General features: G+C 33.6%; 2 protein-coding genes across 4 annotated transcripts; both read left to right on the top strand.

The window, feature by feature from the left end:
* The first annotated feature begins 5,394 nt into the window (after positions 1 to 5,394).
* On the top strand, positions 5,395 to 41,422 carry LOC134282487 (fibrinogen-like protein A). Of its 2 annotated transcripts, none has more exons than XM_062764895.1 (5): positions 5,395 to 5,830; positions 18,702 to 18,838; positions 19,026 to 19,122; positions 22,082 to 22,246; positions 30,213 to 31,279. In XM_062764895.1, exons 1-5 carry the CDS (start codon positions 5,410 to 5,412, stop codon positions 30,461 to 30,463), a joined length of 1,071 nt encoding a protein of 356 aa, XP_062620879.1. In that variant the 5' UTR covers positions 5,395 to 5,409; the 3' UTR covers positions 30,464 to 31,279. The 2 variants fall into 2 exon arrangements, with proteins under 2 accessions (XP_062620879.1, XP_062620880.1); XM_062764896.1 differs by lacking the exons at positions 5,395 to 5,830; positions 22,082 to 22,246; positions 30,213 to 31,279 and adding exons at positions 17,829 to 18,402; positions 38,111 to 38,275; positions 41,110 to 41,422.
* Positions 41,423 to 55,624: 14,202 nt separating this feature from the next.
* Positions 55,625 to 62,174, top strand: LOC134282486 (ryncolin-1-like). 2 transcript variants are annotated; one of them, XM_062764893.1, is made up of 5 exons: positions 55,631 to 56,208; positions 57,188 to 57,324; positions 58,080 to 58,176; positions 59,972 to 60,136; positions 61,519 to 62,152. In XM_062764893.1, the coding sequence occupies exons 1-5, from the start codon at positions 55,656 to 55,658 to the stop codon at positions 61,761 to 61,763; spliced, it is 1,197 nt and encodes a 398-aa protein (XP_062620877.1). In that variant the 5' UTR covers positions 55,631 to 55,655; the 3' UTR covers positions 61,764 to 62,152. The 2 variants fall into 2 exon arrangements, with proteins under 2 accessions (XP_062620878.1, XP_062620877.1); XM_062764894.1 differs by lacking the exon at positions 59,972 to 60,136 and having other exon boundaries at positions 55,625 to 56,208; positions 61,519 to 62,174.
* The last annotated feature ends 3,607 nt before the right edge of the window (positions 62,175 to 65,781 follow it).

The following is a 65,781-nucleotide window of genomic DNA, read 5'->3' as shown; positions in this document are numbered from 1 at the left end:
CTGATGATTCAAGTGCAGCTTCGCTACCATTCCATTGTCCCTGTTGCAAGAGTCTGAGTTCTAAGAGCGACGTGGGTGTACAAACTGATGGAGTCAGTCACAAGAAAACAGTAAGGGTCATCAGAAGATACCAGAAAGACGGAGAAAACATTGAGAAGTTCGAGGAAGAAGTATGGAACGCATGCGAACATGAGAAAAATGAAAACTGTGTTTGAAACAGTTTTGTGTACATATTCCTGAATAAGATACAAGAAGTATTTTTAATTTAATTTAAGGAAAGATATTCCCCCTTGTTAAAACACTGTATCCATGTATATATGTAACTTTGTATGTTTGTCTACTAATAAGAAAAGTTAAAACAAGCTAATTCAGAGAATTCGTGTCCCCCGCTTAGGGAAAAAGTCGGCTCCCCTGACTGAATTTGTAGAATTATTAAATGTATACATGTATACTGAAGCAAATAAAATACATGTATGTCAATATGCATATAAAGATTTGATTGCTTATTCTTCATTATAAGGAATTTTTATCACTCTAATGATGATTTTATAACCTCATAAATTTTTCATTTCACATGCTGAATACTATCATTTAGTAAAAAGAAAAAAAAAAGTATTTAAAAAAAAAAAGATTCGACCGAGATTCGATCCCGGGACCTCTCACATTTGAAGCGAGAGACGTAACCACTAGACCACGGAATTGCTTTACATAATGTGAAGTATATGCAGAAGTGAAGTCACATACATGTATATATTCATGTTTTCATGTCCGGTATTCTCAAAATTTTACACAATCCATGGTGTTTGATTTATTTAGCCTTTATTAAACAGTTCTAATAGATGTAATAAGCACATAAAGTCCGCCAAGAACCTGTTTTATACGCAATAACTCTCCTCATGCCCCTGCGCTAAAAATAGCGACATGTAATACTATAAATACTAATAAAACAAACGGGGCGGGGCACTTTGAGAGGGGCGAGAGACGTCCTAGGGAGTTTTGATATAAAATTACATTGCATAAGCTCAAAATCTTCTTGAAATATCGCCCGGAAATAATAGTATTACACACAGACAAAATGTATAAATTTACGACCTTGAACTTTGACCTTTTGACCTCAAAATCAATAGGGGTCTTCATTAGGCCACAGGGAGTTGTTATATAAAATTTCATTGCTATAGCTCAAATGGTTCTAGAGATATCGTGTGGAAACGAAAGTGTTTTAACAGACAGAATTTGCTTATTTATGACCTTGACCTTTGACCTTTTGACCTCAAAATCAATAGGGGTCTTCTTTAGTTCATAGGAAGTTGCTATGCTAAATCTCATTGCAAAAGCTCAAAGGGTTCTCGAGATATCGTGTGGAAACGAAAGCGTTACAGACAGACAGAAAGACGGACGGACGGACGGACGGACAGACGGACGGACGGACGGACGGACGGACAAACCCAAATTAATATCCCCCATTTTTCAAGCGGGGGACAAAAAAAAAGTCTAAGTTTGTTGATCATTTGCCATGCGAGACGCATGTTCATGGAGGCGTGGGTAGTGCAATGGGTAGCGTATGTGGCCATGCCTACTATAGTCGAATCAGAGGGGATATTGGAAAGTGGACTCTTCCAATAGGCTGATCACCCCTCTGAGTAAATAGAATGGTCCGTAGGTATATAAAGGAGACGCTGGCAGCTGCCAGGCGTTATTCTGACGGAATCAGACTCAATCACTTGTCCACATAAGAAGAAGAAGATAGAAGAAGAAAACGTTAGGTAATTAAAGTCATTACTTGAAATAAAGAGATAAAGCAAAGGTTTGAAGCGCATTAGTGGAAAGAGAACAGTCTAGGGGAATTGTGGTGAGGTACCAGGGCGAAGTAATTCTGCATAAGAGTGAAAGAACCTGGTACTTCACTTAACAATAGGAACTCTGGCTGTTCCAGGAACACAGTGCAGGTTACCTTGTTTATGAACCACGGCCTACCATTTCAATTAATTGTACATAGTTCCAATCAATGATAACTCAGATAGAGTAAGAGGAAATATATATATATTAATAAAGAACCCTTGTCCCTTGTAGAACCCAGTAGGTTTACACGTTACAGTATAAAGGTAGAACGGTATGTAAAAAAAATGTATTCAAATTGGGAATGTCATCTTTTTAGCTCACCTGAGCCGAAGGCTCAAGTGAGCTTTTCTGATCAAAATTTGTCCGTTGTCTGTCGTCGTTGTCGTTGTCGTTGCTGTTATTGTCGTTGTCGTTGTCGTCGTAAACTTTTCACATTTTCATCTTCTTCTCAAGAACCACTGGGTCAATTTCAACCAAACTTGGTACAAAGTATCCTTGGGTAAAGGGGAATCAAGTTTGTTCAAATGAAGGGCCACGCCCACTTCCAAGGGGATATAATTATGAATTTGTGAAAAATTAATGGCATTTTTAAAAAATCTTCTTCTCCAGAACCGCTGGGCCAGGAAAGATGAAACTCATGTGGAAGCATCTTCAGGTAGTGTAGATTCAAGTTTATTCAAATCATGACCCCCGGGGCAAGGGTGGGGCCAAAATGGCCGACCCAAGTTTTACATAGGAATATATAGGAAAAATCTTTAAAAATCTTCTTCTCCAGTACCACTGGGCCAGGAAAGATGAAACTCGTGTGGAATCATCCTCAGGTAGTGTGGATTCAAGTTTGTTCAAATCATGACCCCTGGGGCAGGGATGGGGCCAAAATGGCTGACCCAAGTTTTACATAGGAATATATAGGAAAAATCTTTAAAAATCTTTTTCTCTAGAACCACTGGGCCAGGAAAGAGGAAACTCATGTGGAATCATCCTCAGGTAGTGTAGATTCAAGTTTGTTCAAATCATGACCCCTCGGGGCTAGGGTGTGGCCAAAATGGCCGACCCAAGTTTTACATAGGAATATATAGGAAAAATCTTTAAAAATCTTCTTCTCCAGAACCACTGGACCAGGAAAGATGAAACTCATGTGGAATCATTCTCAGGTAGTGTAGATTCAAGTTTGTTCAAATCATGACCCCCGGGGCAAGGGTGGGGCCAAAATGGCTGACCCAAGTTTTACATAGGAATATATAGGAAAAATCTTTAAAAATCTTCTTCTCCAGAACCAATAGGCCAGGGAAGATGAAACTCATGTGGAATCATCCTCAGGTAGTGTAGATTCAAGTTTGTTCAAATCATGACCCCCGGGGCAAGGGTGGGGCCAAAATGGCCGACCCTTGTTTTACATAGGAATATATAGGAAAAATCTTTAAAAATCTTCTTCTCGAGAACCACCGGGCCAGGAAAGATGAAACTCATGTGGAATCATCCTCAGGAAGTGCAGATTCAAGTTTGTTCAAATCATGACCCCCGGGGCTAGGGTGGGGCCAAATTGGCCGACCCAAGTTTTACATAGGAATATATAGGAAAAATCTTTAAAAATCTTCTTCTCCAGAACCAATAGGCCAGGGAAGATGAAACTCATGTGAAATCATCCTCCGGTAGTGTAGATTCAAGTTTGTTCAAATCATGACCCCTGGGGCAAGGGTGGGGCCAAAATGGCCGACCCTTGTTTTACATAGGAATATATAGGAAAAATCTTTAAAAATCTTCTTCTCGAGAACCACTGGGCCAGGAAAGATGAAACTCATGTGGAATCATCCTCAGGTAGTGTAGATTCAAGTTTGTTCAAATCATGACCCCCGGGGCAAGGGTGGGGCCAAAATGGCCGACCCTTGTTTTACATAGGAATATATAGGAAAAATCTTGAAAAATCTTCTTCTCGAGAACCACTGGGCCAGGAAAGATGAAACTCATGTGGAATCATCCTCAGGTAGTGTAGATTCAAGTTTGTTCAAATCATGACCCCCGGGGCTAGGGTGGGGCCAAAATGGCCGACCCAAGTTTTACATAGGGATATATAGGGAAACCTTTTAAAATCTTCTTTTCAAGTTCTTCAAAGCTATGATTAGTGATACATGTTTTTATATGGAATCATCCTCAGGTAGTGTAGATTCTAATTTGTTCAAATGATGAACGCCTGGAGGGGGGATAAATTCAAGCCCGATGTGCTCATGCAGATGAGCGCTGTGGCCCCTGGGCCTCTTGTTTTATAATACTGATGAGCAATACTTGATTGTGAACCTTTATTTTTCATTACATGTATAAGCTTATTGATTATCAGGTACAAGTATTATAATTATTTAATATCTGTATCGAGATCTATTATATAAGGAGAGGGTGTACACAGGCATCGCTTATTGCCAACGCTTTATTGCATTATTCAATGAAATATGTTTATATTAAAACGTAAAATGATTTTTTTTCTAGTGTTAGATATCTAGTATCGTATCTTCCTTTTAGCGATAAGCACTCATTTTATCTATTACTCATCAAGCAAGACAATTTTGATTATTAAGGGTACTTACCACAAACAAAAAATGGATGCACGGCTTGATATATAATTTTTGACTGATTTCGATTTAAAATGACATAAATAATTTATCCCTGAATTAAAAAGAAATCGTAGGTTTTCCTTGATGCTTAGATATGAGATTTTGTTTTGCCTTCTATACAATTCCATACAAAATTTTGCACAATTTTTTAACCTTATGACATAATCTTATATAATTCTCCCAATCTCCTTGACAAACATTATTCAGGTTACCAATTTAAATGTAAATCTATGAGAAATAATGCTGATTTCTGAAAAAAGTTTGTTTGTGTTATTTATCCTTAAAACCCGGTTTATATTTTAATTTTGGACGGAACGATAACATTGTTTTCTGAGAGCGCGTCAAGAATCAAATAAATTCTTAAACAATAAAAAACACTTATTATATCTTTTGCTCATTAAGTACGTCATTTTATGAAATTAAATTCCGGATAAAAGTTTTCACTCTGGACAAAAAGATAACATTGGTTTTTTAAAAGCTTGTCAAGTATCTCTTTAGATTTCAATGTAGATCACTGCATTTTTTTAAAGCTGTTTGAGTTGATAAGATTTAAAAAAAAAACCTTTGTTACACATCATATAAAGGGCTCGCTTAAACATCAGAAATCACTGTAAAGATGGCCGTTCTACGAGTGCAATGTTTACTTCTCTTTATGTTCATGTATGGAACATTTGGTGATTTATCTTTAATTGAAAACGAAGTTTCTGATAAAAATGGTTTGCTCCCTAGTACCATATCCGGTAAGGCTTCCAATGTCCTACGTGACATTCTTAATCAGGAAAGTCTGGTCCGTTTCTCTATGGTACAAAAAATACAAAGTTTAGTTATGGATGCTACGAACAGCAAAAGCGATATACAAGTTATTAAGGCGAAACTTGGTGAAATGGCAAAGGACTTATGGAACTTGAAAACGAAAAACCAAATATTGGAGGAAGAAAATATTGAACTTAAAGAGAAATTCAAGATGGTGAATGGACCGGTGAATGTAAATACAAACTTTACAAAGCAAGAAATGCAATATATTGACCAGGTGGTTGAAAGTAAAACTTTAACTCTTCAGGAACAGTTTGATTTGTCAAAAAAGACATTGGAAAGAGACTTGAAAAAGGTCATACAAACATTGAAGATGACGGAACAGAATACAAAAGAGAAAATAAAGGCTTTAAATGAATCGCAAATGGTTTCCGCTAAAAGCCCGCAAATCGAAATGTTCCAATATCAAATGAATGCAATGAATGTAACATTACAGAAATGCAGCGTAAGCAGTTTTTTTGAACGTGTGAAAAAGACAGAGTACGCTTTAGAAAACTTCTCCGTCTCTGTTAATGAAACTCTACATACTGTTTGTGGGGATCTGAATGAATCCAGCTGGATCTTGTCTAAAGGTAAAATATTACATTGTATTTCAGTTAAGACTACTAAACTGAATTCTAAAGAGAATGATTGAAACAAACCTTGAAGAAAGGAACTGTACATTAGAATAATCGTGCAAACTTTCTTTAATAAATATAGATATGATTTTTCTTCGAAATCGTTCATGAGATATATTTTAGGCGTTTGTACACCATATAATGTGTATCATCTTCCACATAAACCACAATAATGTTCGAATCTTTATTTGATCAATCTGTTAGTGAAGATGTTGTTTTTTCAAAATATATCTTCTCTTTCAAAATGATACAGAGGAATTAATTCATCGCACTTTTTATTTTCATTTTTAGCATACATTTATAATTTCTAATCACAAGTTCGTTTTTTTTTAAATACCCATATTAATTCATCAAAACAAATAAAATTACATATACAAAAAGGAATAACATTAATAAATACTATTGTTGTTCCTAGAAATAGACAATAGAAACTTTGTAAAGTTTTTTTCAAAGAAAGAAAAGATGGGAAGAAAGTTAAATGAAATCATTTCGAAAACTGATTTATTCAAGAGCGGATGTAATGCTGTTATGTAAGATTGCTGACGTCTTTAAATGTCTGTAAGTGAAATTTTCATTTGCCCATAGAATTAAATACTAGTATACGAATATGTATGTTATTGAACCTGAATATACACTGGGAAAAACATTTAAAAATGTAATTAAGTTAATAGAATTAAAGGTATATCCAGAAATTTGTTCAGGGGATTGGGGTTGAGAGGATACATGCCAGCTTATAGAGAAAAGAAACCAACTCCAAAGTGGCAAGATATACAATATATAAGCCATTAAAGGTACTTCTACTATAATAATGCCAAAGCAAAACAAAAAGATTTTTTTTAAATGGTGGGCAATACATATAAGGCATTTGACTTTTCACTTTTCGAAATTAATTTGCATTCAGTCGTAATTATCGGAAAAAAAGAGTTGAAAATGTATATTCTTCTTGTTCAGTCATATTCAAATGCTTACTGTGGGTCTTTTGGCAGAGGTGGATACAAGGTGTATTTGGTTTACACAATATTTATTTCGGAAAAAGGGGATAATTGCAGACAAAAATTCCTAATCAGGTTTCACCACACAATTTCAGTCAGTCCACAATTACTTGAGTATTTTCTGTTGAACATTGAAGTTTACAAGTGTCCTAAACATTTATTTGTGGCAATTTTATAATCTTTTGCATAGTGCTTCTGAAGGATTGCGGGGAGATTTTAAAGAGACGTTCCCGAGTTTAAAGGGCCGAGATGGTTTATACAGAATATCCGTAGGCTCTGGAATCAAGTCTGTTTACTGTGACATGAGTACTGATGGCGGGGGTTGGACGGTGAGTACAACTCATAATAATAAAGAAGAAAAAATAATTTACTTGTTATAAAATAAAAATATTAAGTATTTTTATTTAGTAAAAATCATCTACTCCGTTTGTTCACAAAAAAACCCCAGATTTTTAAAGAATTACATATATACATGATGTAGAATCCGTGTGTATTTGTCAAGATTTCATAAATGATTAAGTAAACAAGTTTTAAATTACTCAAGTTTGCTGAGTGTAAAACGAATTACAAATCAATTAATGTGTTTCAGGCTATTCAATGGAGACAGGACGGTTCTACAGATTTTTACAGGACGTGGACAGAATATAAACAAGGATTTGGTGATCCCTCTACAAACTACTGGATTGGTAAGATTGACTTTTTGCTTTAGCAAAAAAAACTTATCTCTAATTATAACTATATGTTATTGATTACATTATTTACTTTAGCATCATTTTCTTTGCATCTGGAAGCTTTTCTATGTATATTCAAATGTTTGTTGTAGAAAGCAAACACAAACGATACCCAATTTGCACCAGTTGTTATTTCCTGTTACTGTTTATAAATCCTGATGATTAAGTAGGCCTTTTAACTAATTTTTCAAGTTGCACAAACATTGCATAGATAGGTTTATAGGTACATGAAAATATTTAAAAAAAAAAGATAATAACTTATGCATACTTTTAATTACGTCATTAAAAAAATTAATATTTTATAATTGACTTTTACGATGTTGTGTTTTAAGGACAGGTAACTCAGGTGTGAAAAATGACCAATTAAGTGCCGAATTATGAGTTGTCGTTTATAGGAATGACATATAGGCTGTTTCGGCATTGGTATTGTTATGCACACAAAAGGGTTCCTTACATTGTTTTGTACACAAAAGTGTTGACCAAAAGAAGTAGAATGCCTTCACTCTACCTGAAATAACAGGGTCGAATTGTTTTGAATTGAACAGATTATTCAGTATCTTTAACTCTCTTTGACGACTGTTGTGAAGTAGAAAATATAACTAAATGTTTTTTGTGTTCGCTCTTTTTCGCTTCCTATATGAAAAAACATATTTTTACAAGTAAATGCATCAATTGATTATCTTATTTGTGTTACTAAGCACGAAGGGGAACGACCGAGTATAAAAATCTAAATAGGTTAGAACTAAGAAGGAGGGTAGATTTCACTTTTTATTTTAATTAAAAATTTTAAATATATATTATTAAACGGTGTCCGCAAATACACAGTAAAGAAGTTTAACATTGGAGCTAAATTTTAAAATTACTGGATCTCTACTGACAGCAAAGAAACACTTCTCGAAATACTAAAAACTGATTGCATGTAAACAGTTTATATATCGGGCCTGCTTCAAACAAGTTTCAGCAGCGAGTTATCGTTCATGAAAGCGAACCCTAGCGGCACTTGAAAGGCCTAAATTAAGCCATTTTACATTTATAAACACAAATAAAAACTATTGGAAAGAAACAGAAATTAGTTCTGCTTCTACATACATAAAAGATGCAGAAATCCTCAACTTTACAAAAATTTGCTTCCCAACATACCTGTACTCATGCAGTGTGCACGAGATTCAAGATCAATAATTTCGAAGATCTTATTTTTGCCTAATTCGGCCGAGGGCTCGTTTACAACTTTTATTTTTGCTATACAATACTGTATTAAAAAGAATAAACAGATATCACTATTAGCAACAGATTTTAAAAAGAAATGAAGATATGCAGGACTTAGAAATAATTATAGAGCCAAGAATTCTTTGTAATTTTCTTTTGCAAATTTAATGAATGACATTTAATTACATAATTTGTTCCATTGATTTTTCTATCAACCTTAACAATACAAAAATCATCAAAATGTTTATCAAGAAAAAATAGGAGAATGAATCATATAATTTTATAAACCAAGAACCTAATTAAAAATAATTTCAAATCTAAGAAAAAAATCCTTTTGACGTGTAAGATGAATATTAAAGCAATAAACCATGTTACACAAAACATTTTACATGGTGAGGGTAGAGATTTACCATAGGTTCACAGCATTTACACAGATACAGTTTTTAGATATCTTTCAAAATACCCCAAATACCCAATTAATTATTTTTCAAAGATATTGCCCAATAAAAATAAACATTATAAATAAATATAGGTCAAAGAAACTTGATATAAAGATTTGATAATGCAGAACGTATAAACAGGGGAAGGGGCTTTATGCGCTACTTTAATATAGTTGAGCTTATCTGTTGTAAACCAGATCTGCACTTTCTCCTAAATACACTTCCAAAATGATCATCTTGTCACAATAGGCCAATGGAGAAAAGACTTTTCTTTTCCCCCAGAACAACTTTTTAGTACAATTTAAATTGCATAAAATTAAAGGACTTACTATCAAATGAAAGGTCTTGTCACAAGGATTGAATATGTAAAGTATGAAGGTTTGCTTTTTAAAAGTAGGTCAAACTCCAAAGTCAAAGGGACAAAGGACTTGCTATCAAATGGAAGGTCTTGTCACAAGGATTGAATATGTAAAGTATGATGGTTTCTCTTTCTAAAAGTCTCTCTCTCTCTCTCTCTCTCTCTCTCTCTCTCTCTCTCTATCCAATAAAGGGTCTTTTCACAAAAATTACACATGTGAAGTATTAAAGCCCTTTCCCTTAAAGTTCAAAAGTTATGGCCAAAGTTAAAGTTTTTTATATGTACAGAAATCTCCAAGGTCAAGGACAAAAGGTTAAAGTTGTTGGTATCCAAAGATAATTCCTTCCACAAAGCATACGTATGTGAAGTATAAATGTCCTTGTGTCTACTGTTCAAAAAATCTGGCAAAGAAAAAGTTTGGAACTTTTGAGCAAAAGTAGGTCAAACTCCAAGGTTAAGTTCAAATAGTCAAATTTGGTGGTACCTTAAGAAAGGCCTTGTCATGAGATCTGTCACGGCATCACAAGAAATACACATGTGAAATATAAAAGTCATAGTTCCACTAAATTAAAAGTTATAGGCAAGGTTTAAGTTTTTAAAGGAAAACAGACATACAGAGAGACAGACACATAGACACACAGACAGATGGACACAACAAAAACTATACAGTACAGCCCTGAAACTTTACGTTTACGGGAGCAGAAAAAACAAAAAAGGAAAATAACAGTCGTAATATTGTAGATAATTATGAAAAACAACCATACAGTGTCCCTTACTGCTTTTTGAACAACGTCTCACAAGATTGTCTAGCTATACAATATTTATTTACATGAAAATATGAACAAAGTGCATTATTATACTCCTGTTAATATGTTTCCTATATAAAGTTCAGAGGGTAAAATAACTATCCTTTATAGTTTACGCATAGCAAAACTATTTTTGGGGTATAGTTTTTGCTATCCACCCTCGGAAAATTTTCATGCAATTGTTGCTGCCAATTTTGATTTCCTGCGATAAATCTTTAAATTGATGATGTCATAATGAATTCAGTAGCATTGTGACATCATCAGGATTTCAGATTATTCTTGCAGAATTATCTTACTCCAAAGAAATTCAAACCTCAGAAATAAAATTATACATCAGTATAATAAAACGCTTATCCACTGGTTGCGAGTGGGATAGCTCTTTTATCAAACCCTTGACAGGAACTATTCCCCTAATAGAACTTTCTTTAATGAATGTGGGTTTTTAAAAGAACTATCCCACTCTCTCTCTCTCTCTCTCTGTATATTATGCATTACATTGATAAAATAAGTATTCCAAAGATTGTTTACAATAAAGTAATATTTGTTTTACCATTTTCTAAAGGAAATGACGCAATCTATGTATATTGACGAAGAACAAGGACCAGGAACTCCGGGTTGAGCTACAAAGATTTAATGGTGACGAAGCCTACGCTTTACTCCACATTTTATGTCGGAGATAAATATGTAAATACGTACTCATGTATATATATATATATTCATAACCGCAGGTAGAATATATATATACACTGAACTATAATCTCAATCATCATATGAGATAGGAAAATCAATCAGAAATTTAATTCTGCTTATAACACATAGTTGGCTGAATTACAAAAAATTAATTTATATTGTAAATTTAAAGTGCATTGCTAAAAAAAACTTGATAAATCAAGAGAGTTTGCTTGATGTCACATGTTTATCTTGCATATTATCAAAGACATTTTAACTGGATATTATCTTAATATTAACTTGTTACGATGTTATTATTATTTTATCATTGAATTATAGATTATAACATTATCAATACTCTGTTCAAGGTGACAGTTTGAATTATCACAATGGAATGAAATTCACCACTAAGGATCAGGATAACGACAGAGGTGGAGGTAACTGTGCTGTATCAAATCACGGAGCCTGGTGGTACAACGACTGTCGCTACTCAAACCTGAACGGGCTGTATGGACAGTCTGGTGTGTCTGGTAAATACACGACATGGTATGACTGGAAACGTAAATATGAAGCATTAAAACAGACTCAGATGATGATCAGACACAAAAACTAGACAACGCTTATAATCAGATCTGACACATCATTACAAATCTGATATTTTATTTTTGTCAAACAATCAGAAACTTTTTCTACCACTGAATTAAATTTTCAACAATCATGCTTTCTTCCTAGAAACGCATTAATGTTGTTTATTATAAAGGTGGCAGTTATATGCAATAAAGAAACCTCAAAGCAGACAATGTGTGAAAGTTATTTTTACACTTCATATTTGCATAGAAAAATGTCTTTAAGCGTAATATTCATGGTGGATAAATATATCATAAAATTACAGTGGATGAAAAATTAAATGAACAACATAATATATAAGAAGTACTATAGTAAATAGGCTTACAATTTCGATGTTAATTTTCTTTTTTATAAATGTTATATAAATAAGTGATAATTATAAGTCTGAGTTGTGCTTCAAAGAACTGTCGTAGGGTCTGTCCTGAGATATTGAGATAAAACATTAATGAAAGTCATGAGATCTGTCACGGCATTCACGGAACTATCTCTGTATAATGAACCTTCAGAGAAGTCATGCAATAATTTTATAGACAATTTTGAACACAAGGAAATTATGGTTTATCTTGTTTCTATAGGACTTTTATTAAGCTTTGACATGAAATCTGAACGCACCACTTACAGTGTATCATGTCAGATTTAGGGGAGGGGGCTTGTGATCATGAATCCTAAATTAATGTCTAAATAAATTTAATTGAAGAAACTTAAGATAATAATAAATTAGGGAATAAAAAAAATAAATGCTTTTATTAAGAAAATAAAAATGAATTTTCTAAAAAAAAAAACATTCATAGATCTAAAGCAATGCAAGTATTACTTTGTATTTGATGAACGGCGTGCATGGTATTTGAGTTTACTAGTACAAAAATATAAAACAAATGTTATTTATATGAATTCAGTTGACCACATTCAAAATTTAAATGTTGTATAAAGGCCTAACTAACAAGAAGAAAAGCGAAAAAAATGTCATAATTTCGCAATTTCTATTGTTAAGATAAGGAAGCAAGTGGCATCAAAAGTTACTATGATTACATCAGACGGGGTGGAGGGGGTGCTAAGGAGAAAGTCTACACACCTGAGCAGCTTGACCATGGAAAGCATTTTAAATAATATTAAGTAGCAGAAGAAAACAGAAAAGGATACTTATCACTAGGTGTCGTCGTATCATTAGGTATATTATGTTTAATGCACTTAGACATGCGCGGATCCGGGACTTTTTTCGAGATGGGGTGGAACATACCAACATTAATTTGTAAATTGAACTTTAAAATACGTGTTTATTTTTATCATTTATTTGTTTAGAATGGAGTACTGTACACACTTTATTTACGTATGAGAGATTTCTCTTCATTAAACCCCTATACTCTCCTCCTAAAAGCTGTAGTACTCCTGTAAGTCGTTTAGTCCATCTGCCAGTTTACAGAGTTCATCTTCCAGTTTACAGCGTTCATCCGCCAGTTTACAGCGTTCATCTTCCAGTTTACACCGTTCATATACCAGTTTACACCCTTTATCTGCCAGTTAACAGCGCTCATCTACCAGTTCAAAGCGTTCATCTGATTTACAGCCTTTATCTGCCAGTTTACAACCTACATTTCTAGTCTACAGCATTAATCTACCAGTTTACACCATTCATCTACCAGTTCACATCGTTCATCGACCAGTTTACAACCTTCATCTACCAGTTTACACCGTTCATCACCGTATCTTCCAGTTTACAGCGTTCATCTTCCAGTTTACACCGTTCATCTTCCAGTATACAGCGTTTACCTTTCAGTTTACACCGTTCATCTTCCAGTTTACACCGTTCATTTTCCAGTAAACAGCGTTCATCTTCCAGTTTACACCATTCATTTTTTGGTATACAGCGTTCATCTTCCAGTTTACAGCCTTCATCTGCCAGTTTGCGGCGTTCTTCTTATGAATATTTAAACAATAAAATGCGGTCGCAGCTATTGCAGAAAAAATTTACATAACCCGCCTATGCGGGTTATGTATTTTTTCTGCAACAGCTGCTTCCGTTAATTCCAGTAATAATAAACAAAGAAAGACATTTTCTTGTTTATATTTATATCTCTTTAAATAATCATTTAAAGTAGGATTAAAAAGATTAATTATTGTATTAATGATGCGAACGTCTTTATACGTTTCATTGATGGAACAGCCACTGATCAAGAAATCTGTACAGGCGACATGCCTACTGTAGTTCATGCAGTGATTAACGCAATGGGTTTTTTTAAGAAATAAAGGAGAAAATATTCAGTTGATGTAAATATCTATTGCACAATGCAGAAAATAAACTACATTCTAAAATTAATTCGGTAAGGGATGTTAAAGATGAGTTATTTAGAATGGGACTTGGAAATTTTTGGTTTAATCAAGATCTTATTAATGCAACAAAGTTTATATCTTGAATACGGAAAGATTGTTGAATATCTACCTTCAAGATTGTAATGCTTTTTTTTTTTGAAAATTCAACAAAGTGTTTTTTTGTACAAGTACATTGTGTGTGACAATTTTTCCAAAATCCATGCAAATTTGACAAAACCTATTTATTCTAAGTTAAAGAAAAATATTACAAGAATAAGACTTTCTTCCTATAACTTAAGTATAAAAACAGGAAGAAATAGAAAATTGAAAGAAGCAATAGAATATGTCAATTTTGTAGTGATCACTGTATAGAAGATGAATATCATTTTTTGCTTGAATGTCCTGTTTGAAAAAAATATATCAAACCATAGTATTTCAGATCTCCAAATGTGTACAAGCTTACTTAGTTACTCAGCTCTCATGATATTAGGGTTTTAATTGGTTTAGGAAAATTTATTCTCCATGCAAAGGAATTAAGAAATAATGAAGAATTTAATTTATATATGTGTATTATATACTATAGTTATTTTTCATGTAATAATGGATAATTTGAAATAATTATAGTGTGTATTTGTTGTTTTGTTTTTTTTTTTTTGGAAGTCAAGCAGATGGACACTAGGGGTTCCACTCTCGCAGACTCTCGCAACTCGTTTTTTATATCTGTTTTTGTTTATATGCTAATGAGCCGTATGACTTCAAGTTATTCAATAAAGAATTATATAATTTGTGTTCAGGTATCCATAGTACAAGCTTCATCATTTTTCATTAAATGACTTGGTAAGGACATGCATATTAATAATTACATGAAGAATCGTGATAATTGTCACTGGACCAAGTTTACGTTTCTTTAATGAAAGCAAGTAAATGTCTCTCCTTTTCAATTAACTTAATAGCCAGCTATTACATCATCAAGAAAGTCCTTAACGTGTCCCAAATAATAATAATATTACTCTTCAGTCTCTTTATAATAATATACTCATTGGTAGGCACATATCCTTAAAGTAGAAAAAACGAAGATTTCTTCTTTTATCTTTTTAAGTGGACACATTTTCATAAATGTTACCAAAGAATATTGCTTAAACTGCCTAGGTCCTGTAATGCGCAGTATAAGCAATTCTCTTCTCAGTTAGATGGAAAACAAGACACTTTAAATGGGAGCTCTGCAAATATCATACATTATCGTCTCTATTTACAAGGAACACTTATCTTTGCATAAAACTTCCTTTTTATTTGGATTTTACAGACCTTGAGTTTCTTAGCATGACTCAGAGGAACTGTTTATGATGTTGTTTTTTTTTTCAGTTTTTAAAATTACTGTAGCTTTTTGTAGCAAAGACCTTAAAAATGTTGTAAAATTGGAAGATCCCCTATACTTTTCAATATCCATAAAATTGAAACAAAAACACATTTCTTTCTCAAACAAACCTTATCAATATGTTACAAGCAAAACAAAGAAAACAGGACCATTCTACATATTTTACCGGATTGCCATTATAAACAAGAACAAGGTGATTTCTCTATGAGCCACTGGATTTGTAAAGCTGACTTCGATAGGTTAAGTGCATTTTTGAACTCGGCATCGGTATTAGTTTATATCAATAATATTTAGTCTAATCAATTATCTTTAAAAAGTTAAAGATACAGGGAGTCCCGATCTTTCCTTTGGAATTCAATTTCTATGATGAAATCTCTCGAAGATTATGCCAGACAGTCTTAATTAGGACAAAGAAGATCTGAATACTTTGTTAGAGTGGAATAAGTTTTTAGAAATCTATAGTATTTTATTTAAAAGAAGGATATGGAGATAACGAACAAGATTTTCAAAGTCCATAAAAGGAGCAGACGGACCCCCGAAACATGAGGTGGGATCAGGTGCCATGGAGGAGTGAGCATCCCCTGATGACCGGTCACACCCACCATGTGCTCCTTGTCATGAACGGGATAAAACGGAAAAAAATCCGTCTTCAATTCAGTGTATAAATAATGAACTAACAATTAGAATGAAAACGTCAGTCAGCATTTGAAGCAATGATAAATTGTCTTTGCTGACAAGGAATCGATGCAGTCGAAATCTCATGACCTTTAAATGTCAAACAGAGAATCACCTAGAAATGCATTACCAAGTATATGAACAACATCTAAGCAAAGGTAGACTTTTTGATCTTCCAAAGCTTTCATTCTTCTAGAAACAGTTCAGTTTAATAAATTATACAGTTTTTTTTTTTATAATTCTTAATTTGTTTGCGAGAAGTGGAGGGATTTCCCTGTATACACAATTAGCAAAAAATATATATTTATTGACTGGGTTCGAGGACAACATGCCTAACGGCCTCAGGCAGACAGTTTGTTTCGAAGGTCCGACAAAACGCATTTTGCCAGAAAACTCAGTCAATATATGTTTTGTAATACATTTCGTTTTATTTACTTTTTTGATACAGTGATACATGTATTTTGTACTGTCTCCCGTTATCTTACATCAGGTCCATCACTGTTGAACACCAAAGAATGAAAATGAGATGAAGCTCCTCCCATTCTGTGAAGGATGAGATAACGAACAGTATTCAGTCTCAAAGTCCATAAAAGAATACAAAATCAGAGCAGAGCAAACACGGACGCCCAAAACATCAGATGTGGGATCAGGTGCCATGGAGGAGTGAGCATCCCCTGCCGACCGGTCACACCCGCCGTCTGCTCCTTGTCATGATCACGAAATAATGGAAAAAATCCGTCGTCAATTCAATGTATAAATAATGGAATAACAATTGGTATGAAAAACGTCAGTCAGCATTTGACTCAATGATAAATTGTATTTGCTGACAAGGTCATTGTATCGACCATAGAACTTACGAAATAATGACTTTAAACGAGACTTCTGATATTCTTGTTTCATCAACTTGCTTGTCAATAATTTAGCTCGTTTTAGAAAGTGTTCATACGTAGAGCATGCTCTTGCGTATCGAATCAACTGAGATATATATATAAACCGTATACAGGTGATGAAGGTATATTGCTGCATAAATAAGGGGAGATGACGATAGAAAAGTTAAAGTTATCACGTTTATCATATAGCTTGGTTGTTAGATTACCATTAGTGTCTTTTTCAAGTAAGATATCCAAGTATGAAACAGAAATGTCAGACTCTGTGGTATCTTTTATCTCAAGCTCATCAGGATATATCGTATCGACGTAGGCGGTCAGGACGTAAGCGGTCCAAAATCTTTCCGACCGGTTCAACATCTCACTCAGCGGTCAAACATTTTTTTATGCCCACTCAGCAAAACATTTGAAATGTTAAACTTTTTTATATAGATTTGTATAGGATCAATTTTAAAATGATAGAACATTGATGTTTTCAAATATTCATATATTTTTGTTAATTTTGTTAAAAAGTGTATTCAGCACAAAGCTTGCATAGAGTGAAGGTTGGGGATAATGAACAATGATCAATCTTACAGGGAAGATATATGCCTAGAAGTAGGCATTATGCCGGTCATATCCGTCACTAGTTCTATGCATTGATCAAAGTTAATTTGAAAACATATTCTGAATCAAGGAATTTTTATAAGATGTCTAACGGTCATTTTTGTATGTAAAATAATCAAATATCAAAGATGAATGACAATTAGAAGCTTTAGAAGTATTATAGAATTATTATGTTCTTTTCAGCAAAAAAACAATTACTATTTCAATGCTTCATGACATGATTACATTGCTAACGCCCATTGTTGCACAACATATAAAGAGCCTCCTCACACATAAGAAGTTACTTTTCTGCAAAGATGGGTGTACTACATGTACTATGTTTTATTCTCTCTATGTTTGTGTATGGAACATTTGGTGATTCATCTTTACTTGAAAACGAAGCTTCTGATAAAAATGGTTTGCTCCCTAGTGCCGTATCCGGTAAAGCTTCCAAGGTCCTACGTGACATTCTGAATCAGGAAAGTCTGGTCCATTCTCTATGGTACAAAAAATACAAAATTTAGTGATGGATGCTACGGACAGCAAAAACGATATACAAGTTATAAAGGCGAAACTTAGTGAAATGGCAAAGGACTTACGGAACTTGGAGACGAAAAACCAAATATTGGAGAACACAATGAAGGAAATGAAGGTTCTAAATGAATCTCAATCAGTGTCTGCCAAAATCCCCCAAATAGAGGAACTCAAAAACCAAATGAATGAAATAAATGTAACATTACAGAAGTGCAGTGTGAACAGTCTTTTGGAACATTATAAATATACAGAGGACGCTTTAGGAAGATCTGTGAATGAAACTCTGCAAGCTGTTTGTAGAGATCTGAATGAATCAAACTGGATCTTGTCAAAAGGTATATTATAACATTCTGTTTATGTTTAGACTATTAAACCGGATTTGAAAGAGAACAGTTGGAACAAGCGTTCATAATGGAGCTTTCTACATAAAACTTATAAATTAATCATTCTTTTCGAAGACCGAATCAATCAAGATTGATTTTTAATCACGTATATATTTATTTTTTATTTTGATGTTTTGGGGCTGCCTTTTGCTCTTTATAAACCTAAATTTTGAAAGAACACTATAACGTATATAGTCTGATTTACAATATAGAGTATGTATGTGGGTAACATTTAATATTCTTTTACACAGTGCTCCCAAAGGATTGTTCGGACATTCTGAAGAAATACCCGAGTTTAGAAGGAAGGGACGGAGTATACAGAATATCCATGGCCTATGAAGTCAAGTCTGTTTACTGTGACATGAGAACTGATGGAGGAGGGTGGACAGTGAGTAAAACTTGTTATTAAATAAAGAGAATAATTTAGGAGTGTGTGTGAAAAATTCTCTTCTACAAAATATAGCATTTATAGCTATTTTCAAGATTTCTTATAAGTACATAAACACGTCTTAAACTTAAAATACTCACGTTTACCAAATTCTAAACGAACTTAGAATTCAATTAATGTGTTAAAGGTAATTCAAAGAAGACAAGACATTTCTACAGATTTTTACCGGACATGGTCAGAATATAAAGAAGGATTTGGGGAGCCCTCTACAAACTACTGGATCGGTAAGTTTAGTTATGTACCATTTATATATTGTAAGGTGTCTATCTAAATGTAGTGGCAGAATATGATAAACAAGGATTTGGAGATCCCTCTAAAAACTACTGGATCGGTATGTTTAATTTATGTAATATTTACATTATAAGGTACCTATCTATATGTAGTTTCAAAATAAAAACAAGGATTTAGAGATCCCTCCAACAATTACAGCATTGGTAAAATTTACTTCTCTGTTTTCTAACAAATAAACCTTATCATCTTCAATGAGAACTGCACGTAAATGAGTATATTATTTACTTGAATATAATTTTATTCATATTCAGAGTGAATTAAAATAGTGTCTTTAATAGAAAGCAAACACTGAAACAAACTAAATTCAATATGCAGCCATTTGTTATTCCTTGTTTATTCTTATAATAAACCCTAGAATAAAGCTATATTGCATGGATTTCAGATAAACTATCACTTTTCCTTGAAAACAGAGTACCACAGAAACCATTGTAAAGAAGCGTAAAAAAATATTTCTGCTTCTAAATAATTGGAAAGGTTGCATAAATTCTCAACTAATTTCGGATTCACTTGCAAACATTCGCTTCCTAAAATACCTGTAATCATGAAGTGTGGAGGAGATTCTAAATCAATCATTTCGAAGATCCTATTTTTGCATACCTCAACTGATGCTCATGGTACAACATTTTGTGATATCTAATCCCAACAGACATCATGAAATAAAGAAAAACATCGCACAGAAACAATTTAAAATAAAATACTTTATAACTCTTTTTCTATTTTTTTACTTGGCATTTATTTCAATATATTTTCTACCAAACTTGGCCAAAAAATCCAAAATATTTATCAAGAATAAATAGCAGATTATGTCAAAAAATTCTATAAACCATGACCAAATTGACAGAAAATTTAAAATCTAACAAAAGTCCATCCTTTCGAAAGCTTAGATGATTTCTCGAATAATAAATCATTCTACATAGAAAATTCTACTGAACAATAGCCTTTTCATGGGTCCATCAGATCTATTTTTTAAGATACAGAACAGTTAAAAATTTCAAAATGACATATCAACATACAATGCTATTAAGGTCAAGATCTAGTAAATGAAAGGTGCCTACAGATTTATCAAATTTGAGAAATAAATTCCTTTATTGATGCTTTACAACTTTAGCTTGGTCAAATAAGGTGTTTCGGGGCATAATTAGTAGGTAACAAGATGAAAAACTGTATTTTAAACTGTCAATTTCATTTAAATCATTTAAGAAAACCAGACAGGAATATGGGAGTTTTTTTTCATATTCGAAAAAGGAAATGTATCCAGATTGCCTACAGTTTCTCAGAAAATGGTAATTAGTATGTTCATTGCCTCTTCTTTTAATCAAGATCAAATTTAATATAGGCATCCGGTTTTCTTTTCATATGATTTCAAATTGAATGACATGAGAATACCATATTTCTACATAATTCTGCTTAAGCTGTAAAGTACGGGAAATAGAAAGTTGAAATTGATTCTGACGTCATAATGGATCTAGAACCAAAAAATAAGTCTCAAGTTATTTACTAGATCTTCTGTAATAAAACAGACACACTTAATAATCTAAGACTTATTAATTCAGTACAACAATCTGTTTTGTGCAGACCTGCGTTAACATGATTAACAAGTAACAACATAATGTTTTGGTTTGTTATGTTTGTATGCAATTGAATAAACATTGACTTTAATAGCATTGTATGTTGATATGTCATTTTGAAATGTTTGACCTGGTCAGTACAAATTGATTTTTTTAAGTAATAAGCTTTAACAGAAAATAGGTATTTTACGCCGTCTACAAAGTTTTACGTCAAAGGCAGCATTGCTGAAAGTTTATTACACTGTTATTTTTCCTCATTTTAACTATTGTTGTACTGTTTGGTGTTCAGCCAAAAACAAAAGTTTTATTAATAGAATTTTTGAATTACAGAAAAGGGCTGCAAGAATTATTATGAATGTGAAAGAAATTCAAACTCCTACTGTAGACATTTTTAGTGCTCTTAAATGGATGCCAATACATGACTATTTTATATATATAGAAAACTTGTCCTTGCTTTTAAAGTTTTGAAAAGTATGAAACCAGAATATTTGAATGCTTTTAGATATGTTAGCTAGGTTAGTTTTAGGGAAACAAAGGGTACTGTTAGTGACCTTTTATTCATTCCAGAAGCAAGAATAGAGTATTACAAACAATCTTTTAATGTCTCGACTGCAATTTTGTGGAACCAGTTGCCTGATTCTATTAGAAACTGTAATTGTTTAGCTTCTTTTAAATCAACCTTTTTGCGAAAATTTAATTAAAAGAGTTGAAAAAATGGTTTTAAATGAATTTTTATCTTATGGCACAATATTTAATACTAGCAGTTTATTTAATAGTATGTACAAATATGTCTTATATAATATGCTATGTATATATTGTTTGTTAATCTAGTTTCTACTATTTTTTTATCTGTCTGTAAATATGTTTTATACAGGACCACAATGTAAACTAGTCATATCTGTACTAATTGTGCTATTCTGTCTAAATAAAAGAATTTATTATTATCATTAAATTGAATCATCTGTCCTTAAACGTATCAATTGTAAAATAATACGTTTTTGTCACTTTAATGCTGCCTTGTAAGGTAAGAAAGGTGATAGATATTAAATCTATTACAAATGTTATAATATCCAAACAAATAAGTAAATTACATTGATTTCGTAATATGATAGATAATAAACGAAATACAGTACACTGTGCATGAATATAAACCCTAAACGATTTTTACTGCTTTTACTTGTACGGTATCTCACAAGTATTTTTAGTAAATTGCAATATTTATCTACATGAAAATATCAACAAAGTACGTTTAATATTACGTTTAAAAAAGTGTTATAAAGATTATTACTATCAGTTAATATTGCCTGTTTTACCCTCTTTTAAGGAAATGACGCAATCCATGAGTTGACAAAGAACAAGGACCAAGAACTCCGGGTTGAACTCCAAAGTTTTGATGGTGCTGAAGCATATGCTCAGTACTCCGCGTTTCATGTCGGTGATAAATACAATAAATACGTACTCACTGTATCGGGATATTCAGGAACCGCAGGTAAGTTTGATCATAATTATACCCGCACTTTCGAAAGAAAGTTCGGGTATATTGTTGTTACTCATGTCCGTCCGTCCGTCTGTCACACTTTTCTTCCCTGAACTCCTCCTACATTTTTCACAGTAGCTTAATCATCCTTTGGGAGATGGTTGGGGGTGTCATGTAGATGTGCAGTAAGGTTTCGGAATTTTGATTTTGCCCCGGGGGATCAAATGGGGGTCGAAAAATGACGTTTTTTATACAAAAAGCCCCTTCTTCCCTGAACTCCTCCTACATATTTCACAGTAGCTTAATCATCCTTTGGGAGATGGTTGGGGGTGTCATGTAGATGTGCAGTAATGTTTCGGAATTTTGATTTTGCCCCGGGGGATCAAATGGGGGTCGAAAAATGGCGTTTTTTATACAAAAAGCCCCTTCTTCCCTGAACTCCTTCTACATTTTACTCAGCAGCCTAATCATCTTTTGAGAGATGGTTGGTGGTGTCATGTAGATGTGCAGTAAGGTTTCGGAATTTTGATTTTGCCCCGGGGGATCAAATGGGGGTCGAAAAATGACGTTTTTTATACAAAAAGCCCCTTCTTCCCTGAACTCCTTCTACATTTTACTCAGCAGCCTAATCATCTTTTGAGAGATGGTTGGTGGTGTCATGTAGATGTGCAGTAAGGTTTCGGAATTTTGATTTTGCCCCGGGGGATCAAATGGGGGTCGAAAAATGACGTTTTTTATACAAAAAGCCCCTTCTTCCCTGAACTCCTTCTACATTTTACTCAGCAGCCTAATCATCTTTTGAGAGATGGTTGGGGGTGTCATGTAGATGTGCAGTAAGGTTTCGGAATTTTGATTTTGCCCCGGGGGATCAAAGGGGGGTCGAAAAATGACGTTTTTTTATACAAAAAGCCCCTTCTTCCCTGAACTCCTTCTACATTTTACTCAGCAGCCTAATCATCTGTTGAGAGATGGTTGGTGGTGTCATGTAGATGTGCAGTAAGGTTTCGGAATTTTGATTTTGCCCCGGGGGATCAAATGGGGGTCGAAAAATGACGTTTTTTATACAAAAAGCCCCTTCTTCCCTGAACTCCTTCTACATTTTACTCAGCAGCCTAATCATCTTTTAAGAGATGGTTGGTGGTGTCATGTAGATGTGCAGTAAGGTTTCGGAATTTTGATTTTGCCTCGGGGGATCAAATGGGGGTCGAAAAATGACGTTTTTTATACAAAAAGCCCCTTCTTCCCTGAACTCCTTCTATATTTTACTCCGCAGCCTTATCATCTTTTAAGAGATGGTTGGTGGTGTCATGTAGATGTGCAGTAAGGTTTCGGAATTTTCATTTTGCCTGGGGGGTGGGGGGGATGGGGGTCAAATCGAGGTAGAATTTTTATATATTTTTTTTTTTACATATATTTGACATGTTTAATCACCCTGCCTTCAAGAACTTCCCTAATATCTTATGCTGCAATAGCTTTAAACCATGATCATTTAGAAAATGATTGGTTTGTTTTTTGTATGTGTAAAATGGTCTCAAAATTTGAATTTTCATATGGATGGCAAAAAGGGGCTGGAAAAATATGGCACCTCCCTAACTCTGGTGGTCATGATTTGTACAAACTTGAATCTACACCTCTTGAGAATATTTCCATATTAATCATGCTCTTGGTGTTCCTGAAAAGAAGAACTTTAAAGATGTGTTTCCTTTTATTCCTAAATAAAACTTTGATCCCTAATTGTGGCCTGACCCTAGCCTGAGGTGATGATTTGAAAAAGTAGAAATATGTCTATAGGACATGAATGTCCCGCCAGATGTGTATTACTAATGGTACATTAAACAAGAGGCCCATGGGCCACATCACTCACCTGAGTACTGAAGCTAAGAAAAAGTAGAAATTGGTTTATTATTGAAAAGTTAAAATCCAAAAGTAATCCCATGATCAATCATGGATTTGCTTTTCTTCAAAGAATTTTCTCATATATTTCTATGTAAAACTTTGGTCGGCCATTTTGGCCCCGCCCTACCCCCTGGGGTCATGATTTGTACAAATTTGAATCTACACTACCTGAAGATGCTTCCATATAAATATGATGAATTATGAATTTGTCATTCTTGAGAAAAAGATTTTTAAAGAATTTTCCCATAAATTTCTATGTAAAACTTTGGTCGGCCTTTTTGGCCCCGCCCTACCCCCAGGGTCATGATTTGAACAAACTTGAATCTTCACTACCTGAGGATGCTTCCATATAAATTTGATGAATTATGGCTTTGTCATTCTTGAGAAGAAGATTTTTAAAGAATTTTCCTATATATTTCTATGTAAAACTTTGGTCAGCCATTTTGGCCCTGCCCTACCCCCGGGGGTCATGATTTGAACAAACTTAAATCTACACTATCTGAGGATGTTACTCCATAAGTTTCATCTTTCCTGGCACAGTGGTTCTTGAGAAGAAGATTTTTAAAGAATTTTCCAATATATTTCTATATAAAACTTTGGTCGGCCATTTTGGCCCTGCCCTACCCCCGGGGGTCATGATTTGAACACATTTGAATATTCACTACCTGAGGATGTTAACCCATAAGTTTTATCTTTCCTGGCACAGTGGTTCTTGAGAAGAAGATTTTTAAAACATGCCACCAAATTTTCATTAATTCCCAATTATCACCCCTTGAATGAGGGCATGGCCCTTCATTTGAAAAAACTTGAATCCCCTTCACCCAAGGATGCTTTGTGGCAAGTTTGGTTGAAATGGCCCAGTGGTTCTTGAGAAGAAGTCGAAAATGTGAAAAGTTTACAGACAGCTAGACAGACAGACGGATGCCGGACAAAATATGATCAGAAAAGCTCACTTGAGCCTTCGTTTCAGATGAGCTAAAAACTAAAAACTAAAATTTGTATTTGTGTATAAAGTTTGATGAAAATATCTGAAACAGTTTTTTTTCAGAATTGAAACTAAAATATAAATAAATTGGATATAGATAATAAATTCTCATCAAATTATGTATAAGTGCATGTTAAACATAAAAATGTCTTAAATTATTTCTTAAAACTAAGCAAAATACATATTAAAGAGGAGGGAGGTCAAGGTCACAGGAATGTGCAAGATGAAGTTTTTGATGCAGCTGAATAGCTCTCACTAATACATATTAGCTTATTATGTTTGATAAAAATATCTTGAATGATTTAATGAAACTGAGCTTAACACTTTGTTTTAAGAAAAGAGAAGTCAAAGGAAAGGTTGTGGTCAAAATGTTGTTCTAGCTGAAAAGCTTACATCAGTGTGAATTTACTATTATCATATGAATTTTGATAAAAATATAATTAATGGTTTATTTGAAACTTAGATAAACACATATTTTAAAAAGTGAGGTCAAGGTCAAAAGAAAATTCAAGGTCAAAATAAGTTAATGCAATAATAGTATTAGCATATGAAGTTTGATTAATATATCTTGAACTGTTTATTCAAAACTGATCTAGTCTAAGACAGTGAGGTCAAGATCACAGGAAATGTCAAGGTAAAAAAGAGTGAAGCATTGTAAAGCTTTAATTGCTTACATCAGTATGTATCATCATGTGAAGTTTCATTACACAACTTGAATCATTATGGTTTCTCTAAAATAAAGCTAAACACTAATTTTAAGAAAAGTTAAGTAAAGGTCAAAGGAAAGTAAAGGTAAACAAGATGTGTTTGTGAAACACTATGTGCCCGGCGGAAACAAAGTTCAAAAAATCTACTTTTAGCATATTGGTCACAGTCAAGGTCACAAGGTCACTGACCGTGGTGTCATATGAAAGAACTTAATCAGTGGAGTATGCATCCCAAATATGAAGTCCCTATCTACTATGGTTAAAAAGTTATGGCCAAAAGTGTAAAAAGCTATTTTTAGCATATAGGTCACAGTCAAGGTCATTGACCATGGTGTCATTTGAAAGAATTTAATCAGTGGAGTATGCATCCTAAATATGAAGTTCCTATCTCCTATGGTTAAAAAGTTATGGCAAAAAGTGTAAAAAGCTATTTTTAGCATCTAGGTCAAGGTCAAGGCCACAAGGTCATTGACCATGGTGTCATTTGAAAGAACTTAATCAGTGGAGTATGCATCCCAAATATGAGGTTCCTATCTCCTATGGTTCAAAAGTTATGGCAAAAAGTGTAAAAAGCTATTTTTAGCATATAGGTCACAGTCAAGGTCACAAGATCATTGACCTTGTTGTCAACTGAAAGGGCTTTATTAGAGGAGTATGCATACCAAATATCAAGTCCTATCTCCTATGGTTAAAAAGTTATGACAAACAGTGGAAAAAGCTATTTTTAGCATATAGGTCACAGTCAAGGTCACAAGGTCATTGACCTTGATGTCATTTGAAAGGACTTTAATAGTGGAGTATGAATACCAAAAATGAAGTCTCTATCTCTTATTGTTCAAAAGTTATGGCCAAGGTTAAAGTTGACAACAGACAAACAGACAAAAAGACAAACAGACAAACAGATAAATAGACAAACAGACAAACAGACAGGACAAAAACAATATATGCCCGGGATCTATTGATCCGGGCGCATAAAAAATATTGCCACAGTTGGATAGTTTACATCAGTATATGCATCAGCATATATGAACTTTGATAAAATATCTAGAAAGTAATTTCTTTGAGCTCGATGGAAAGACAGATGGAAGGGTGGAGGACGGACATGACAAAAACTAATACATGTATTCCTAATCATGGCGTAGCATAAAAAACTTGAATATACATTATATGAGGATGTTTCCATATCAAGATTATACATGCAAATTCAAAGAATTGTGGTCCTTTGCTTTCTGTGTTTAAGTGAATGGGATGCCATAATTTATGGCAGATTGTGTATCAAATATGCATCCCTATCATATGTCACTTTATGAAAATTAGGTCAAAGGGGGGAAATCATCGCATGCTCGAAATATTTTGTTGCAGGTAAAGTACATGTCAAATATGAAAGACCCATCTCTTTTCAATCAAAAGTTATATATAGATATATATAAATATATAATATAATATTTTTGAAAAGTAGGTTAAACTTCTAGGTCAAGAAAGTCAAAGTCATGATATATTTAGAAAAGTCTTTTCAGATGTAATATACATGTATAATTTAAATGCCATATCTTTTCTCTTTCAAAATGATTAATTTAAAATGTTATTTTTTGGAAAGTAGGTAAAATTTTGAGGTCAAGGTCTCACTTGGGTTAAAAAATCATAGTACATTTAGAAAGTTTTGTGGTAATGTACATGTGAAATATGAAAGCCCTATCTCATATTATTCAAAAGTTATGATCAAGGTTAAATTTATTGTGACAGATGCACATACTGTCAAAGATGGCCAGACTGACAGACAAATAAGATTTAATGTTCCCTCCCTTTCCCCCAAAACGGGGGACAATAATGCCCTTGCTGTTCTTGAGAAGAAGATTGATGATGGAAAAAATCCCCTGCATATTTCTTAACGCAAATCAATATTGTGTTTTTATGTCATTTAATTGTTTGTTTGTTGTTAAACATCCCTCTCAGGAATTTTTCACTCAAATGGAGACACCCCCACTTGAAAAATAATGAGGACACGTCGGATTTGAGGTCAACATTCATTTTAGGAGTTTTCAACCATTAAGACGTAAAGAGACAGGAACTCGATCCTTCCCCTCACCCCATCCCAGACCCCTGTTTATATTCATGACATGTATGCAAACTACTGCTTGTTTTACATTTTTAAAAAAATATGTTAATAGCCTATATACAAATACTTTAATGTGGTCCATCTCTTTGAATGATTTTCATTCCTAATTCTAGGAGGATAGGTTGATGAATGAAATGTCAAGCAATCTTATCATTGATGCACTTTTATTTCATTTAATGCAGTCATATTGTGAACATTTCCAGTTAGAATCATTAGAAGAGTGAGGATGACCTCCAGGGGGTTCAAAACCTTTATACCATTAAATTTACATAACATAATAACACAAAAAGCGCAAAATTATGTATGGTCAAATGGAAAAAGTTTCCCACTATCTAGGAGTCACATGATCATTTGCCATTACTGTTTACAGGGACTGGAAGTGTATCTTGAGACCCCCCCCCCCCGAATTTGCAGGACTATAATATAAAAAAGACTTTGGATGCCCTCCACCCTAGAAAACAGACACCACCATAACTTCTCCTTTTATTTGCTTCTCAGGAAATTCTGGTCTGGAAGTCCCCCCTCCCTCTCAGAAAAAAATTCTGTTTTTTGTAACTGAATGTAACGTCGATAACGGGCGATAACTCTTTAGAATGTGAAATTCGTCTCATTGCAGCATCGGATGACCTTTGATCCTTTAAACTTTAACCTAACCAGTTGCATTTCAGACTATTTTACCCAAATCTATACCAAAACGTGTACTTACCGACTGCCATAGCTCCAACTTCATGAAATATAATCCAATTAAACACAAAATAATTCCAACTGACATACATGCAATGATGTGTACACAACACTAGGCCTAGTACTGCACGTGCAGTGCTATCTAAAAATGATTATGGTAAAACTAGTACTTAAGTTAGGTACGTGACGCAAGCCCAATGTGATGCAGGTCTTCATATACATTTACAGTATAAGAACAAATTTAAAATTATTATTTACAAAAGATGTTTTATCTTAACTTTGCCATCTAGGCCTATTTCCAAAAACAGGAAAATAGGGTGTGTTTGCGTGTATGTGTGTTGATGGGAGAAGGGTGGGGGTTGACTAAATTGATTGGGTATACATGGTATATGGCAGCTTTCAAGGTGTTTCTGCCTAATCAAGTATAAAAAAGTTTGTACATTTTGGAAAAAATAATCAAAAACGCTTTAAACTAATTTGAATAATATTTGTTGTTGATCTATATGAGAAAATAGATTTAAAAAGTTCCAATTATGGGCCAAAAATTTAACCCCCCCCCCCCTTGTTTCAAACCTAATTTACATCATTAATTGAATTCTGTTGTTTAATTTCAGACTGGTAATGAATTATGAATATGAAATACATGTACCTATAAGATCGAGGCCCATGGGTCACATGTTCACTTAAGAATACTATGCTCAATTTGATGAATACATGGAGGCCCTATTATGTAAATTATTAAATTATATTGACTTTTTCTTTGGTAAAGCCTAATTTTAGAGGAGTGTGCATTTAGAGGCAAACACCTTAGTGCGGGTATTACTGTCTCATGACAGCATCTAGTGTTCAGTTATCATCACACCGGATACAAATATAGTTTATAATTAAATTCTGCTTCCACTAAATGGAAAATTTTACATATATAGTATATAGTGTGTTCCTTATGTCACTATTCGACTGACATCAAAAAAGTATCATTTATGTCGCAGCTTAATTTTTCATATCATTAGGGCATCTTTGAAATGGATATTATCTAAATATTTTCACTTTGAAATGATAGAAAGTTATGATATAAAGAATAAATTACATAGAAATGCAAGTTATTTTAAGTCTTCCTAACCCTTTAAAGCCCTTTTCTATCTTAAAAAAACACCTATTCCATGTCTTTAATGCGTAATACGTACAAACCAGGGTTCTTTTGAAGATAATAGATTCATTGCTTGAATGTGCTGTAAAGCTTATACCCCAATGTGTACATGAATTTTTAACAATAATTTTTTTCAAAAATAAAGCAAATGTACCATTTAAACAGGAGATGTGATATCTCGTTTTCAGTCATATACGTTTTAGGTATCTTCACAGTACAAATTATATTTCAGAATGCTTTGATACAAACTTTGTCTTAAAATGTAGGATATCTCGCATAAATAATATATGAGGTATTTCTTTGTTATCATTACATTATTCATTTACAATGTTTCTTTTAAATCCTCGACAATAGTGATTACGGTGGAGGCTATACAATGCTTTGAGTAATGTTTTAATTGTTATTAATTTATGGATTATGATTTTATCTATACTCTGTTTTAGGTGACAGTTTGGCTTATCACAATGGAATGAAATTCACCACAAAAAATCAGGATAATGACAACAAAAACTCTAGTAACTGTGCAACAGAATACCACGGGGCCTGGTGGTACAAGGGATGTCACTACTCAAATATCAATGGGCAGTACGTCAAGTCTGCTGTGTCTAATGCTAAACACCCGACATGGTTTCACTGGAAAAGTAAACATGAAGCGTTAAAACGGACTGTGATGATGATTAGACACAAAAATTGAATCATTTTAATTACTTAATCTTTCTTCTTTAATATTAGGAGGTCGTGTTTTATGCCCTATTCACCTAAATAATAGTTTATAGTTTTGTGTATGGTATCACTAGTAACAAAAATATAATTCATTATAACAGACTCTGATGATGATCAGACACAGAAACTAACGCGTCCGAAAAGTCTGCTTTGTCTGGTGTTAAATACCCGGTATAATTGAACTGAAAAAAAGAAAGAAACAAAAGACAACGATGACGATCAGACACAAAAATTAATAGCTTTAAAAAATCCATATTCAGTCCTGGCAAGAATAATGATTATCGATTAATTAGTTTACTCATGTGAAATAGATAGTATTAAAACGTTATGCAATATGCTTATATCTGCTCTATTACAATTCATACATTTATTAAGTACATTTTGCTGTTTTGATGGCAACCATGTGGCATGATATCCCTGCCAAAATGTTCAAAAAGCTTCAATGATCAGATATGAAAACTAGAGATAAATTATTATCAGCCCTAATATAATAAAAGTAATGACTCATTACATTTTTTTTTATATTTTACTTTTGTCAAATAAATAGCAAATTGATTTTGTTTCATTATTTCATTGCAGTTTTATTATATAAATCTTGTAAATAGACAATTACGTTATGCAATATAGAATTTTTTCTTTGTATAAATACATAAATGTTCTCCATTATAAATGCTTCAATTAAAGGTGCTTCAAGAAGAAAACTCAAAGCAGGGAGATTGTATGGAAGTTAAATTTAAGCATCACACATGTATATCAATATGGAATAAAGTTAAATATAATTGATAAATTTCATCACCTAATATAAATTATATGGTGAAAACAAACAATATTGAAGCTCGTAAGTCCATGAAACAAAACAAAATAAGAGTTGAGCTAACAAGGACTCCGAAATATCAGAGGTGTGATTAGGTGCCATGGGGAGTGAGCATCTCTTGCCGACCGGTCATACCCGCCGTGTGCTCCTTGTCATGAATTGGAAACAATGAAAAAATCTACCGTCAATATATTGTGTAAATAATAATATAACAATTAGTGTGAAAAACGTCAGTCAGCATTTGACTCAATGATAACTTTTATTTACTGAAAAAAGTCATTGAATTGACAAAAGAACTTACAAAATGATGACTTTAAACGAGTCTGCTATTCTTGTTTCAACAACTTGTTTGTCAATAATATACCTCTTTTGAAATTGTTCATACGTAGAGCATGTTTTTGAGCATTGAATTAAATGAGGGATATAAAACCTGTATGCAGGTGATGAATAATAATAATAATAATAATAATAATAATAATAATAATAATAATATATGAATTTATAAAGCGCTAAATATTAATAATTTAACTCTAAAGCGCTGTACAATAAAACGCAAGTAAACATGATTTAAAAGCTATGAAAACTTATATAAAATATTAACCCATACTCCTATATGTGTTCGGAGTTATAACATTAAAATACTACAAATTACATACAAAATACAATTACACCATCAATAAAACTCAATAAAAGAACATCATTTGTGATTTATGATTTGCTGCTAAAAATTGAGCACCTAAAATTTAAAAAGCTATCCTATAAAAATGCGTCTTTAATTGTCTTTTGAAAATATCCAGGGACTGGGCCTGCTTTATATCATTAGGAAGGTCGTTCCACAAAAATGCCGCTGCCCAACCAAGTCGACGTTCACCATATGTCTTCGTCCTGATCTTAGGAACAACTAACCGTGATGTTGACTCAGATCGCAGTGATCTGGTAGGCTTGTATTCCATTATAAGATCTTTGATATACGATGGAGCTAACCCGTGTAAGGATTGGTAGACATATGTCAAGATTTTATATTGTGGACGGAAAGAAACAGGTAGCCAATGAAGATCAGCTAGGATAGGTGTAATATGCTCCCGTTTCGATGATCTTGTAACTAAACGAGCTGCCGTGTTCTGGACTTTTTGAATCCGGTCTAGTAAGGCCTTTGACACTCCATATAGAAGGCAGTTCCCATAGTCCAGCCTGGCAGTGATAACTGCATTCACCATGGTCTTGCAGGCTTCTTTTGTAAGAAAGCGCAGTATTCGTCCAATATTGCTTATTTGAAAATAGCATGACTTGACGACCGAGGATACCTGTTTTTCCATAGTAAGGTGTTGATCGAAAAATGCACCTAGATTTTTTACACATGGCACGCTTTCGATGATATTATCACCAACTTTTAGTTGTAATGTTGGCAGATACTTCTGGTGTTGCTTTGTGGAGAAGATTATTAGCTCGGTCTTTTCTTGGTTTAGTTTGAGTAGGTTTGATGTCATCCATGAACCAATTTCACTAAGACACGCTTCAAGTCGAGAGAAGTAATTGTTCCAATTTTCCAGTGGTCTTATGATCATGTAGATTTGTGTATCATCTGCATAGCAGTGATATATCATTCCATGGCGGTGGCATATGATTCCAATGGGTTTGGAGAAGAGGCAATACAATTTCGGTCCGAGTACAGATCCTTGGGGGACACCAAAAGGCAGTTGTCTAGACTCTGATCGGACGGATCCAATTGTGACACATTGTTTTCTGTTCTTGAGGTAAGACTTGATCCACTCAAGAGCTCCATCACGGAAACCATAAGACACAGTTAGGCGTTTGAACAATATATTATGGTCAATAACATCAAAAGCAGCGGATAAATCCAGAAGGACAAGGACTGCTGAAGATTGTTGGTCTAGGGCTGTCACAATATCGTTGTGGACCTTGATGAGGGCCGTTTCCGTGGAGTGCCTGGGACGATATGCCGACTGAAGTGGATCGCGAAGAGAATTCGCATCCAAATGGGCATCAATCCTACGAGCCACAACTTTCTCCAATATTTTTGAGATAAAACTCAAGTTCGATACGGGCCGATAGTTTTTCAACACTTCCTTATCTAGTCCAGGTTTCTTAAGAAGTGGACGAACTATGGCCTCCTTCCAAGCAGACGGAAAAATTCCCTGATCGAGAGATACATTAACAATTTCTGTGACAAGCAGTATTACCGGATCCAGGCACTTTTTCAGTAGCTTTGTTGGAATTGGATCCAGTTCGCATGATTTACTGGGTGCCTTCATTATTAGTGATCGTACTTCATCTTCAGTGGTACGTTCAAAAGCAGCTAATAGAGGCCCAAGATAGTACACGTCTGTGCCTAAATAGCTGTCTTCTTTTTCTGTTTTTTGTTTAAGTGTCTCTCTGATGGATGTTACTTTGTCTATGAAAAATGTTGAAAATTTATTTGCAAGATCTTCATCTGATGGTGATGTTGGTAGGGGACTCTCCTGATTCTTACCCATCAATAAATTCGTCACCCTAAAGAAGTTTTTCAGATCATATCTAAATTCCTGAATTTTAGTAGAATAGAATTCTTCTTTTGCCTTGTGTAGTAATTGGCCTGTTTGCTTACATTCCGCTTTAAAAAGCTGGTGGTGTATTTCCAGTTTAGATCTACGCCAACGTCTCTCCGTTTTCCGCTTCTGTTGTTTCGCTGTCCTGAGTTCGTCTGTGTACCACTCTGTGTTAGCTCTTATAAGAATTGACTTGCTAACAAGAGGCGCATGAGTGTTTAGAATATGCGAGAGGCATTTGTTGTACCCTTGTACTAAATGGTCCACAGACGTGTTCTCATTTCGTGCGGATTCATCTTGTAGTTGATTTTTAATATCTCTACTCATGTCATGTATGTTGATATTCTTGAGCCTTCTAAACGTAATCTCTTTACGTTGATGTTGTGGCTTTCTGCAGTTGAACGTTGCATGTATAGCATAGTGGTCACAGCACAAGTTTCCTTTCACATCACTCAATGAAGGATTTTTGACTTGAGGACGTGAATGTAGTATTTCACTAGATGATCGTGTGATTAGCAAGTCTAGGATATGTCCGTGAACATGGGTCGGCTCGTCCACGTGTTGTATAAGGTTGCGATCATCAAGGGATTGTAACAACCTGCTTGCCTCAGGATCACTACGATTGTCGACGTGAAAATTGAAATCACCTGTGATTACTAGGTCTTGGGGAAATATAGTATTCTGATCAAGATAGGTGTCCCATTCTGAGAAGAACTGACTGGTAGTTAAACCATTCACAGTAGAAGGTGGCGGTCTGTAAATGATACATAGATTCATTCTCATGTCTTCTATTCGGACTGTAACTTCTAGATGTTCGAATTGAGTGAAAATATCCGAGCTTGTGTTCACAACGGTCACATCAATTCCATTCTTAAAGACAAGAGCTATTCCACCACCACGGCGTCCACTGTTGCGATCTTGACGAATGATTTCGTAGCATGATGGTTTCAGTTCATTCACAACAGCTTCATCAACAGAGGAACCTAACCAAGTTTCGAAGAATGAAGGTATATTGCTGCATACATGAAAGTAAGGGTATTTAATGATAGAAAAGTAAATGTCAGAGTTTAGGTGTCAGATTACCATTAACATCTTTTTCAAGTAAAACATCCAAAATATGAAATATATTTCTCAGACACTGTGATATTGTTTTTCTAAAGCTCACCAGGATACATCGTATCGACATAAGAATTGAAATAACTATTGTTAATTAACCAAACGTCGTCGATATTTCTAAATCGATATATCTCAAGCTGAAGGCCTAAGCAAGTGTTTACCTCTTTTCACCTAGAAGATTTTAGACATATTCTGCGCCATATGAATACAAAAATTAGCTCTGCTAATATAAGAGCGCAATTGCCACCCATGGGAATTCCAAAAGAGTGTTGGAAAACCTGATCTCGAACAACCACATATACTATAAAGATATGTACAATATGTATACTTACGATTTCAACCTTCAAATGTTACTTAAATAAGCGTAAAGACAGATAGGGAATTCTTACTCTCGTATAATGGTACAATGATGAGTTTCAAAGTTTAAGTATGTTATATGATAAACGATAAGTTAAAATATTATCAGCGATCAAAAGTCTATCAAATTATTTAACATGTTTATAACACTGTTTAGATACATCATGCAACAATATTATTGCAAGTTTTGGAAAGAAAAAAATCCTATTTGGTTTTGCTGCTTCAGTTTCTTTAAATTATTTAAGGAACAATATACCTTGTATCCACAGAACATTTGTTAAGCTTTGACGTAAGATCTGAGTACACCAAATATAGAGAATCATGGGAAATATAGAGAATCATGGGAAATATAGAGAATCATGGGAGGGAGAAAGGTTGTGGTCATTCATGCTAAATGATAGTCTAAATATAGCTGATTGCAGAAAGTGTAAGAGAAAAAAAAATAAACGAATGAAAATAAATGTCTTTATTACAAAATTAAAAGTTAATTTTTGATAAATTCTTCTAGATCTCATACGATAATACTAAATTTACTTCTAATGTGATTAAGGGCGTACATTGCAAAAAATACAGAAACTAGTACAAAAAATAAAAAACAAAAGTAATTCATATACTTTATTACTTTAACAACTTTTACTGATTAAAGACAAGTTCTAAATAGTGTCATTACATTATTATTATATTTTCCTATATAATTATACCAAAAATAATTATCTCATCCAAACTTGCTTTTTTCAACATTATTATTATTTTTCTGCAAAAATTTTAATATTATTAAATGAGTACACATTATTATTATTTTGTTCTACAATTATAATGATTCAAACTTTACAATAATAATCTTGCCAGTCAACATGGACACATTATTATAATTTTTAGCCTCATGATTATAATCTTGTCAGTAGATGTTTAAAAACATTATAATCATGAGGCGAAAATCATAATAATGTGTCCATGTTGACTGGCAAGATTATTATTGTAAAGTTTGAATCATTATAATTGTTGGACAAAATAATAATAATGTGTACACAGTTACCAGACAAGATTATAATTGTTGCAGGAAAATAATAATAATGTGGTAAAAAGCGAGTTTGGATGAGATATTCATTCTTGGTATAATTATATAGGAAAATATAATAATAATGTGGGGGTACCTTACGCCTTTCCATAGATTACTATGGATGAATAAAGTAAACCAAGGAGAAACTTATCATTATGTGAAGTAAAACGATGTTTACAAAGTTATCACAATAGCATCATAGTGTCAAAGGTTATCACTATAATTTATAAGTAACGTTTACAATATTTACTGAAGTTTTATTTAGAATTATTTGTTAGGGGTATTTTAAAAATAACTAAGACGCTTTATTGTATGTGCTTTAAGAAAACAGGAAATATGCAAGTGAATCATGGCGATAACAAACAGTATTCAAGATAAAAATAAATCTGTAAAATAATACGCAAATAAAGACAGAGTAAACGGACCTCTAAAACATCAGAGGTGAGATGAGGTACCATAGAGGAGTGAGTATCCCCTGCCGACCGGTCACACCACCCGCCGTGTGCTTCTTGTCATGATTGGAAAACATTGGAAAATTTCGTAATGAATTGTGTGCATAAATAATTGATTAATTGATTATATTGATATTGTGCTTTAAATAATCTCATTTTTCACGACTCAACTTTGTTCGATCGAATTTTCTCTATTTATTAAACTTTAAACAATTAAGTTGTAAGAAAATGAAACAGACTTACATTCCAGGAGAAAATTTCATAATTTTCGTAAAAACATTTCATAAATTTATTAACAACCAAAAATCATATCTCTTGTCCGTACTGTACCGTACTATTCTTGGGTCGAAACGCTTCATATTTTGATGCAGATAAAGTCACATTTTTCAGTCCACCATGTGTAAATGACACAGCCCAGACTGCATGATTGTATCTATGACATGATCCACATTCGTATTTTGTAGTCTATTCTCCTATACACCTTCATAGTTCAGGATACTCAGTTTGAGGGCTAGTGGTGTTAAGAGATATTTGTCGTCCTACTGATATGGCGGCGACCATACTTGTAATACGAAACTATGGCTCTACATGTATAATGTAAAAAAAGTTCTTATTCATTAAATGATATAACATATTAATTTTGAGAAAATTAATTTCAGTGAAAAATTATTCAGATAGTGTTTGTTATTATCTATTTTTTTTTTTTGTGAAACAAAAATCTTGGCGATTCGAAACTATTTCTTAATTAGCTCTGACTTACACTTTTTAAAAGACGCAAACTTTGAAACGCGCGAGGCGTTGGAAAGTGAATTGGTAGAGTGATAGGATTATTAGCGTAGACATTCCTTGTCAACCTTTGAAGAAAATAACAGAATACTAAGAAGGAATATCCAGAGGATCAATTTACTTCATAACTACAGATACAAAAAATGGACGCAATCGCTGAATGTGTGATATATCTCTCTGTAGATGTTACTGTCTATTTGTAAAAGTTATGTCTTTTTATGCCCCCGTAAACGAAGTTTCAGGGGCATATAGTTTTTGTCGTGTCCGTCTTTTTGTCTCTCTGTCTCTCTGTCTGTCTCTCTGTCTCTCCGTTTATCTGTTTGTCCGCAAAAACTTTAACCTTGCCTATAACTTTTGATTTAGTGGAGCTATGACATTCATATATCACATGTGTAAGTTATGTATTACATTGGTAAATTACATGTACATCTAATTATTAGAAAAATTATTTATCGTAATGTTATATGCATTTAATACCTCTTTTTAGGAAATGACGCAATCTATGAGTTGACAAAGAACAAGGACCAGGAACTCCGGGTAGAGCTACAAAGTTTTGATGGCGCTGAAGCATACGCTCAGTATTCCACGTTTCATGTCGGTGATAAATACAATAAATACGTCCTCACTGTGTCGGGGTATTCAGGAACCGCAGGTTAGTCTTCTTATCGCATGGGATTAGAATTTCATAGAAATGATTTAAAATCATTATATAAGAAAGATATACATATTTACGCAAGTTATACAGTGTACAATTACGTAGAATGTCGTTAAAGCCTGAACTGTACCAAGAAAGGTAGTACAGTGTAGCGTAGGTAGATATTTAATTCATTCCTAAAGTGTGCAATGTTACAATGCTAATAAAAAGATGTACATGGAATCATTTCGCTATCAGTTTACTGTTTTAGTACACTTTAATTATCATGATTTTTACGAACATCTAGCAAAATGACAAAATATATCAAGATGTGTGTCTGAACCACCGATGTCCCCGTGTAGAAGCTCATTTTAAAGGTTAAAATAAAGAAATAGAGTTCTAATTGAGAACGCTTATTTTGTTTTGCATAGCAAAAAAAACGTTGCTTGACGACGAGGAAGTCCACACTTTCAATTTTGAAACTTTGTTTGCACACACCGTTGTAGTTCTGGAACTATATCAATTAATTTTTTTCCTATGCAAATTATTGCAAAGCATTTCAAAACACTCATATAAAACATTGTAACAATATTCAGTAATATAATTTTTGGTTCAAGTTATTTTTCCCCAAATTTGTCCTATGTTATGCATTCTTTGGTAAATCAGAGGATATCGCATAAGTTCAGAATATAGAGCAATATAATATGTTGTCCTTCAACTCCTTAAATATGTTATATTCAATCAAGATAAAGTTTCTCAATGTTAAGTGATTTAAGTTAACCCAAATGTTATGAAGCATAATTTACAATACTGCTTAAAACATTCAAACAAAGAGAACGATGTGTCATGATTAAGTTTGTGTTTCTTATATCATTTAAACTAATAAAGCTGCCCTGCCTCGATCAGCAAGTTGTTTCTCAGCTCTAGAATACATTATATACTAGTCAAAATTTCTAAGTCCCCACCGAGGTTTTTGTCTCCTTCTGTTTTGTATCACTTTATTTCGACTTAAGTTTTGTTTGACATAAAGAAAAACCTTTCATAAAGTAGAGAAAAAGTTTCCTTTTTAATAAGTGTTTGCATCGTTTAATTGAAGAACAAAGACAATAGGTAGTCTACAAAATAAAAGTCTTAATTAATAGCGTGTGTGTCCCTCGTTAGCTCGAATAAATGCCTAACATTTACTCCTCTTGGAATTAACATAATTTTGTAAAAACCTCTGCGGAAGATTATTGCAAGTGTTCACTAAATCTCTTTCAAGATCCGCCAGGTTCTGTTGCTGTGGAAAATGCCTAATTCTCCTATCAAGTTCGTCCCACACATGCTCGATTGGATTTAGGTCGGGACTGCATGGGGGCCAGTTAAGTACCCTGGGTTGTTCTGGCTGTGTGGGGAGTAGCATTATCCTGCATTAGGATCATTCCTCTATTTGCCTGGATATGAGGTATGCTTACAGGCTGCAATACAAGATTCTGATACCTCACAGCGTTGAGGTTCTGATAGATTGGTATGATCTGTGTTTTGGTATGCAAAGATATCCCCGCCCAAATCATGATAGAGCCCCTCCAAACTGCCCTCCTTCCCTCATGCATGCATCTACGTACCGCTCACCTCTTCTCCGGTAGACGCGGGAACGACCATCTGTTCTTCTCAGATTGAATCTGGATTCGTCTGTAAAAAAAAACACTTGACCCCAGTCCGCTTGTGTAAACCTCAGATGCCGTGTTGCGCATGCTAAACGCTGTCGCCTATGTCTTCCAGAGAGCACTAACCCTACATAAGGCCTGTTCCTTACCGTCTGGCCTCTAAGGGGCCTTTCATGCATGAGTACCAAGTTTACGTATTGCAGTAGCTCGTGCCGTCAAAAGCCTGTCTTGCAAATGGGAAACTGATATGTACCGGTCCTATTGACGGGTCGTCACACGCCGTTTGGGCCGTCGTCGTAAATCTGTCACATTTCCGGTTCCCTTGAATTTTTGGACTAGTTTCCGGATAGTCTTATGGTCTTTGTTGAAATATCGTGCAACCTGCAACAATGATTATGAAGTTTATTCAGTTCCTTTATTTTGATAAAAACAATTATGTAAAAATTTGAGCAAAATTTATATTAATATTTAATAAAAGCTTACCCCTCGCAAACTGCGCCCAGCCTGAACAATGCCAACCGCTCTTGAACGTTCTTCCACCGACATACGCAGCATTTTACAGAAATTTTATTATGTTTTTTCATTTGTAACTAAGTATAGAGAACACTAAAAATAGAGCACGTTTTAAACATACGACAGGAAAATCAATCGAACACGAGTTTTCATTTTAAGCAAACCCGTTAAGATCCACTAATCACTAGCGCGATTCCTATTTCTTTTGTGTAATTGTGTTGGTTTTTATGTTAGCAGAATTTTTGAATTTCAAATACCTACCTTAAACAGTTTGTTCAATTTTTAAATCTTTTATTATGTAAGGACTTAATTGGTTCAACAGAGATTGAAGACCTAGATTAGTTTCAGAAAAGAGCACAATGTCATCTACATACATAATAAATAAAAATTATGATTTGAATAAAACCAAAAAAAAAGCAATCAGAATTTTACTGAAAACGTATTACATTTGGCGGTGTATTCATTTTAGCGCTTTTGGCGGAAAGATACTTCCTCTAAGTACATCGCTAAATGTCTTAAACATCGATACATGAATAAGAAGAACATCAAGAAATGTGCTAAATCAAATCTACGCTAACTTAATTAAAAATCATTTTCCGCTAAATATCGTACACTCCAAAGATAATACATTTACAATAATTTAATTAATTTGTTTGAGTTATAGCGTATAACATAATCAATACTCTTTTCCAGGTGACAGTTTGACTTATCCTCACAATGGTCGTAAATTCACCACTAAAGATCAGGATAATGACAGGAATGGTAAAAACTGTGCTACAGAATGGCATGGAGCCTGGTGGTACGGGTCAAGTTGTCACAACTCAAACCTTAACGGGAAGTACGCCCAGTCTGCTCCCTCTGGTGCTGAATACACGATATGGTGGCACTGGAAACGTAAATCTGAAGCTCTAAAAAAGACACAAATGATGATCAGACTTGAAAACTAGATTTTATTCTTTATCAGACCTGACATGTTACGGCACATTTTAACATTTTAATTTTGTCAAATAATAGCGGCGGGTGTGACCGGTCGGTAGGGGATGCTCACTCCTCCATGGCACCTGATCCCACCTCTGATGTTTTACAATGGATTGAAATGTAAACCATACTGTGTCTTCCCGAGAACAAATTAAATGTTGTTCTTAATAAATATTGCAAGCATAATCTTAACACCAAGAAAGCTTTTAAAATTAGAAGTGTTTGCAAGATATGAAAGCTAAATATTTACATAATATTTGTATATAAGATACATATAATCGTAATATCCATAAATTGAAAAAATGCAACATAAAATTTCACTGGATAATGAAAATGAAGAGATATATATGTATATATACTCATGATAACAATGTTGAATTTTTTTTAAAATCATCTAAATGAGCATTACAACAGGCAGTTTTATATTCACATGTGTACACTAATGCAGCACCTATGAGAATTAATATTTTACTCTTAAAAAACTGTTTATGATGTATTTGATATATAAATAAATTACTTTAAAACGCATATTAATGTCAAATCTTATAAATAATTATAGTGTTTACTGAAGTGTGACCAATTCAGTGAGAATATTAGAATCGTGTCTATTCCATTTTCGAAGAAAAAGAATTAAATTTTTTCTTTGTGTAAAATTTGTGCTCTTTACATTTGTTCTAATTAAAAACTCAGAAAAAAAGTTACACCGTATGCGGCGCTTGACGCTGGAAGAGCGTGCGAAAGCAGACAGTATGACGTTTGCAGGGGGTTCATTTATAGAAATCTGTAAAAAATTAAAACAATAAAAAGCTCAAGAATTCCACTCATGAAATATTGTTCCAAATAGATTAACAAACATAAAAAGGTTTAAAATAGATGAACACGGCATTAAGTTAGTAGAATAAAATACTGCAGTATATGAGTTGAAAATTGTTCCACAAAACAACCGCAACTAAGGCGCTGGATGATAACTAGGCGATATGACAGTCAATGACTGTTTTTCATTTGAATTTTAACTGGGGGACTCCTCCTGTGGCAACCTCAAAGACCACCTTTAGTGATCAAGAAATTCATATCTGGGCAAAAATAGTGCGCAGTGTACAGCTTGAAATTGGTTTTTAGACACAAAGGTCATTCAAGGGTCTTTTCATGGTACCAAGACCTTTTGTCAATTCCACTGTTTTTGGAAATAATGACACATATTATTATTTACTAGTACCGATCCGGCAAATGTTCAATTCACAAATTAAAATTAACAAATGGTGTGTTAGCAATTTTCTTTAGTGTATATAAATTTAGATTATCAAAAAGCAATCTTACATGAGATCTGTCCTGGCTTGTTCTTTAGAAAATCTTTGGATCTGGTTTATGTCAATCATAAAATGTATCTATGCTGTTTAACAAAACATCTTAAAATTACAAGTGTGAGAATTTTTCAATCAAGTTTAAAAGACATACTTCACGAAACAATGTTAGAGATAATTATTGGGAAACTATCATTGCCTGGTTTTGCTGCTTCAATTTTTTTTTTCTGATTTCTTTTGCTAAAGTTTATGGCTTGTTTCTAGAGAAATTTTGTATTTGAATACAACACATAATCTGTGGGAAGGCGAAGAATGTGTATATTCATAAATGAAGTTTTATTGAGTTCAAAAGTACATAGGCATGCGCAGAATATTTCGATTGGGGGATATTCTATACTAACAAAATTAAAAACTCTGCCATACCCGAAATACCCACTTTCCTGTGTGAGGAAAGGGTGAAGGAGAGGATGGTAAATCATTTCTTTGGATATAACTATTTAGTGTTCTCATCCCATCCCCCCATCCCCAACAACAAAAAAATTGTAATTTTGTTATGTTGGTCACCACATTTGATTTTGCAATACTAAAGTAATCATTGAACTCGTCAGATGTTTCTCAGAGAGTGTATATACTCGTACGAGGGTTGATCCAAAAGTAATGTCACAGTGTCCATATCTTTTATATTTGGTTTAATATTATCAAATACAATATACCAAAAGATGCACAAATATAAATCTAATTAACATTGAAAGAAGATGGGCGCATTTGGCGTGTGATCTGCAGGAATCATTTGTACGAAACATTTATGGTTGAAATGTCCATGATTTGGTTGGCTGAACATAGCTTGTCTAGTTTACAAACACGTCCATAGGTTTTTTTCAGTTAGTTTGAAAGTGAGATTGTTACATTTTTGTCCGTTTTTCCTAGGGGGTACTATAACATAGTAATGTTTCACAAAAAAATAAACACCTAAAAATTTTAATGCATATTGATGCATGATACGTGTACATGATGTACATTATATAGAATAGAAGATTAGAATTGATTTCGCTCGAGAACCAAACTGAACCAAAATTAATTTAATTCAAAATTTTAATATATCAGTACATAAAACGAAACTGACAAAATAAATGGTTGTTTGCATGAAAAAAAAATAACGCCTCATGCCAGGCTCGAACCAAAAAGTTTTCAAGTCCAGTGCACTGAACTGGTAGCCAAACCTACTGAGCTATCACCGCTACGCATATTTAATTGATTTTCAAAGGACAAAGAAGCACCACATTCACACATTTGGATTTTTTGGGGAAAAGTTCGTTTTTCGTGGTCTCTGGGTCTTCTCTCCATTTTTTAAAAAAGTGTATTCGTTTCTTTGAATTAAAATACACACAAATAACGTTTCAAAATCATGGAGAGAAGACCCAGAGATAGAAAAATTTTAGAAAAACGTGTTTAAAAATGTACCTTTTTGTACCAAATGTCTGTTATGGCCAATTTTCAAGTTATTTTTTGGCAAATCAAAGCTCAATTTCGGGAAAATATTTTCCTTTCCTGTTGCACAGGAACCCGATAAATAAAAAAAATCTTAAAATTTCATGTGACATGTCGATAACATTTTCACTTTTCAATGACGCCCAGATTCCTGCCGAATGCCAATCAAAAGCGCCCTCGTTCTTTAATTCAATAATGTGTATTTGAATTTATTTTATAGATGTTAAAAACATAGAGAATAGGGGATGTCGCCGCGTCACAATGGAACGTCACGGGACGAAGGATGTATGGTAACATGACTCAGTTTAATTACGTCATAATCTCTGATAAAATATGTACTTGTGAACGAGATTGAAACCACAGTATAGTTGTATAATTTTTTGACTGTTTGTTTGCGTTCATCATCTAGTATGAAAATATCTGAAAACATTTAAACTTTCTTGCAAATATTATCAAATTGCGGAATAGATTAATCCACTCTTCTGTTTCTCTACCCTGCGTGTCCAGCGTGTCGTTGACGTCATAGTGGATCTCTTAGTACAGTTAGATCATGCACGGTTAAACGGGAAGAATAATATCATAAAAACGGCTCATGATCTGTACATGGTGGGTTATTTTGTGAATTACAGAACGCAAAAAAATATTTTGACATGGTTGTTGACGGAAATGTTTTGAGGGAATGTCTTATTTCGCTTGTTTCAGAAATGTGTGACGTCATAGTTGGGTTTTCCCGTACTCGAGAAATGTAAACATGACTCGTTTTTCTCATGATTATGTCTCGTTTAACTACGCCCTATGCAATATTGAGCTCAACTTCACCAATCGATATTTTTACAGTTAATCAATACCATGACGAACTTGCATTTCAAGGTAAATTTTCATTGTTGAAAAAATTCCTTTATGGACCGAGTAATTGGCCCAAAAACATGGAGAATCAAACGTTCACTCAGGCACTGTAGGGTATAGTATTTGTCACTCAATATCTCAAAACTAAGTCTAGAAACCTATTGATATATCTTCTTTAATGTATGTGGAACATATTAAATTAGAGATATACAAAATATGAAAAAAATTGAACGAGAGGAATTTTTCCAGCTAAAGGTCCTTCTTCCCCTTAAAGTGCATTTTTTCTTAGAATGGAAAAGACAAACACATTTAAAAAAAATTAAAAAAAAACACCTAATCTCCCATTTTTTTTAAAGACACAATTCTCCTCATTTTCTAGTCTTTAATTTAAAATTTAATAATGGCATTGGTATTTGTGATCATTAATATTGTTGTTTTACTCTGTTAAATTGAACAAAGGGAATGTCAAAATGGGGAAAAAAGGCTCGAGGAGTTGCAATGCATTTTCGCTTCAAAATATAGGAATCATCACTAGCGACATTTTCGTTAATCAATCAGACTCACAGAATAAAGAATGTAAATAAGAGACATCTTAATGGATGGTTTCAGCAATTTGGGCGGGTGATTGGTCACTGGATGAATGGCATACAACAATTTAAGAAGACCGAAAGATAGGAAATCGGACGGAAACGTTCAATTGTGTCTGACGTTGTCAAAAAACACAGACCTGTAGAGTGACATGTGAATTTTTAAGTTTGACTTATGCTACTGTTCAAAACATTTTGACAGAGGCTTAATTATGAAAAAGAGTGAATGTATAATAGTACCAAGAATTCTTACTGAAAGTGGAATTTGTGAAAGTGTTTGCGAATTACAGATATTTTTTAATGAAACAGAAGGGAATTGCTTAAAAGTATGACGGTGTGTATCCGTTATATGACGTTATATTTAGGTGCGGCGACTACCATAAACGTGCGTTGTTTAAAATCCCATATTTTGAAAAGTATACATCATATTCCTTTGAATTTTTCAGGCCTGATTTGCAATAGATAAAGCTTCCATCATTTATAATTTTGTTGCTTTCCGTCGATTTATAGCAATTTTATCAAAGTTGTGACATTACTTTTGGATATAGTAAGTTTTACAATGTATATTAAGCTGATTTTTCTCATGGAGTGTAATTAACTTTTCTTACAAAAAGTATCATACTGCATTATGTTGTGAGATGTGTATTGTTTCATTATGTATATAATTAGTAACATTAAGTTTCTTGAACGTTCCAGAGTGGTCAACATGTTTGGTCATTTTATCTAGAACATTCTTAAATTTTGTGTATGTCCAGATTGTTCTAGTAATATCATGTTTTAACAATTTCTAGAATATTCTAGATTTATATTGCTGTATAAATACCCTGTCAATTCGATGCATAGATATACTTTGTCGTATAAGCACTATTGAGATATAACTGGGATATATATTTTCACTGGGACATTGTGTGCAGCAACGGACACTCTGATGTATGTATTTTTAGATTCTTGCTAAGTTTGTACTTTATGTTTCATATACGTATTATATATTACTGTAAATAAATTATTGTTAAGTTTAAATTTTGTTATTGATCTTTGCTGGCATTTAGGGTTATTCTGACCCATAACAATTAGTAGTTTCGTTATTTTGTTAATAGATAACCTTTTTTAATTCAAACTATCGTTATCTTTTTTACTGTTTATCAAACGAAGCGAATAGTTTTGCTTGGGCGAGATGACAAAAAATATATGATATTCAATCCAAAGAAGAATGGTATGCTTAAACACACTCTAAATCAAGACATTATTTAGTACCTCTAATTTTAAACCAGTGATATATTCAAGCAAATGAGCAAATTCTTCTAGAATAATTTGAGTGAAATGGATTTCATTTTATAGATTTCTAATGGTTTAAAAATCCCATTTATTCTTCAGTACATTACTTAAAGTTCCTTTACTTTTAAGAAGTGAATGATCCCTCTGTAACTGCATGAACTGAAGGCTCACCAATATAAAGTTCTGGAATATACTAATGAACGTAAAATGATAATTGGTCGCATCTTATACATTTCATGCTAACAATTGCCTAATTTTTTTGTTTGTTTTTGTACAATTGTTATTCCGAAACTGTACACAGCGGTTTGCAGTGATTAGATATGTAGATATCGGTAGACTTATTATATTTAGTATTCTAATGCAATTGTTTTGTAAAACACTCTTTGATTGGCTAATTCTCTGATGTTTGAAGCAGTAAAACTAGCATTAACGAGCGTGAAAGCTTTTTCATTGTGACGTCATAATAGAGCGACGCAAAAGACAATGCTCCATGACGTATTTCATGTAACAAAATTCATCAAAATAAGACCTAAACAACAAACAAAATGCATGGATTGCATTAGAATGGGAATAACTGATCTTCTTATTTGGTATTTGCGACCGTTAATGCTGATTTAACGGTCGCAAACATCCGTTTTACCGGCTCCGTTACGCGTCGCCGGTAAAACTCAGTTTGCGACCGTTAAATCAGCATAAACGGTCGCAAATACCAAATTAGAAGATAGTTATGTATACTTGTCAAAATTTCTAAGTCCCCACTTTTATTATTTTAAGTATTTAAAAACCTTAACATTAATTAGCTAGTTGTTCACAATTTTGACTTAATTTTTCGATGATTGCCTGTTACGACCAAAAAAAATTGAAATCGAATGTGTAATTACTCTTCCATGACCCTTTTTGTTAAAAAGCATGAAGTGCGAGTTTCATATGTTTTCGGGTGTATCTTCCATTCATTTAAATTGCTATGTGTTCTCAATCTTTAGTTGTTTAGGAAAAACAGAAAAAAGCTTGTTTAAAATGCCGTGTATGTACGAACGACAATGTGCAAGTGAAGTTGCCATGGTCCAAGCTGGTGGTAGTAAAGAAAAGTTGTATTTCCTTCCTTTGTATTTGTTTATTTTATGTAAAACCGTTAAAAATACCGCCAGGAAGATGCACAAAGCTTACTTGTATTCCTTATAATCATTAGAAATTGCTAGATTTTCAAGAAATACCACTTAACCACCCCAGAGTTTAACCGGAAATTCACTCAAATCGGAACCGGAAGTGCCCACGGTCAAGACGTATACACGTACTGCAACGACACATCAACAGGCTACTACATAAGAATTACTACTATTGTGGAAGGAACCTATCTGCATGTGCAATTTCTCTGCACTCATTTAAAATTAATTCAAGTCTCCTTAATTATCCAAATTATTAGAAACAATCTGGAAGAGTGGGGAATGCGTTTAAGAAGACCTTATGTACTGTAGGATTAAAATTGGGTACAAACAATTTCGGTAAGCTTCAATGTCATCCACATCTCAACCCTACAGAACATGAACGGGACAAGATGAACCAGAGATTGATCGCTTTTCCAGCAGCAGAATCTGGCGGAAATATAGAGGTCGACCTAGTCCATACATGGAATAACCTTCATATAAGATTTTTCTTTAATTGTGTGAACTCTTTGAGAAGCAATTGTCTTGGTCTTAATTCGTTTGCACGAATGATAAAATCAGTATTGAACGTTGCGAATTTTTAATTCTAGGGTGCCTTCACTCTTCTTCATTTTGTGTTAAAGTCCTTCAATATAATCAGATTAAGTGAAAAAAATATTTTGCTTCTTTTTATCCTGTATAGTTTTCAATTGATATTGTCTGAATTATTTAATATAAAAGCAGTGTAAAACAAACATTTACGTGTGGACTTAGAAATTTTGATTAGTATATAAGAAAATGGGGCAAATGAGAGACAAAGGGGGGATAAAAGAGATAAGGCAAACAAATTTTAATAGTTTATTTCGACTGCAAAAAACCATATGTAACATTTCAAATGCATGCATCTTTGGATAAATCTTTAACTTTTTAGTTGTTTTAAACTTCATCATTTTTTTTATTTTTGACTTGGTAAAGACATTCATTTTAATAAATACATGAAGAATCGTTATAATATTGTTACTTTGGACAACGCGCTGATGTTTTGAATGCATGTAATTGCCCCTCCTTTACAATTAATAATTACCCAGCTATTGCATCCTCACAGAAGTACTTAACGTGTCTCAAATAATAATCTTACTCGTCAGTCTCTTCATTATGATATAATCATTGGAATGTTTTTGGCACATTAAGCCTTTTAAAGTGAACATATTTTCCTAAATGTTACCACAGAATATTGCTTAAACTGCCAACGTCCTATGCTGTGCAGTATAATCTATTCTCTTCTCAATTAGATGAAAAACAACACATTCAAAAATGGGAACTCTGCAAGTACCATAAACTATCTTCTCTGTTTACAAGGAACACTTATCTTTAAATAAAACTTGCTTTTCTTTTATGTGGAATTTACAGACTTTTAATTACTTTGCCTGACTTAGAGGACGTTTTTGAAGTTATGAAGAAATTTTTATTTCAGTTTTGAGAACTACTGGAGCTTTTTGTAGTAAAGACGTTCAAATATTTTGTAAAATTGAGATCTAATGTCCTCTTAATATCCATAAAATTGAAACAAAAATATATTTTCTTCTCAAACAAATCTAATATAAGGATAGGGAGATAATAAGCAGTATTCAATATCAAATTCCATAAAACAATATGAAATAGAAGCAGAGGAAACACGGACCTCCAAAACATCAGATGTGGGATCAGGTGCTATGGGGGATTAAACATTCCCTGCCGACCAGTCACTCCCGCCGTGTGCTCCTTGTCATGATCGGGAAATAACGGAAAATTCCGTCGTCAATTCAGTGTATAAATAATGGACTAACAACTAGTATGAAAAACGCTAAAGTCCAAGGTACAATTTCAATACATATATTGCCCTGTGATTTACTTAGATATGAAACTGATGTAAAAGATAAAAACTAATGCTTTCTGAATCATTAAAATCCCATTATGATAATGCATACAAATCAATTTCTCACATGCATCTCTAAATGCTTGTTGCGACGTCATAAATATGTTCATTTTTCTGGTATAAATATCTTCAGTTTCCTGTATTTTCTTTAAAAGTTTTGAAAACACCAATTTTCAATGGAAGTTTTCGATAATATTGTCAACAGGCATAGCCCACAAAAATTTTGAGATATGTGATTTTTTTAATTTTACACAACAAATCCTAAAATTAAAGTGAGCAACGGCTGTCACATTATTTTCTGAAGGAAAATACCCGTGAAATTAGTCATTTTGAGGCTTTTTTGTTGAGAAATGGAGAAGTGCATCAAATTAATGACGTCATATTACCGGAATGGTACTTCCTTATGCTATTATCTTTCCTGATCTACCACAATACGAGGGCCGTTCAAAAATTACGCGGACTTTTTGCACAGAAGAATCATTTGACGACATAATCGGGCAAAATTTCACAAATAATATAAAAGAATCTTTACTTATATGGTCTTCAAAATTTCATATCAAAATGTTGTAAATTGGTAAATTGATATTAATTTTGAGTGATTTTTCAAGACATACCATTAAGTCACGGCGCAGCAAAATCTTCTAAGTCACAAGCATTATGTGATTTAGCTTTCATTTTCTCAACATTTTCCCTTGAGTGCCTGTATAGTTTGAGTTACCTTATCTACTCAACATCAAAACACCATTTCTTGTCAAGCTTAAAATTTATTAAACAAGTAAAGAATATTCATTTTTTAGCTCACCTCAACGAAGTTGGGGGAGCTTATGTGATACCCTCGGCGTCGGCGTCAGCGTCGGTGTCGGCGTCGGCGTCCCAGGTTAAGGTTAAGTTTTTTGGAGCAGTTTTCTTTTTAATTACTTCTGTGTCCTGTATTGATTAGACATGCATGGAAGATGGTTTTAGTGTGTTTCATTGTAACAGACAAAGTTTCAGATGCTGCAATTTCAGCAAAGGAATGACCAAGTTAATGTTTTTGGAGCAGGTTAACATTTTTGGTGCAGTTTTGGATGCAGTTTTCATTTCCAAGTAACTATAAGCACTGTGTTGACCAAACTTGCATGGATGATACATCTAAGGATGCATACTACGGGGCTTGCTTCGGATGCTGAATCTGACCTACATTTTCCGGTTGAGTGAACAGGTTAAAGTTATTGGTCCAGGTTTCATTTCCAAGTAACTATAAGCCCTATGTTGACCAATCTTGCATGGATGATGCATCTAAGGATGCATACTACCGGGCTTGCTTTGGATGCTGAATCTGACCAACATTTTCAGGTTGAGTGAACAGGTTAAAGTTATTGGTCCAGGTTTCATTTCCAAGTAACTATAAGCCCTATGTTGACCAATCTTGCATGGATGATGCATCTAAGGATGCATACTACCGGGCTTGCTTTGGATGCTGAATCTGACCAACATTTTCAGGTTGAGTGAACAGGTTAAAGTTTTTGGTGCAGGTTTCATTTCCAAGTAACTATAAGCCCTATGTTGACCAAACTTGCATGGATGATACATCTAAGGATGCATACTACCGGGCTTGCTTCGGATGCTGAATCTGACCTACATTTTCCAGTTGAAAGAACAGGTTAAAGTTTTTGGTGCAGGTTTCATTTCCAAGTAACTATAAGCCCTATGTTGACCAAACTTGCATGGATGATGCATCTAAGGATGCATACTACCGGGCTTGCTTCGGATGCTGAATCTGACCTACATTTTCCGGTTGAGTGAACAGGTTAAAGTTTTTGGTGCAGGTTTCATTTCCAAGTAACTATAAGCCCTATGTTGACCAAACTTGCATGGATGATGCATCTAAGGATGCATACTACCGGGCTTGCTTCGGATGCTGAATCTGACCTACATTTTCCAGTTGAGCGAACAGATAATGTTTTTAGTGCAGGTTTCATTTGCAAGTACTTAACTTTAAGCCCTATGTTTACCAACCTTGCATGGATGATACATCTAAGGATGCACACTACCAGGCTTGCTTCGGATGCTGAATCTGACCTACATTTTCCGGTTGAGTGAACAGGTAAAAGTTTTTGGTGCAGGTTTCATAACCAAGGAACTATGAGTTCTTTAATGACCAATCTTGCATAGTTGATACATCTAAGGATGCATACTACCAGTTACCAGTCTTGCTTCGGATGCTGAATCTGACCTACTTTTTGTAGATGAGTGAAAATGTTAGTTTTTGATGCATGTTTCATTTCCAATAAACTATGAGCCCTATAATGAGCAAACTTGCATGGATGATACATCTAAGGATGCACACTAATGGACTTGCTTCGGATGCTGAATTCGACATAAATTTTTCAGATAATAGACAAGGTAAAAGTTATGGTTGCAGGTCTATTACCAAAAACTATAAGGCTTATATAACATTGTATAAACCAAACTTGCACAAATGTTGCATCAAGAGATGAAAACTCTCAAATTTGCTTCAGATGCTTGATTTTCATTACATTTTCATGAAGAAGAACTAGTTTAAATTTTTATGTAGGTCTATTTCAAAGTATCAGATCAAAATTACTTAAATATTTTCATTTTTGAATGTATACTTTTTGTTGGTTAATTGTGTGACTTTGCCTTACTTAAAGACAACATTCGTTGAGGTGAGCTCTGTAATCTCTGATTACCTATGTTTTTTGTTTTAAAACCAAAAACTACTTATGAGATATAGTGTGATATTGGTGACTCTCAATCACGTTCTTTACAGTCCGGATAAAGTTAGCTTTGCGTCTATAATCTTCTTCCCGTCCTCCCGTATTTTTGCAGAGGTCTAACTGTCGAAAAATTTCAATTTGCTATTTGTGGGCGAATGTCACGAGTAGCCTAGTTTACTACATGTTTTATTGTGCATATTTTGGATCTATGTTACCGATATCTCGAGCATTACACATATTTTTACAAAATGTGGTGCGCCGTCAATTCAGGAGACGTCATTTTCAGGGGAATTGCATCAGAGAAAAATCACTATATTTCTGTTAGAACTTCAAATATTACGTCCGAAATCTAAATACATAATAATAGAACAATTTAAAGGTACATTTGAGAAAATTGTTAAAAAATATCGCGAATTTTATAAAATCAATGAGTTAAATTTTTGAATCCGCATGCTTCTGCTTCAATTTTTGTGTCGTGCGCCGTACCTCTCCATCAACGATATCAACATCCCGATAATTTTAGTAGAAATGTTTTAAAATACAGAATTTTTGCCCAAAATTTATTGGAATCTTTAAGATACATATTTCTGTGAAATTTTATAACTATATGACGTATGTGAGAGTAAATAATAGAACAGCCCGCGTAATTTTTGAACGGCCCTCGTAATTACCTCAACTAAATCAAATATTTGACCCAGTTTCAAAATTTTTTCAAAAAATATTAAATTTTTAGTAGTTTATCTTTACTAGAATTGTCCCAATACTAGTTAAGCTAAAGCATATCGTCTTCTTTGAAAGGCATTATGCAAACCATCTATCAATCCGTTTTCACTAAATCGGACGTGATAAAAAAATTAATTAAACTTTTTGAACAATGTGTAATGGTTACAGCTGACAAGGTTTGACGATGTATCGTCTTTATTTGTAAGGTTCATCGTCTAACCGTACTATAGAATTAGGCCTGAAAATATTCGTAGTTCACTTTCTAGAGTGAAATTCCTCGAAATCACAACTTTTAACATTGCAGTTAGGCAGGTGAGTTAAATCTACCTGACTTATACGTACTAAATTTCTAAACCTCATAAAAATCCCCCCAAAAAATGAAATATTGCCAAATCCAGTAAATGCTCTACTAACCCTAATCTGAATTACTTTAAAAATATGAACTTCTGTAAGGGAGAATCTTCAGATTTATTACATACTTACATACAGGATTTTTGCATATGCGATATGGCTGATGTCACTATAGCTTTTTATTACTATTACTGTTTTTTTTATTACTAAGTATGTCATAAATAAAATAAAACATATCCTTTTCCACATCATATCCTGTATAAGCCCTCGACCAATATCAGCCCTCAGCCCTCTGGCTGATATTGGTGTCTCGGGCTTATACAGGATGAGATATGGAAAAGGGTATGTATTATTCTCTATTTACTTTACTTCAGAATATTCAAGAAGAGGTGTAAATCAGATGTGCATTCTCAAAAATGCCAAAAGTACTTTTAGAAAATTTAAAATCGCCATTTTTTTCAGAAGGCAGTAACAGACATTGATAATAAAGGATCCGGCACTTTCTCATTTACAATATTCATGTAGTCTTCGGTGAACAGGTCTTCCAACATCCTCAGAAATTCGATGGGCAATGATTTTGGTCCTTTATAAGTTGATTTTCTATACTTCTATGGAGCCGAATTTATTTAATTTATCTCAATGAAAAGAAAAAAAACAACACTTACTGTGACCATCAACACGACGTTCAGATTTTGAAGACTTTTTTAAATGAGCAATATTTAGTTATATTCATATGTCAAATGACGTTGTTAGTACACCTAATCATAGGGTCGTATTTTGACAAAGGTGTTTCATTTCAGTTGTAAGGTCTTTGTTTTCATATTAAGAAATTAGAATGTGTATTCCTTACAATGTCACAAGGTTTGAAGGTTGGGGATAATGGACAATGTTCATTCTTACAGGGAAAATACATGTATAGGAGAAGTGAGCATTATGCTGCGGTCACATCTGCCATTGGTCCTGTATATGGTTAAAAGTTAAATTGAAAACATATCTTGAATCAAGTAATTTTATTATCAAATATTTAACGGTCATTTTTATGTAACCTATTTAAGTATGAAAGGTTACTGACAGTAAGGAGCTGTAGAAGTATTACATAAAAACACTCGCTTTACATGAATGGAACTTTAGTCAGTTATATTTTGTTACCAAGTACTCTATCAGATTAAACATACAATGTTGTGAATAATTTTCTCAATTACCAATTTTCAAGTATCATTTTTCTTTCTTTTCAGTCGCTCGCGTGGCGCAGTGGTTAGAGCGTCTGCTCTAGAGTCGTGAAGTAAGGAGTCAATCTTTACGTCGCGGGTTTGAATCCCACTGTGGGACGTGGAGACCGGTCTTTCGGATGAGACCGTATAAACCGAGGCCCCGTGTCGCAGTAGGTGCTGGCACGAAAAAGATCCCTCACTGCACTATGGCCCTGAGTGCCGAGCATAGGACAAAATTTGTAGCCCTCCACCGGCAAGTGGTGGCGTCTCCATATGAGTGAAAAATTCTCGAGAGGGACGTTAAACAACATACAATCAATCAATCAATCAATCTTTCTTTTCAACAAACACACTAATATATCTTTTCTTCTTTTTTTAGATTCAATTTTTTTTTATTTTTCATTAGCAGGATAGCGTTTTCACTCTGGATAAAGATTACATTATTTATGTAAGCCAGTCAAGTATCAAGTCATTTTTTTTTCCTGTGACAGTTCTATGTAGTAAGTATACACTGGATCTGGTTTTACTAAGGAGAAAGACTACACTGTTATTTGGAAGCCTGTCAAAAATCATTATTCTTTTAACCAAAAAAAAAAACAATTACTATTTCAGTGCTTCATGAGTTGATTACATTGCTAACACCCATTGCTGCACAACATATAAAGGGCTTCCTCGCCCATAAAACGATACTTTACTGCAAAGATGGGTGTTCTACAAGTATTTTGTTTTATTCTTTCTATGTTCATGTATGGAACATTTGGTGATTCGTCTTTAATTGAAAACGAAGCTTCTGATAAAAATGGTTTGCTCCCTAGTACTGTATCTGGTAAGACTTCTAATGTCCTACGTGACATTCTGAATCAGGAAAGTCTTGTCCGCTTCTCTATGGTTCAGAAAATACAAAGTCTGGTAATGGATGCCGCGGACAGTAAAAACGACAGACAAGTTATAAAGGCGAAACTTAGTGAAATGGCAAAGGACGTACGGAACTTGCAGACGAAAAACCAACTATTGGAGAACACAATAAGGGAAATGAAGGTTCTAAATGAATCTCAATCAGTCTCTGCCAATATCCCCCAAATTGAGGAACTCAAAAACCAAATAAATGAAATAAATGTAACATTACAGAAGTGCAGTGTGAACAGTTTTTTGGAACATTATAAATATACAGAGGACGCTTTGGGAAGATCTGTGAATGAAACTCTGCAAGCTGTTTGTAGAGATCTGAATGTATCCAGCTGGATCTTGTCAAAAGGTATATTATAACATTCTGTTTATATATAGACTATTAAAATGAATTTGAAAGAGAACAATTGGTACAAGGGTTCAAAGTTGAGCTTTCTGCAAAAAAATATAAATTAACAATTATTTTTGCTGATCGAATAATCATGAATGATTTTGGATCACTTATTTACCTTTTTATTATTATTTTTTTTTTTTTTTTTTTTTTTTTTTTTTTTTTGTTTTCTCGAACAATTTATAGATGAAAATAATTGACATGAACCTGAACATGATACTTTATACTGTTTATAATGCATGTATTATATTTTTTTTGTATGTGTTTGTACCTTTTCCTTCCTCCTCTCTACAATGTATGTTTGTACATTTAAGAGAATAAATCATTGACATTGTCATTGTCATTGTCGAATAATTATCATTTTATGCATTTAATTCACTCAATAAGGAATTTTTGATTAAGAGGTCATTATTTTAGCGGTCATTAATTATAATGACCGGGTCATTATATCCCACGTGCAACGATTCTTAGGTCCTTATTGCTGTAAACAGTACACCTTGGAGTCATTGTTGTGTTTTAAAGTTTTCTTACCAGACAATCAAATTCGTGTATTATCAATAGAGGTATAATGATTAACATTTATTGACTGGTTATCGAGGTCAACATGCGTTTTGTCTGACCAAAGAATCAAACTATCTTCCATAATACATAAATCTCAGGTTCGTCACTATTAAATACTAACGGATGCAAATGAGATTAAACTCCACTTATTGTGAGACGTAAGCGGTCCAACATCTCAACGACATGTCCAATATTTCACTCAGCGGTCAGGGATCGATTTTTTTTTATTCCCGCTCCGCAAAACATTACAAATGTCAGACTTTTTACGAAAAGATTTGTATAAGGACAAATTTTTAAAGGTATAAAAATTACGTGAATAGTCTGATTTACAATAAAGAGTACGTGTGTAGCTTACATTGAATATTCTTTTACACAGTGCTTCCAAAGGATTGTTGGGACATTTTGCAGAAATACCCAAGTTTAGAAGGAAGGGACGGGGTATACAGGATATCCGTGGCCTATGAAGTAAAGTCTGTTTACTGTGACATGAGAACTGATGGAGGAGGGTGGACAGTTAGTAAAACATGTTTTATTAAATAAAGAGAATAATCCAGGGAGATTTTTTTAAATTCTACCTACAAAATATAGAAAAGGACGGTACGGTTTGAGCATTATTGTGCCCTAAAAATTTACTGTTCTTAAAAAGTTACAAAATTGGTTTTAACAATAGTTGAGTAGATAAATGTAATAAATCAATAAGAATTGTCGCATGAAGGGGGGCCTTTCTGGAAATATGACGTCATTAATTTGGTACATTTCTAAGTTAAATGCAGAAAACCTCAGAATGACTCATTTCTGTGCTAATTTTCCTTTAGAAAATAGTATCTGCCACCGTCGCCCACTTTAATTTTTGGATATATTATGTAAACAGCTATGAAAAATCTCATATCTCAAAATCTTTCTTGGCAACGGTGGAAGAGTATGTTTTCAGAAAGACAATTCCGCTGAAAATTGATGTCTTCTGGAATTTTTTGAAGAAAATACGGGAAAATGCACGAGTTAATGACATCCCAATTAGCATTTAAAAGGTCATATAAAAAACGATCTGTGAATTCTTACTGCAGGCTATTCCTATGATTCAGAAAGAATGAATTTTGATTTCTTATATCACTTTCATATTTTAGAAAAATATAGGGCTGAATTTGTATTGAAACTGTACCTTGTTCTTAAGGCTGTTGTCAAGACCTTTAAAAGTACGTAAACACGTTTTAAATAACTCAAGCTTACCAAATTTGAAACGAATTCAAAATTAATTAATACGTTAAAAGGTAATTCAAAGAACGCAGGACAATTCTACAGATTTTTACAGGACGTGGTCAAAATATAAACAAGGATTTGGGGATCTCTCTTCCAACTACTGGATTGGTAAGTTTATTTTATATTGTCTACTTAAATGTAGTGTCAAAATATGAATGAGGATTTAAATATCCCTCTAAAACCTCCTGAACACCAAGAATTTCATCTGTTGATTAATTCATTTTGCAAAGACTGTGCGAGAAATAAAAACAAAATGACGTTATAGATGCGTCAGGGTGCATGTCATTTAGTGAGCATTTAAATTCAGTAAATCATCGAAGGAAAGTCAAATCCATAACTACAGCAGTATTATAAACACCGTTTTGCAAGCAGAAGTATTATTATGTTTCCTTTTACCCGAGCGATGTTAAATTAGATTTGAAAGCAGAAAGCAAATACAAATTAAAGGTTTTGTAAACTTTTAAATCTTTAGAAAAATGACTCATTTTTATTTCCATGATAATATTTACATACCAGAAGTTAAGAGAGACACAACCGTACATGTAATTTGATAATATATTCAAAATATCCATTCAAAATCAATATCCTTTTTGCTCATATGGAAAAAATTAATATGTCCTCCAAAAATATTTTACAGTCTTTTAATCAGAAGCTTGTTTGAAAGATGAAAGAATAAAATTTTATTTCTGAAAAAAAAATTGTGATGGTTAAAGAAAAGTGATACTAAAATTTTCATTTTTCATTACTTATATGTTTCAACTTCAATGGTCGATATTTCAAAGAAAGGAGAATTGTAACAACATATACATTGTAAGCCCTTTCCATTTAAACAACCATATTTTATTTTGGGAAATGTAACCCGCGTGGTACAATGGTTAGAGCGTCTGCTCTAGAGTCAGTCCTTACATCGCGAGTTAAAATCCCACTGTGGGACATGGAGACCAGACCTTCAAATGAGACCGTATAAACGATGTCCCGTGTTGCAGTAGGCCACGAAAAAGACAACTCACTGGTCAAAAGTCATGACTACTGAGCATAGGACAAAATTTGATACCTACACCATCATGTAGTGTAGATCATATGGTCTCTCTCCATATGAGAGAAAGATTCTCGAGAGGGACGGTAAACAATATACAATCAATCAATATCTCGGGAGAAAATTGTTCTAAATGAGGAAATTACACTCTATAACTTTTACACAGAGTAGGATGTTCCCTTTAAAAATTTAATGTGGTTCGGAATTTCCGTAAATGAAATCCTATTCAAGAGTAATTTTTAAAGTGGGCGATAATCAACCCTCGATTTCAAAATCATACCCTAGAACCAGATAGCCAGGGGATGAATTCTAGACGGTAAGGCCTATTGAGACATTTTTTTTATGTGTTGGGGGGTATATTTGAACAAAAAAACATTAAGAATTACATTCAATATTAAACTTTAGCACTTTCGTCAATTAAGGTTTTACCTCGACAGTTTTAAAATGTAAGTTGGGTTTCCTGATGACGTCAAAGGGTAATTGTGACATCATAATAGACTAAGGCAGCTTAAAGTCGTCGAAAAAGTCTCCATAAAAACTAGTTATTCTTTATTTTCTGAACGGAATCCGAAAGTTCTATTCCTAAACTGCCCATATACACCAAAATCACCAATACTGCATTATTTTTAAACGCTGATGGGTTTAATAGGCCAGTAACATAAATTGGAAAATGACATCAGCATCGCGCGTATCGTCAATAAAGGTCCTGTCACAAGTCATTTAGAATAAGATATCGTAGATATAGGAGGAGGCCCGACTCAGGTTGTCGCTATCGCCTTAAGCCCCGCCCTATACCTCCGATACACTACATTTAAGTATTAGAAAGATTTTTATTGTAATTTTATATGTCTTTAAACCTCCTTTTAGGAAATGACGCAATCTATGAGCTGACAAAGAACAAGGACCAGGAACTCCGGGTTGAGCTACAAAGTTTTGATGACGATGAAGCATACGCTCAGTACTCTACATTTTATGTGGGAGATAAATACAATAAATACGTACTCGCCGTGTCGGGATATTCAGGAACCGCAGGTTAGTCTACTCATAATGATATTAACCTGTCAAGGTAGCCTAGTGGTAGAACCTCTGTTTCGTGATTGGAAGGCCCGGGTTCAAACCCTGGTGCCGCGTCAAACCTAAGACGAAAACATAGGTAGTGACTGTTCCTTCGCCAAGCGCTTAGCATTAGAAGTGTAAGTCACATGTCTTACGAGCTGACCTTAAAAACGTACGTCCATTGTCACGGTAGACTTGTAGGTGTTGGCACGATAAAGAACCCTAACTGCTCAATGGCCCCGAGTGCTGAGTATAGGTCTAAATTTGAAGCCCCTCGCCTGCATACGATGACGTCTCTATCCGAGCGAAAAATTCTCGAATGGGACGTTAAACAATATGTACAATAAATCAATCATAATAATTTTACATAATGTTCTGTATTCACAAGGGATTAGAATATCAGTTGATAATTGAATTCTGTTTTGACTGGATATGAAAAATTGTGAATAAAGGACTGGTACTAAAAAAATGTTTCATATTATGAAGACAATTTTGACTGGATATTATCGTAATATGCTCATTTTAGAATGATAAAAATTATCTTAATAGGTATACTTTAGAATGTTATTGGGAATAAATTAAATAGATATACAATTTATGCATGTAAAACTTCACTGAAACCTTTTCGCCTTTACAAACACACCTCTTCAATATCTTTAAGGCCCAAATATATTTAAGGCACATAGAAAAACAAGCCTATATAGATGTATACATATACCCATTACATAATATGCTGACGGTGCGACCGTTATGGCAAGCGCATATATTTTCGTATTATTTTTCTGGCTCGTCAAACCGCACATGCCATTGGATGCGTCTAGACGCTGACGTTTCATGACCTCGTATGTAAGGAACATTACCAAAAAGAAGCCCGAAAAGTGCTGAAAATAAATGAAGAACGTTTCATTTACTATTTATCTTCAATATTTATCCATTAAATCAGGGCGTTTTAACTTTTAGCTGAACTTATGCTACTATTCTCCCGAGAACGTAGCTTTAACATATGATGCATTGTGCGTCCAGAGTTACTGAGGAAAAAAATTCTGATGAATGAATTTGCAGTAGTCCGAATTTTCTCTTCACCCAGGCGTTGCTTAAGAGCTCGCAGTGACAAGCGTCGCTTCACGACGCTCGCTGCGCTCGCTGTTATATTTCAAATGCTTTGATTCAAGCTTTAACTTAGAAATGTAGTATGTATCATAAAAAATACCTTACATATTTTTTGTTATTATTACATTATTCATTTACAATGGTTTTTTTTTTAATCCTGGACAAAGGTGATTAAGCTGGAGGTTACAATGCTATGATTATTGCTTTATTTTATTACAGATTATGGTTTTATCTAATTTCTGTTTTAGGTGACAGTATGGATTATCACAATGGATATCAATTCACAACTAAAGATAAGGATACTGACAAGAGTGGTGGTAACTGTGCCAAAGAATATCACGGAGCCTGGTGGTACAACAACTGTCACCACACAAATCTTAATGGACTGTATGCTATGTCTGCATTGTCTGGTTATCAATACCCAGTATGGAGAAAATGGAGAGAAAAAGAAGCATTAAAACAGACTCAGATGATGATCAGACACAGGAACTAGAGATCATTAATTTTCAGACCTGACATTTTATTACAAATTTTGTCATATTTTATTTTTGTTAGAGAAATAGCAGTTTAATCCATATTGTGTACTTATTTCACTACAGATTTATTTTCAATAGCCTGTATTAGACAGTTACCTTACATGTATGTGTGACCCGACTTATTTAATATTGTTGACTTTGAAATTAAATTTTAAACTCTCATGTATTCTGCAGACAAAAATGGTGTTTTTAAAAGATGCTGCAATACATGTAGTAAGCTTTGTTTTGGTTAAAGAAGCCTCCGGATAAAATAAATTACTGAATTAAAAAGTAAAATTTTTTGTTAAGAAAATAATATTTTTAAAATTCCTGAAAAATATCTATATATCTAATACGATGCAATCATTACTTTTAGTTTAATATACGGGATGCATTGCATTTTAGATAAAGAGTACAGAAAATATAATAAGAAGCAAGAACTTTCCAACAATTGAATTTGGTTTGTGTTTTTAACCATGGGGCCATGAAATTCACAATTTTGAAAGAGGCACCATTGCTAGTCATAACAACAGTCTTCGCATGCTTTTTTATTACTCAGAAGGCAGGTCACAGGAAAAAGAAAAAATGCATTTCCCTACATAATCAGTAGTGCCCCACCCAACAGGAACCACTGACCCTGGTGTCACATATTTGACAATTTTGAAAACGCACCTTTGCTCATTATAAATGGTTGAATAATACCCTAGAGCAGATTTCAATGATATTTCAATGCATAAATTCATTCTAAGTATATGATCATTGAGGCCCCTCCCGTCCCCACAGTACCATGAAATTCAGCATTTTGGAAGAGGAACCTTTCCTGATTATAAATGAGTACTTATCGTGTATACCTAATGCCTGCATGGAACAGAGGAGACGATTTTCAAAGAATTAATGCATTTTCACTGTGTAATAAATAGAGCCCCACCCTAAGGCTAGAACGCTTGAACAAGGGGTTGTAAAATTCCCAATTTTGGAAGAGACATTCCTTCATCAAAACTATGTGCATGATTCATTAGTTTAATACCAAGGGTCAGAGGAGAAGATTTTTTAAAGAATTTATGCGCTTCCCTAACAAAAAAATACTATAGTAAACTATAGTTAACTATAGTTTACTATAGTTAACTATAGTACCAAAGTTAAAACTTTGGAACTTTGATTTACTATGGTGAAAACTTTGGAACTTTGATTTACTATGGTGAAAACTTTGGAACTTTGATTTACTATGGTAAAAACTTTGGAACTTTGATTTACTATAGTACAAACTTTGGAACTTTGATTTACTATGGTGAAAACTTTGGAACTTTGATTTACTATGGTGAAAACTTTGGAACTTTGATTTACTATGGTGAAAACTTTGGAACTTTGATTTTCTATAGTGAAAACTTTGGAACTTTGATTAAGTACTATAAAACCCGTGGAATTATGGTTTTGATTCTCATTTCGTACATTTTATGAAATGTCAAGAATAAGATTTATTACAGCTTCAATGAACGTTTTAAAAACCCGACTACTCCCCTAAAAGAACAATGTACAAGAAATGAATTCTAATAAATAAATTGTCCTTGCAACGATAAATAAGCAATATTTATTATTATTTATGGAGATAAAATTACTATAAGATAAAAATTTCCGTCATCTAGAATCAAAATATTTACTTTTTTAACATCAGTCAACATTTTTTTTTCTACCGTTCAATGTAAATAATGCATTCAAATTAATTACTTTGAATATTTAAATTGAGATGAACAACAAAAATCAACCCAAACAAACCAAAGTCATCGTCCTTAAAACAGGTTAATAATTAAAAAAAACTTATTAAAAACATACAAAAACTTTGTAACTTTGATTTGCTATGGTGAAAACTTTGGAACTTTGATTTACTATGGAAAAAACTTTGGAACTTTGATTTACTATGGTGTAAACTTTGGAACTTTGATTTACTATGGTGAAAACTTTGGAACTTTGATTTACTATAGTAAAAACTTTGGAACTTTGATTTACTATAGTAAAAACTTTGGAACTTTGATTTACTATAGTTAACTATAGTAAACTATAGTTAACTATAGTTTACTATAGTATTTTTTGTTAGGGTTTCACCACATATTCCTTTCTCATCAAAACTATGTACATAGTTTATCGGTTTTAATACCAAAGAACAGAGGAGAAAATTTTTAAAGAATTAATGCATTTCAACTATATAATCATTAGCGCCCGTCCTTACACCACAATTCCTGATCCAGGGGTCGTGAAATTCACAATTTTGGAAAAAGATATCTTTCTTCATCAAAATTTGTATAATTATACAGAAGTTTATAGGCGTAATAGTAGTAATACTCAAGAGCAGAGGAGAAGATTATCATAGAATTAGTGCATTCTCTTTATATTATCAATAGCCGACCTAGGCAACGTGTAAAAAAATTTACCATTTTGTAAGTAGTGCTCTTCCTTATCACAACTATCTATTTAGTTTGTTTGTTCAATACCTATGAGCAGACAATATTTTTAACGATCTACATAGCCTGGTCCTAGAACAAGAACCCCTTATGGACCATGCATTTTACAATCTTGGTAGCATACTCAGTGCTTATTACAATTATGCCAACAGTTTCATTGCTTGATAACCGTTCACGGTAGCTCAGTCGGTAGAGCGCTCGAGAATTTTTCACTCATATGGAGACGTGACCGTATGCCGGTGAAGGGCTTCAAATTTTGACCTTTACTCGGCACTCAGGGCCATTGAGCAGTGAGGAGTCGGTCTTTATCGTGCCAACGCCTGCCGCTGACACGGGGCCTTGCATGGCGAAGGAACAGTTGCAACCCATTTTAACGACTAGGTCAGTCGCGGCCGAGATACGAACTCACGACCTCCCGATCACGGAGCGAACGCTCTACCGACTGAGCTACCGTGAACGGTTCCTAAGTATTAAGAAGTAAGTTAAAATTTGTGAAAATGCAAAGATGTGTCAATCAAACCTGTCTAAAAAAATTGAAGTTTTAATAACTTTTAGCTGAAATGAGATTTGTAATATATTTTATGTGAAATGTTATTAAAATAATTAAGTCGTAATATTATAGAGAAAATATTGACTTCAAATCTGTGGCCATGCATCTTTTAAATTGTGGCTAAGATAAGATAAGATAAGTAAGATAATATTTATTTGAAGTCGGGTATATCAACAAAGAAAATTAGCTCTGAAGAGCTATTTTCCGACTACATAATAATGTTACATAAAATACAACAATAATACATAACTAGAAACGATCTCGTCGCGAGCAACGAGTAGGTCTTCCGTCCGAATTTTCGATAAGATGAGATATGATTTTGACTATGATCTTCGTTAAAACATAATGATATCATGCTTTCCCTCTTTTGATTAAATTCTTCTGATTTAGATAATATCATCAATGAGTTAAAGATAAAATTCTTTTGGCCCCTCTGGGCCCTTTATTTTAGGGGTCAGCCCCTTTTTCTTCATTTCAAATGATACGGCTTGTAACTTTAATGATTTTTGTTCAACAACTATTCAGAAATTTCTTTTCGTTTTTGAGCTATGCAGAATAGAAATATATAGAGGCCAGCCCTTCAAGTCCTTAATGGGGCTGTTTTGCAAAAATTGAATGGTTGTATATAGTTTATAATACGATTCTACTCCTTGGAGATAAAAAGAAGCAAAGATTTAGCATCTTGGCTCCTTATGGCCCTTTTTTTACGTAACGTATGATCATACTTTCTCAATGTATTGTTGTAGATTGTTAAAATAAACATTTTTGCCTTTAGAAATATATATCAGAATCTTGATAGCTAAAGAGTTATAAATTAAAACGTTATTGTCCCCCTAGTCCCCTTATTTGAGGGGTCAGACCCTTTTTCTTCTTACATGTATTACATGTAAATGAAAGAACTTGTTATTCTCAACAACTTTAATTATATATCAGTTAACCAAATTTACAGGTACATGTACAAAGATATCAGAGAAAACGTGTCAAATTTTG

The sequence above is a fragment of the Saccostrea cucullata genome, unplaced genomic scaffold, assembly GCF_032062105.1.
Source record: "Saccostrea cucullata isolate Sc308-1 unplaced genomic scaffold, CSIRO_AGI_Scuc_v1 ctg2171, whole genome shotgun sequence".
NCBI lineage: Eukaryota > Metazoa > Mollusca > Bivalvia > Ostreida > Ostreidae > Saccostrea > Saccostrea cuccullata.
The sequence above is the reverse complement of the archived record's forward strand: the minus strand, read 5'-3'. Positions and strand labels throughout refer to the sequence as shown.

Excerpts from the sequence above, each read along its gene's own strand:
- LOC134282487 (XM_062764895.1), top strand. The coding sequence starts at position 5,410 with ATGGTGAATGGACCGGTGAATGTAAATACAAACTTTACAAAGCAAGAA. Across the intron at positions 19,123-22,081 it reads CTCTACAAACTACTGGATCG|GAAATGACGCAATCCATGAG; the intron begins GTAAGTTTAGTT and ends CCCTCTTTTAAG. Across the intron at positions 22,247-30,212 it reads GGGATATTCAGGAACCGCAG|GTGACAGTTTGGCTTATCAC; the intron begins GTAAGTTTGATC and ends ACTCTGTTTTAG.
- LOC134282486 (XM_062764893.1), top strand. The coding sequence starts at position 55,656 with ATGGGTGTTCTACAAGTATTTTGTTTTATTCTTTCTATGTTCATGTAT. Across the intron at positions 56,209-57,187 it reads CAGCTGGATCTTGTCAAAAG|TGCTTCCAAAGGATTGTTGG; the intron begins GTATATTATAAC and ends TCTTTTACACAG. Across the intron at positions 58,177-59,971 it reads CTCTTCCAACTACTGGATTG|GAAATGACGCAATCTATGAG; the intron begins GTAAGTTTATTT and ends ACCTCCTTTTAG.